The sequence below is a fragment of the Falco biarmicus genome, chromosome 4, assembly GCF_023638135.1.
Source record: "Falco biarmicus isolate bFalBia1 chromosome 4, bFalBia1.pri, whole genome shotgun sequence".
NCBI lineage: Eukaryota > Metazoa > Chordata > Aves > Falconiformes > Falconidae > Falco > Falco biarmicus.
Window position 1 is genome coordinate 93294698 of NC_079291.1, and position 70977 is coordinate 93365674.

A 70977-nucleotide genomic window follows, 5' to 3' on the forward strand; every position below is an offset into this window, starting at 1 on the left:
CCCCAGGACCGGGCAGCAGCAGGAGTTGGCCGCCGGCTGCCCAGCCCTACCGGGTAACTTCCAGCGCAGCCCGGCGGGGCGAGGCAGGCTGCGGCCGCCCTTCCCCTCACGGAGCGGGCCTGCCGCACCCCCGTGCCCCGCTGACCGCCGCCGGTACCTGCCGCCCCTCCCGCCGCCCGGAGCCCGCTCCCGCCTCGCGGGCAGGACGGGGCCGCCCGGCCGCGCTCTCCCCTCACGGGCTCCCGCCCCGCAGCAGGCCCGGCGGCGGCCTCAGCCCCGCTCCCCCGGGGCCGGGCAAGGCGACGAGCGAGCCCTCCGCGGGGGAAGGGGCGGGAAAGGAAGGGGCCACCCGCCACCGCCGGCAGAGAGGAGCCAGCCCTCCCGCCGCGACGGGGTGCCGGTGCGGGGGGCAGCGCCCGCGGCGCTGAGGAGGGGGCGGGAGGCGGCCCGCGGGGGCTCCCGGCCGGGGGCGGGGGCGGGGCCCGGCGGGGAGGCGGCGCGGCGCGGGGGGCGCTCCCCGCTCTCCTCCCCGCCAGGGCCGGCGGCGGGGCCGCCCCCATTGGCCGCGGCGCGGCGGAGAGCTCCGCCCGCCGGAGCGGCGCGGCGCGGGGAGGGAGAGGAGGGAGGAGGAGGAGGAGGAGGAGGGAGGGCGCCGGGCTGCGCTGCGCTGCTAGTCTGGAGCGGAGCCTGGCAGCGGCAGGAGCGGCGGCGCGGGGGTGAGGAGCAGCCGGAGCCTGCTGGACGGAGGCACCCCGTCCCCCTCCCCCTCGCCTCTTTCTTTGTGCGCAGGGCAGGGGCGGCCCCGATCCATGGTCATGGGCGACAAGAAGAGCCCGACCAGGTGAGCGGGGGCGCGGGGGGCGCGGGGGCGGGCGGGGAGAGGCACCTAAGATGGAGGGAGCGCGGCGGGGGCCGCCCCTGCCCCTCTGCCCCGGCGGCGGCGGGCCCGGCTCGGCGCTGGCGCGGCGGGAGGGGATGGCGGTGGGTAGGCCCCTGGCTGGTAGTTGCGTGCGTGTGCTCCGCCGCGGGGGAAGGGGGGCCGCGGCGGCGAGGGGCTCCTAAGATGGAGGGAGTGCGCGGGGAGGGGGGCGGCGTGCCCGCGCCGCCCCGCCAGGTACGCGGGGGGCCGGGGCGGGGGGGCTGCGGGCGGGCGGGGAGGGAGGGAGGGAGGGAGGCAGGCTCCTAAGATGGAGGGAGCGTGGAAGGGCAGGAGGAGGAGGAGTGCCGGTGTCTCCCTGCCCGCCGCCGGTGCCAGGGCTGGTCTGGTGAGAGAGCAGCCATGGCGGCTCCGCTCGCTCGCACTCCCGCTCCGCGCACTCGCTGCTCCCAGACAAAGGGAGGTTTAACAAGGTGGAGGAGGGAACGCGCCTCCCAGCCTTCAAACTCTCCCACCCACCCTCCCTCCCTCCCTCCCTCCGGGGGCGGGGGGCGGCCCTCGCCGCGGTGCGGGGGGCGCCGGGGGACGCGGCCGGCCCGGCCCGGCTGGGTTCGGCCCGGCCCGGCCCGCTGGGCCCTCCCGCGGCGCGGGGCCGGGGGCGGAGCGCGGCGCCGCACCTCGCCGGGTGCCGGCCCCGGTAGGTGTTTGTCGGCCGTTCCCGGGCGCGGGGGGAGCGCGGCGGGCAGAGCGGGGCGCCGGGCTTGGGGGCTCGGGAACATGGTCTCTCATGTGTGTGTTTTCTTTCTCTCCTCCTCTCCCTCCTCCTCCCGCCGCCTCTCTCCTCCTCCCCAAACACACACGTACACACACGCTTCCCCTCGCCCTCCCCCTCCTCAAGGCCGAAGAGGCAAGCCAAACCTGCAGCCGACGAAGGCTTTTGGGACTGTAGCGTCTGCACCTTCAGGAACAGCGCCGAAGCCTTCAAGTGCAGCATCTGCGATGTCAGGAAAGGCACCTCCACAAGGTACGTCCGCACCTTTCGGCGTGGCTTTCGCCCCACGCTGGGCTGCGCCGACTTGTTGATTTTTTTTTCCCGCTGTTGCCTGGATATTGGCCGGTCGCGTCCCCCCTTCTCCCCGATGCAGTCCCTTCTGTCCCCACTCAAAAGCTTGTGGATTTAAAAAATTCTCTTTTCAAGCGTTTAATTTGAGCTGGAAGACATGTTTCGTGGATGTGGCATGGACCTGAATCTTGTTGTTGTTCTGTGCTTTTTTGTCACTGACGTACAGTGGACCTCCTGGAGATCCGTGGCCAGCCAGAAGAGTTCTGACCCTGATTTGGGGCAGACTGTTTTCTGTGGTTTAGGTGGAGATTTACCGTGTGTTTTCTACAGGGGTAGGAATGGCTGTGGATTAGGGAGTGAGAAAGGAAACGGCTGAAACTAAAGATGCCATGAGAACAACCACCCCCTTCCTGAGATGTTGAACTCTCGGTGTCTGTTGTCATCCAAAAGGAATCGGCTTTGTGCTCGGTGTGGGAATGATGCGGATTTCTGAAAGCTTTAGCTGTTCGGTCTCTCTCATTGCCTTGCGCTGAGTAACTGTGGAAGTCTTTTTGAGATGGTGAGGCTGACGTACAGTAATTAAGTTAATTTAAAAAAGAAACAGCCCAAAACCCCAACCCAAAACCTTGCACTTTCCCGGTTCATGGGTTCAGAAAGTTTGTCCTGGAAATATCAGTTGGCACTAGGAGGCGTGGGGTGCTCTGCTTTTTCTTTCTTTTTCTGATTTGTTCTACCATGTTGACTTCTGATTTTGTTCGTATTGTACCTTCCAAATTTGAGTTTCCATTGCTCTGCCCTGCCAAGGAAGTAGTCCATAAGATTTCCATTGTGAGAGGCATCGTTTTCCTCCTTTGAGTGAAGCCATGTATTGCGATGCTCTCATCAGCAGGCTGTTTGCATGACTTGGCTGTCTTGACTTGATTGACAAAGGAGGCGAAAGCGTGTTCGGTTGGTTATTGTTCGCACTGTGCTTTTAGGCGATGTGAAGTGCCTACATTTTTAATGGGGAGCATGCTTTTGGGCCGTGGAAACTGAGTTACAGTAACAGGGTGCTGTAGTGCTTTTACTGTGTGTTTTGTGATGCACATTGGTTACAAAGTATCTCTACGCTTTTTACAAAATAAACGGAGGTGTTGAACTTCAATTTAAATAGTGTAGTTACAGCATTGAATTAAGATCGAACAGCGGTGTTCTGTATGCACCTAGAGCTGATCCTTCATGTTTTGTTCAGTCTGATTTTGTCATGCAACTAAACCTTCACAGCATGCTTGATTTGTGGGTTTCTGTTTCCTTGGCCTCCCCGTGGGCTCAGGTGAAACCTGGATCCTGCAGTTGCCTGGCCTTTTAATTGTGCTGCTACAGTGCGTAGCCTTGCAGTCACAGCAAGTTCTCCCAGCGTCACGTCAAGCCTGTGCTTGGGTGTTTGTAGGAGGAGAGCCTTAATGCAATGTAGGAGCCCACGTGAGTTGTATCTTGTATCAGACTTGATCATTTTCATTTGGCCACCATGCTGATATTTGTTTTGAGAGCAGCAGCTTGCTTTCACATGCCCTTACTTTTTATTTTTTAAAAAAATTGTGATTTCCAAACTGTTGAGGTAGTAGGATGTTTTGTCTTTTAAAGGGCCATTAAGAGGGATAGCAGTCGATGATTTCAGGTTAAGAGCTGTAGCCTTACTTGCAGATGTGATCCCTTGCTCTAGAACATTGTTCTTCTGTTTAGCTTTTAATGGACCCTTATGAATGGCTTCTAATTTTAATTCATTTAATTCATCAGCTTTCTATTCATTTTTGCTGCTTTTAAAATGGCTTTTGTTTGTAGAATTTGAGAAAGTATTTAAAATATTCAATGGACCATCATGCCTTCTTGCATATTTATATAATTTATGAATAAATATAACCGAAAGCAGGAGTGATTGAACGTTGTGAGGGAGTGTGTATGTTGATAAGACCTGGGAGGTCAGAGTTCTTTGTTGTGGTATTGCTTTTGAGTGTTACAGTATGTGACGTGCGAGTTGATGCTGGGGAAATTCTTCAGAATTTTTTAAAACAAATGACTGATGTAAAGATACTTAATGAGTTATGATTGATAACGTATTGCATGAAATATAAGGTGTCTGATGTGCTTGACTTTTTAAAGTTGCAATTTGACAAGTTGGTGACACTTTTCCACATTTAAAGCTGCCTTGCCTTCTTTAAGGCTTACTTCAGTAACACTTATCGGAAATTTATCAAACTCAATTTTTAAAAAGACTTAGCAAAGTAGTGAAAGACAGGCATCATAGACATGGTGAGGCAACTGGTTTTTGTCAAATTGTGTGCAACTACAGTATGGCCAGCTTTTTTACTAAGATCTGGTATGACCTACTTTCCGCCCCCCCCCCTGCACGGTTAAGCCACTAATTTGATGTAGAATTTGCTTTGGCTGATAAATATTCTCTGATTTGGTAATTAGTTAGGACGTTAGCTAATTCTCACCGTGTGTATACTTTTTTCAGACTCAATGTAGTCTGTTGGTGTGTGGGAGGGGTGGCTGGCAGCAGTTCTAAGTTTTACTTTCTCAGATCCAGCTATCCCTTTTCCCTAGGATCTCATAAAAGGAGCTTCAAACAGTGAGTTTTAGAACTGTCCTGCCAAGTCCAAATTGCTGTAGATGCTAAACAGTTAAATTGCACCTGAATACTTTTTCAAGGGGCTGTTTATAAATATTTCAGTTGCACTTTTAAATAAAAATGAGGTCAAATCCATCTCAAGAGTATTGGGAGTTGTCGTGCAAAGATTACATTAAACCTGTAGTACTTAGTTGAATACTGGATTTGTTACAGTATGTCACTAACTCCCTTTCCTCAACTTTATCTTGCTGTTTTATGGCTAAACTTTATTATGCTCTATTTGGGCAAGTATGGTGAGTTTTTCTACATTTTTTTCTTCTGTGAGGATCATGGCAAAGCTATAAGCTATGTTCAATACAACATTGAGATGAGTGAGACAATGATTTAACTGGCTTATCTTGGGAGTGAGCAATGGTAACGTGTTTGCTGGGGTGTACAATATATTTTTGTTTTCTTTTGTATTGGTGTAATGGCACAGGGAACTGGTGCTGGCCATCGCTTCCACTTGTGTCATGCGGCTCTTCTGGTGGTTTACTCTGGTGTAGCCCCAGCAGCTCCAGCACACAGGAGAAGGCTCGAATGAAAACTTCTGCTGGGAAGTTTGCTCCACGGATGCATGTTCCCTTCCAGTATCCATTGCTTCTTCAAATGTGGAATGAAAGTTTACTTTGGATTTCCTAGGAATATGAGGGCAGAATTTGGCCTCGTATTTCCCTTTATGGGGAGCTGTATGTTCCTATTTGAGGGTAGGTGATGGAGCTCTGTGTTTCCATTTGTTTTTTCTTAATGGTGTTCTTGCTTCTCTTCCGCTTCAGTTCTCTGATGGTTTATGTATGTTGTGTTCCTGTGTACATGTCTTCTTGTAGCTTCCTTTCTCCTCCCAGGTGTGACCACACAGAGTGTTTCTGCATGGGGTTGCATTCACGCATCACTGTGAAGAATATCTACCCTCTCCCTCTGATTTTCTGAAGCTTTCCTTCTGGATAAATAGGGAAGCAGTGCAATGTGGTGGAGCTTCTCTGGTGTTAATTTTGCTTTAACTTTAGGATAAATGCTTTCTTGTCCGAACTTCACATCCTGTATCATGAATGTGCCTTGATTACAGAGAAGTGCACTAAAAAAAAGTCAGTGGAAGATGAGAGCGCAACAACTGGGTGTCTGACATGCAAATTAACAAAACAATGGGATTATTTAGTATAAAATTAAGAAGTTGTAGTGTGTATGTCCTCTGCAAGACACACATTTAATAAGGTTTTGTTCTATTTGTTGCTAGTACTTGTGTGCCTGAAATGCATGGTTTGGAGTTTGCATCAAGTGGTTTGAACCTGTGTTTCGTTGTGGAGTGCTCGAGGAGTGTATGTCAGTAGTGCTTCACACTTTTGCCATTATTTTTGAGAGGCGGCCAAGCTGAGACTGTTCAAAATGATTTTAATTTTCTCTTGTGTGGAACAGGTGTCTTGGATAGATACTGGCCTTTGTTCCCATTCAGTTCTCCAGAAAATTCCTTTGCATGTTTGCGGGATCTAAGCAAGCGCCGTGAAGGATGTAAACTACTGTCCATGTCACCATTGAAAAGTATTCTCTTGTTCTGTTCTGCGTCCAGGCTGGGCTGACCAGAATAGACACCAGATAGTCCTGCTATTCCTGGAATGAGGAATCAGGCTGATGATCATGACCTCCATACAACTAATATATGCCCTGCTTATTCACCATGTATTTGCAGGACTGTTCTTCTAAAAACACTTGCTTTGGTGTGTAGCTGTGGTGTAGGTTGGAAGCAAAGTGGTTTCATTAAATTCTTTCAAGTTAAATAGCTTTCACCTGCATTAAGGTGGGTTTTATTTAGCGTCATAGCTGGCCTTCAAGTGGGTTATTTTGTATAAAAATGGAGTATGTGACTCGTTTGGGAAAAGCTGTTGTGGAAGGGATGTTTGTGCCTTTACTATAGATTATTTATCTTACTAATTGGCCATTTAGCTGTATGGTTAAATCATCCCTATTCTCCCTGAAGTTAAATGGCAGTTGGATCAGGTGGAGCAAAGCATGGTCGGTACCAGCCTGGAGTTGTGCCAGTGCTCTGTGGGGCCATCCAGGGTTGTGTCCCCTCTGGGGCTGCTTTGTTGGTGATGGATGGGAACAGGTAATTCTGCCTGAGTAGTTCTGAGTGCCGGAATGCACGATGCCTATTTGCAAAATGTTTGCCCACGTGCAAGGGGGTTCTTGAGAGCTCTTTTGTCTTGTTTATCAGCACTGTCTGAAAGTAATTAGCTGTTACTTTCTGAATTTGTAGATGAGGAGTACTTCTGTTAGGTCTGGCAAACCCACCAGGAGCTAAGGACAGGAGGAGCCTTTTGCAAACCTAGCATTTTGCAAGCAGTCAATGATGATGGTTTGCAGCAAGCCCTGAATTCTGGGGTTGTGGTTTGATGATACGCTAAGTTTGACTTCATGACCCATATTGCTGGACCCCAGGTGTCTCAGCCACGTGGCTTGGAGTATTGATCCGTTATAAACTGACTACTGGTACAGATTTGTGCTATGCTTACTTTTTTAACTAGCATAGACCGTGAGACTTGATCTAAGCAGATGAAGCTGCTCAGCTTCAGATCAGCTATTATCTATCATCCTGGTGCAAGCTAACCCTGGGAGAAGATATGCGTCTTGCACTTTGGCTGTTTGAAAGAAATAGAGTTGTGTCCTGATTAGCTCTTTCCTGGTCTTTGGCATTAACGATCTCATTACCATCGCCCCAGGATTTTCCCCAGTCTCAGCACTTCTGGGAAATCATTCACAGCAGGGAGGATCCTCGGTATTGACATGCAGGACCAATGCAATGTGCCTTTGCTATGATTGTCAGATTTGGGTACCTGGAATGCTGTAGGTGACAAACCCAGTAGGTAGTGCAGTGGCTGCTGTGACTCACTTTGCTTTACCACTTTTTGTTCCTGAAGGTCCTGTTAAGGGATGATAGCTATACCTGTTTTGATGCTTTTTTGTTAGGGAAAAAAAAGATCTTTTTGTTAAAATAAATACTAAAATCTTTAATGTGGATAAAGTGTGTTATAATTTTTTTATGTAGATTACCCGTTTGAGTTAAATAATTGTGGGTGGTAGGGTTTAGCATCAATCTCTGATTTCTGTTGGAGACTGTGAAGATCTGATAGATAAACTATGACCGAGCGTGTTAATCTATTGCTGATAATATGCAGCATGGATATTATTCATTTTTCCCTTCCTCCATGGACTTCTTTTCTGGGAGACGAGAATCTAAATCAAAGTATGTATGTGTGTGTAGGAGGAGAGGGCATGCAACTTTTTTTATTCCTGTAAGCAGACGACGTGGCCACTGGGATGCTGACCCATTGCTCTCAGCCGGTCCTCGTGGGGAACTGGTAGGCAGAGGAATGCGGAGCAACCTTCTCTGCGTGCCTTTCTTAATTGCCCTGATTGTTTCATGTTTCCATCAGCTGGCTGCAGAGGGGCTGCTGCATCTGCACAGTTGGCATGGGTATTTGCACCCTGATGTGGCTTGTCTAGTAAGTGGAACCTCGCATGAACTGGAAATAAGGAAGTGTTGCCTGGAGTAATAATAGTTGAGAGGAGGGAAGTGATGGATGCAAAGCGTGCTTCTCTGTGGCCACCCTTAGCTCCTGTGGGATCTTGCCTGACTGTCCTGTGCTGCACCTTCGTGTTCCTCGGCAGCTTGTAGTGCTGTGGGGCTCTGTTTTGGCCAAACTGTTTGGTCCCTGAAAAAATGCACAGGACCCAAGACCCATGCGAAGTGAAAGAAGTCAAGAAATGTGCTGTGGGCTAGGTGCATTGTTTTGGCTGGCTATATCCAGCTTTTGTGCTGTAGCTTGGACACGCCTGCCGTAACTCCAGGCTACTTCGCTGCTGGTCATGAATCGGGTGTCCCTTGTACTCCAGCTGCTATGAGACTTGCTTTGTGTTAGCAATGTGAATTAAATGGCTTTGCTGTTGGTAGGGTCACTGTTCCTTGCTGCGGTGTGGCTGCTTTTCTTCCTACTCTGTTGGGCTTGAATGTGCAGACAGGTCCTTCCAGGGCCCCTTGGTGAGAAACACAGAAGTTCACAGCACTTCTGGGGAGTCCTGCCCATGTGCAGGAACATGGCAGCAGGGCGGGAGATGCAGCTTGCAGAGTGCCCCTGCATTAGGTGAAGGATGTGCTCTGCTTGTCCTTTAATATGTGTATCTCTCCTTGTCTGCGTAGTTCTTCTTACGAGGAAACCCACTGACCTATTTTGTGGGATTTCGGGTGGTTCTGTAGGTTAGTGGGTTCCAGTCCCGCAATGTAGGTCACTCACGAGGTGCGTTAAGAGTTTCATAACGTGTAGCTCTGACCTGAAATAAGATTCATACAAACTCTGGCTGTGGCTGCAGCTGTACTTTACGTCTCGCCTTGCACTGGCTGCCTTCTTCACAAGGTAAAAGGAGAAATCTGGACATTTCCAGAGGGAAGAGGCCTTACAGGAGGGTTTGTGAGTATTTATGTAACTGTGCGTGTTTCAGACAGGTAAGGGCAAGTTATCATGATTGCCACTTCATGTTTGTTAAGGACATGGCAAAAAAGCAGACCAGGAACACTGAGTAACCTGTACATGCTACCCTAAGCAGATGTCCAGGATTACACGATACCACGGAAATAATGTGGAAATGCCTCCATTACATTTATGTAAGTTCCTTTTACAGCTGACATATGCTAAGTACATTGATTGTCTCTTTGTGCAGACAGATTTTCTTTACATCAACCAGAGCTCCTTTCATGCTTTTCTGGTACATCTGGAGGTACAACCAAATCTTTAACATTGTTCTTCCCATAAGCCAGCTATTAATTAGGAGCATGTTCTTTGTAGCAGAGTGCTAATTGGTTCATCAACAAATTCACTGCCTGTTAAACATGGGGAAAGTCTGACTGGCTCAAATATAAATGAGAGGAAAAAGCATTGCATCACTTCTTGCTGGCCTGGTGGGTTTTGTTTGATTGTTCAGTAACTTGGTATCTTCAGAGTCAGGTGAATCTCAACTGCTTCCTAGAAAAAACAAAATGAACTGGCTAAAACTGGTCGTTGTTCGATAGTGTTTTATGATTGGATTGCTGCCTGCGTTTCTGAAAGTTGAAAGTGCACCTACAGACAATCTTCTATTAAGTAATATTGGGAATGCATGAGAAAAAGGGGTTGTGTAGGTATCTAAAGTATGGATCGTAAAACCAGGAGACCTGATGTTGAACCATATGTGGTCTTATTTGAGACACTGGCCTGGGATTGTGGAGTAACCTCCTATGCTACAAGGGTGACATTACTAAAAATTTGTAATTATGTTTTTTACCGCACAAGCAGAAATCTTGTAATAGTCAAATTGATTTTAACCTTCTGACTGATAAACATTTTGAAGCATACATTTTATGGCAATTTGCGGAGAGCTGAAATGTTCCATATTTAAGTAAGCACAGTGTATGCTTTATGTCAGTTGCCATATGGAGGTGCAAATTTCCAGAGACTATATTTACAATTTGCATAGGGATATGGACATGGTGACATGGACAGTGGGATTGAGCGCACCCTCAGCACGTTTGCTGATGACACCAAGCAGTGCAGCGCTGGAGGGAAGGGATGCCATCCAGGGGGACCTTGGCAGGCTGGAGAGGTGGGCCTGTGTGAACCTCATGAAGTTCAACAAGGCCAAGTGCAAGGTCCTGCATGTGGGTCTGAGCAATCCCAAGCACAAATAGAGGCTGGGTGGAGAATGGATTGAGAGCAGCCCTGAGGAGAAGCACTTGGGGGTGTTGGTTGATGAGAAGCTTGATGTGTACTTGCAGCCCAGACAGTGAACTGTACCCTGGGTCGCATCAAAAGCAGTGTGAAAAGCAGTCGAGGGAGGTGATTCTCCCCCTCTACTCTGTTCTTGTGAGACACCCCCCCACACCCACCCCCGAGTATTGCATCCAGCTCTGGGCCCCCCAGCCTAAGAAGGACATGGACCTGTTGGAGTGAGTCCAGAGGAGGCCATGAAGATGCTCAGAGGGCAGGAGCACCTCTCCGATGAAGACAGGCTGAGGGAGTTGGGATGGTTCAGCCTGGAGAAGAGAAGGCTCCGAGGAGACCTTATAGTGGCCTTTCAGTACTTAAAGGGGGCTTATAAGAAAGATGGGGACAGACTTTTTAGTAGGGCCTGTAGTGACAGGACAAGGGGTGACGGTTTTAAACTAAAAGAGGCGAGATTTAGATTAGGTGTTACGAAGAATTCTTCACTGTGAGGGGGGTGAGGTGCTGGCACAGGCTGCCCAGAGCAGCTGTGGGTGCCCCATCCCTGGAGGTGTTCAAGGCCAGGTTGGACGGGGCTTGGAGCAACCTGGGCTGGTGGAAGGTGTCCTTGTCCACAGTGCGGGAGGTTGGAATTAGATGGTCCTTTCCAACCCAAACCGTTCTGTGCTTCTGTGTTCAGGAAACTTTAGTTTGAGGATCTTACCAGTTTGGTTGTCTTTAAATAAAGTGGAAGCAAAAGAAGTCAGTTTTGGGTTCTGTTTTGGGGCTAAATGAGGAATAAATATTTAGATTTGTTTTCTCAAGAAATTGTTCTTTGGGATTTCAGAGTTATGATGGATTGCTTGTAGCGTGCAGAGGTGCTAAGTGAGACAAAGTATCTTGCCTGAGATAAAGCTGCCGCCTTTAGATTTATGTTGTTGAGTAGACAGACGTGATACTGATAAGAATCTGAAATATTTTTCCCTGGAATAAATTATTTTTGTGTGCATGGAACTATGTCCAGGTAAATCATGTGCGATTTAATATGGTCCAACTGGCGAGCTGGACAGAGGATATGGAAGTACTATGGTTTGGTAGTTTCAGTGATACAAAATGGGTTAGAATGTTACCTGATGAGTAATTGACCATGGGTTGTCCTCTGTGCTCCTGTCCCAAATGTGCAGCATTTTTTAAATTATAAAGGTAGTTCTTAATTCGTTTACTTTTAATTCTTTTATTATCTATGTACTAAATAAATGGAAAGACGTGTTTTCTTTCACTTCTGTTTGCAGGTATAAATGGGGATAGTATGATGTTAGTGTGATTTGAGCCTGTGTAAGAGCCTGGAATTCACCCTTAGCTAGCTTAATATCCTCAAGTTGCCATTTTTAAATCTGTACGATTGTATTCACTGTGTCTGTGTTAATTTGATCAGGAAATTTATGTCTATGGTAGGTGTTTCATTCCTTTGTTAAAAATGCCTAGATTAGCAGAAGGACATAAATCTTACTTGTCATGGTTGTACAAAGCATGCATATATGTTCAGGTTGTTGGAAATGTGTGTTTCTGCTGAAACATTTGGCTCTAATTATGTATCTTGGAACTCTTATTCTGAAAGTGCTTTCACTGTTTTTTTCGGAAGTGGTACTGAGCACTTTCTCTTCCCAAGATGAGATTTCAGTAAGAGAGGCAATACATTGATGGATGATGGCCCTGTGATGGAGTCAATCAGCCAGTACAGTCATTTGTCTCCTGGGGATACAGGGTAGAGCACATCATTAGCAGCAGAAGGGGAGGTTTTCCTCTGTCATGCTAATAGGGTGAGGAAGCTCTGGCTGGTGCCTGTTTGCTGCTATTGCTCCGTTATTACAGGTGCCTTATGGAGAAACAAAACCGTTTTCATTTGTTATCTGTAACAGTCATGGGTGTGGATCAATTTAGCAAAAATATTTAATAAGGTCTAGGAAATGTTTCCAATTCAGCATAGTATTAGCAATTCATAAACCTGTATCACGTAAAACTGCTTGTCATAAAAATGATTAATTATTGGGGGGGGGGGGGCAGTTATGTGTGTCTTATTGGTTTTACATGCAAGTAGCTTGGCTTGTGTAGGAAAGACTGGCAGCTGCCCGATGCCAGTGTGGGATTCGAAGGACAGTGTGTCTTAATCAGAGAAGTGTTGAAAGTTAAGCTTGGTGGGCCGGAGAAGTTACTCTAATAGCATCTGACAGCACTGGGTTTCTGTTAAAGCAAAAGGCAAAGCATGTGGTAGCCACGGCGGGTGGCTTGTCCTAGGGACGGCTGGGTGGTGTGCTGTTGTGGGGCAGCGGTAATGAGTTAGCTTAAAGGTAGCTTGGTATGCACCAGCTTTGACCAGGGAGGGTGAGTTAACTTGCAAGCAACTGTTCCTCGATGGCTGCTTTGTTCCGGGCTGGTGCCTCTCCTCAGAGGTGGCGTAGCGGTGGTCCCATCGGGACCAGATGGGGCTTTCCCTGGGGTGGGCAGGAGCACTCCTGATACGGAATACAGGGCTGCAAACCTCACATGGTTAATTCCCACGTGACACACAATGGAACTGTAAATGCTGGCAGAAGAGCATTATCTTGGATGGCTGCTGGGTGTTTCTGTGTACCTGGCGACTATGCTTCGAGCAGGGGGCCTCGAGCTGGGACACTGCTTGTTGCAGGGATTTGTTTTCCCCCCTTTTAACTTGCTGTGACTCTGGACAGTTAGGTAAAGCTACGCGCGAGTTACCGGTCTGTAAAGCAAATGCAGTAAGAAGTCCCTACCATACATGGCTTATAGGAGGTAAAGTTAATTCTTGGAAGGTGCTTTGAAGTTCTGAAATGTCTTCTCAAAAACTGCAGGTGAAGTCAGACTTAAAAAGCAATGCTTCTCTTCCTTTCTCTGAACTGTAGAGGTAATCACTTAAGAGCAAAGGCAGCAAGAAAGCAAATGATGTTACATCTGCTGGAATGGTGTGGTGGGTAGACTTTGTACACTTTGTTTCACCATTATGTGCAGCGATGTCTTTGCTCCTAAAAGCACTTGGAGGAATGGCACAGCTGTGTGCTGTACGGGTACTAAAGACATGGGATTGTTAGAGTTGCACAATTTTACATGTGGGTTAGCAGAGTGAGGAACATACTTAATCATGGGTGTGGGAATACAGCACCCTGGCAGCAATTAAGAGTCGTTAATTAGAAGTACTTATTGCAGGATATGACTCAAGTTAGTTGTAAGTTGCTTAACTTCTGAGGTCAGGAGGATCTAATGCATCCGAGACAAGTGTTATTAGTGTCCATGGGACTGCGGGACTATCCACAGGGACAGTCTGTAATACCAGAGCTCAGACTGTGAAATTTTGAGGTTCATTAAATGACTTGTTGACAGTGACAGTTTTGCAAGCTGGGACCACACATTTGCATTCAGAAGTTTAGAGCTACGAAGGGTTCATTAAGGCTTCTAGGTTGCATTGTCTGGGAATGTGCAATTGTGTGCTGGGAATTCACGCTGCTGTGCCGAGAGTCACTACTATTCAACCAGCATGCAAAGAAGTGAGAAGTGAAACTTTTTCATAAACAAAAGCTTCCCTGTCTGTATGAAAAGGATGACTTTTTTTTCCAATTACAAATTAACCTATTGATACAGAAATCACCAGTGCACAGGGTGGTGGAACATCATGCCTGTATTGCTGCATACCTACTCTGTAAATGCATGGGAGAGCATACCTTCGTGTTCAGCATATGTATTTATGATGTAAAACGTGAGGACAGTCTCACCGCTTGTACCTGGAAGAAGCATTTACTGCTGCCAATGGCCAGGCGTGTCAAGCCAGTAATGGGAAAAGATCCGTAATAAGGTACCTGTTACAGTTTTGTGCCAGTTCTCAGGGTTTTTCCAAATGTGCAGGGAAGGTAAAGGATAACACTTAGCAGTAGTTTGGTTTTCTTTCCATCTCTTTTGTTTTACTCTTCTTGTCTCTTTTTTGTGTTGTAAGCCAGACTGACTTTCCCACTGGCACTCTGAATTCAAAGCTATGAAATTGTACAGCTGTGTACTACACTTATTTGTTTTTTAAAGCCTGTCACAAGCATGAGTGGTTTGGGTTTTGTTTGGTGGTCGTGTGTCCCCCCCCCCCCCCCGGCATATAGTGTAAGGAACAGGTTTACTTAGTCACAGGTGTGGGAATATGGACGCTGTGCTAGGAAATTAGTTTAATAACAGTTGATTGCTTTATTTCTGAGTGTGCTAGCATTTGCAAATCTCTCTTGGCTTGACAGATAGTTGATGCTTGTGGAGAATGTGACCTTTTGCTCTTTGCATTGCTTTTTCTGAATCATGTCCAGAGGCTGCAGAAGTCAGTGAAGCAGTTGGTGGTCAGCTGCAAGGGTTGGATCAGGCCTCTGAGACTGATGCATCGAGAAGAAAAGGAATAAGTTGACATGAAACTTAACATGGTTATCTTTTGTGATCTTGCTTTGTTCCAAGACTTTTTTTTCCTAGGGAGATGTTATTGATAGATAAAAAAGAATTGAGAAATGAGTTGTATAAAGACCTAAATGAGACTTGGGAGAAACTTAGTGTGTGTCCATGTAAGCAGGGGACTACTCAGGCCACTTGTTGCTCAGTTGTCCTGGAGCCTCTGAAGCTTAAACAAAGCCTGAGACTGAGAAAACTTTGGATCTGTTTGTTTTTTTGGGTTGGTTTGGTTTTTTTTTCCAAAGTAAGTGTCATAGATCATGACCAAACTTTTTTTGTTTTTAAGCAGAAAGAAACAAAACACCCAGAAGGTCGCAACATATTAACCAAATTTTGCAGGGCTATAGTTCTCAATGTGGCTTGTCTAAAATTTAGCCTTTTTACTGCTAGCTATATAAAAATCTTAATTTTGATGTTAGCGTACAAATAATGCTAGTTCTCGTATACCTGTTGCTCACTTGGATCAAAAAGATTATGTTTCTTCTCCATAGAGTTGTATTCGTGCCTTTACTTATATAGCTGGCAGATTATTATTAGTAGGTAAGACAGTCGATTATCAGTGGCTTGCTGCTTTTCCTCCTGCTCTAGTTCAGAGTATTATCGTTAACAGCTTTTAAAGGAAGGTTCTTCCTGGAAGAATTTCTGGCTCAAGGCAGAAAAAGTTTTCTTACCAGTTTTGAACTACCGGGACACTCGTGTTTTCTGAAATCCTATTCATCGCTTCACAAAACTGTTGAAAGTATGTTTTGAATCACACATAAGCCTGAAGAATATCCTGGGGGTAGGGAGACATAAATAATGGTTTAATTGGGCTGCTCTGCTCTGTAGCTTATATCATATTGAGTACATGGGAAGGGCTGATTTTGTTTAGTGTTTTATTTTAACAATTCTCTTAGTCCCAAGCTGAGCATTTATCTTAGTAAATTTAAGGTGGTGTTAAGTAAGGCGTGCAAATGTGTTTTGACTTAAGCTTTTAGTTTGTAAATAAAAATGTTGCAGGTCTCTCACCTTTCACATGTTTAGTAATTATGCTAAGTGAAGTCTTACAAGGAAAACAACATCCTATTGGAGAGAAAAGCTTTTGTGATTACACTTGCAAATAGTTAATAACTATTTTTATATTTCATTAGACTTATGAAAAAACATGTCTTCAGTGGTTGTTAGCAGAGATGGCAAAATTATGAGCAGTAAATCAACATTGTTTTAATTAAGAATACATTGATATTCTCCTAAAAATTCACTTTTGATATCTAGCGCTTAGGCTTAAAATGAATGTTAAACTTAGCTTTTTATACTCCAGGAAAATACACTTTTTTGCTCAAAACATGCAGCAAAAGCAATGCCATGAAAATCAATTAGAATAATAGAGTACAGCCATTGCAAAATATCATTACAATAGTTAAGTAATTATCCCACTGCATGACTTAGCAAGAGGGATAAATAATGCATGTAGAATTGTGTTGGAGCTTGCAAGGAAGATTCATGCTGGTTGAGTGGATGGGAATGGCAAAGGCAGAGCACAGGTCCAAGGAGAGGGTCCGTCAGGTCCGGTAGCTGAGGATCGAAACCTTTCGGTGCATGTGATAATGAAGATGCAAGAGAGACCCAATTTCTGTGGTTGTGTTTTGGTTTTTTCTTACAATTTCAAGACAGCGTTTTAGGAAGAAATCCTCCTGGGTGGATGCTGGGCTTTGGGGCACAAGCACAGCCAGCCTTTGGGGGAGTCACTTTCCAGAGTAGCAGACTGGGCACCCGGCCAGGGCCCAGCTGTGCTGGCGGAAGGGTGGAAAACCCCCAAGGTGACACCACATCAGGATGCCAATCCCCATGGCTTGCTGCCTTGCCTGGCACACTGTTCTTCTCTGTATTTCACCCTCATTCTGTGTTTTACCACTCTGTAGGTGTGGGCTGCTTCTCGTCTGCTGTTTGTTGGGCTGGGAGTGCTGTTTAGCGCATTAGCACAAGGTTTGGAGTTCCATCAGCAGTGTGTCCCAGCCCCAGACTGAGCTGTGAGTCTGGTCAGCAGGAATATTGGCTGGGGTTTTTTGGGGTTTTTTTGGGTTTTTTTTTTTTTGGTTTTTTTTTTTTTTCCAGTGGACAGATGAGGGGTTTGATTTTTCTTCCTTTCAGCTAGAACTGAATACTCTGAATCTGTCAGTTGCTGTCAAGAGGATTGTACTTTGGATTAGTGAGCTACTGGAAGCAGTTTGAATGATTGCAGTTAAAAGCATGCCAAGCAGCGGTGTAATTAATAGTTATATAATGTCACCAACAGGCTTAGGAAGCTGGAATGTAACTTGGAAACAAATATAGCCCCATGCAATCTCTGCTTTGCCTGAGGACCACTGTGCAGTTAAAGGATGATGCTTTATCTTCCTGGAACTGCTTATAGTCAGGGCAGGTTTGCTGTTGTTGGTTCCATCACAAGATGTGTGGAAGCACCTTTCTGCACCTTTCCCCTTCCCTTCTTTTTCTCTGATGTCTTTCTCATCAGGACCTGCTCAAAGCCAGGACTCTGCTCACCTTAGGCTTGTTGGAGCTATTCTCTGCAGGAATCTTAAATTGCTGTGTAATTATGGGTGCTACATGAAATAACTCTTCAGCTCATGAGAATAACATGCATTTTTGTTGTTGCATTTTTAAATAGAAATTTCAGGGAAATTATGCAATACCCATCTCTTATACAGTACTAGTAAAACTGTCGGCCCTTCACCACTTTTAGGGAAGCTGAAATAGTTATTGAGATTTCCAAATTAGCTGTTTTGTGACAGGCTCAAACCTGTCTGGAAAAACTGTGTATTTCAGCAAGGTAGTAGATGAGACTGTGCCTGAGACCTCCCATCTTGTAGGTATTGAACTGGAGGTGTAATGCTTTCAAGTTGTTTATATTAACTTTTGTGAATATCTTAAGCGCACAGAGATGGTGATCAAAATTCTGAGGTGTTGCTATAATTCTGGGTGAGTTTGATTAAAAAATTAATGTAATATTCCCTTGCCTGACTGGATGCTTCAGCTGTCTTAAACCCTTACGCTCTACTCCAATATTTAACAATATTTTTTTTTCTTAGTTGACATGTAGTTGTGGCACTTGGGGACATGGTTTAGTGGTGGACTTGGTAGTGTTGTGTTTATGGTTAGACTCGGATGATCTTAAGGGTCTTTTCCAACCTTATGTGAAAAAGGGAGGTTTATGCTGGTACAGAACTTGGTATTTCTGTTTCTAAAAAGGTACCGTAATAGACGTATGGGTGATTAATTAGACAGTAAGTCTCATGTTTAAGAAGAACAACTTTATATTAAAATGTGATACTACTGCTGAGCAAATGTAGGGCTGCCTGCCCTCCAGTTTTGTATCTACGTTGCTTCCTTGAGTGTCAGTTAGCTCAATATTCACTGCCATTGACCTTGCATAATTAAGAAAAAAGTCTGCTGTTCTGGGGAGATAAATGCAGCTTATGTTTGGAAAGTGGCTGATCAGCTCAGTTGTAAAAGTGTAATTTTATGTCTGTAGTTTCTGGAAGGATGGATGCTGCCTTTGCAAAACTCGGTGTCCCTCTTTTCTTCTCCCTGATACCCAGTTGAAGTTGTTGGTGAAAATCTCCCAGGACTCTTAAGATCTGAAGCTTGCAATAGACCTCTTCAATTTTCAGTGAAGACTAATTTAAGCTAGTATGGGCTTCTTTTACTTACTGAATCATTTTCTCACTGTCAGCCTATTTCCCATGCAAATACAAGGCTCCAATTGTGCACTGGCGTGGGGGGTGTGTGTGTGAGACTCGTGGCTGGAGCAGGGGTTGGTGCACAGGGACTTTCCTCTTCTAGAATGGGGTTGGTGTCAGTGTTGGCTGTTGAGAGGTGAAGTGTGCCGGGGCTGCCAGCTCTGTGTGCTGAGGGGTTGGGTGGAGATTAGAGAAACAGCAATGGAGAGGAAAAGCCAAAACATAACAGCAGGAAAAAAAAAAAAAAAAAGATAAGGAAAAGCAAAATTTTTTTCAGCCCTGTGAAAGGACTTTGCCAAAATTTGAAGATGGGGACTGGTGGGCACTAGTGTCTGTTTACCAAATACCCTTGCTCTTTTATTTTTCTCTGTGCTGCCACTTGGACTTTGTTTTTTACTTCTGTGTTTCTTCTCCATGAGTTACTTGGACTATTTGTGACCTGAAGAACATGTTTGTTTGCAGTGCGAGGGCCATTGGTTTTTTAAACATCTCCATGATGATCATGAAGTTTCGTGGTATTTTGGTAGGCTTTTTCTTAGATTAGGTTTTCCACATGAGATGCTTTGCTACTGTATTTGTGCTGGCAAAGTACTCTGTGCTGAAGATGAGTAATAAAGGTGAAGTTGCATTTTGGGATTTCTTGTTGTTTGGTATTTTTTGGGAGTGTTTTTCCTGATTTAGTAAAACAGTCTTAGGACTAGAAGCTATCCAGACCAAAGCACAGCTTTATAAGCATAACTGCATCCATGCTTTCTAGTGTTGGTTTCCTTTTTTTTGACTGTTGTCAACCTCTTCACCTTCCTTAGAGATGGCGCTGTGGTGGAAAATTGTGTATTATGCCAGGTTGTCTTTTGTTAATACACAGTAGGGCACTGTTCCTGATGGGATCTTTGGGTGCTGATGCGATGTCAATAATTATCAGGAAGATTGGGGATGGCATGTGGCTTTTACAGCCTCTTTGCTTTTGGAGCCGAAGATTTTCAAGGCTGTAGATTTGGGACTTTGTAATCTTCCCCCCTACAAGGTTATTATTTATTTGGGAAATTGCATAATACTTGTTATGCAAGCAGTCTCTTTTCAGCTGCTGTGTAAAATGTATTATAGAAAAAAAGGTGTAATTTTTTTTTTAAAAGCAGGCAGCAAGTGGCACAAAATAAATCCCACAAGTGGAGATGTTTTAATGAAGAGAGGGTTTAATGAAGGTTGTATTCTGTATACAACAGAGGTAAGGCAGAACTGAATGCAGCTCCAACAAATATTCACACCTGTTTCCACAAAGAAATTCAATTTCTACCATGCATCCGATTCTGAAAATGGTGATTGACTGGACAGACTGTGTTGTGGATAAAATTAACATAGGTCTATTAAATTGAAATACATTTTACCTGGAATATTTCCAGTAAACAACAACTTCCGTGAAATCTATCCATACCTTACTTTAGAACATCTCATTTACAGATTTACTGCTTACGCTCTTAAGTTCTAGGTCCGTTTTCACATGTCTGTGCATGTCCTGAAATACCTCGCTTTGCAGACATCTCTCCTTTTCCTCTGCAGGCTGGTGCATAGTCTTGTTTTTGAGTTTTCCTAGAATTTGGTTTTTAAAAAGCAGGAGTTGATAACTGTAATATTACTGGGGTTGTAGGAGGTCACTGGAGCAAGCCCTTGTCCCCTTAACACCTTTTGTGTGCACATGCAGGACTGGCAAAGCTTGGACTCCACCGCGTTAAAATACAGTGTGGCTGATTCCCAGTGTCGGCCATACAGGTTTTACATTCAGGTTTTAGCTGTGTGCCTTGAATATACCTGTTTACTTGAGAAAGGGTTGTTTCATGTAGTGTGTCTGAGTGGAAGAGTTCATCACTTTAACAAAAGAGACTTAAAATGAAGCTATTAATTGTCACAGCCGGTGGCTTTTTTTCTGTGCATTGCTGCCAACTGAGAGCGCTTTAAACTCACATCCAAGGCATGAGAAGACCTGAGTAAGGAAAACAGTCATTCAGTTATTCTCCATAATTAGTGTACTTCAACGGGTAGGCAGGTGTTAGTTATTCAGCCTCTTCCCTGCAAAAGTAAGAGACAGTGAGTGTTTGTCTACCAGTCTTCTGCCATTGCCTCTGTCCAGTAGCCTCAGGGATGATCCTTACCCACTGAGAGCTGTGTAACGGGCTGCTCCCTACAGTTGTGAAAAGGAGAGTTTAAATAAGTACGAAAATCAGTCCAGCTGATGTAAAAATATCTCATCCAGGTTGAAAGGATTTAAAGACGCTGTGATTGCAATAATGCATGAAGTATTTAGAATAACTTGTCCGGTGTTGCATGGATGCCCTGAAAGCAGGCTTGCAAGGCTGAGGGTCTGTCTTTTTAACGTCATGGGGTTGGTTTAGCCTAAGCTTATATTTTCCTGTAGAAATTGCTGAACTTAAGCCAGCACACCATTGTGACCCTAGTACTGCTGTTGCTGCTGCTTTCTGTAAAATGCAGTTACAGGTATTGCAGCATCCAAAAGGTTTACTCATCGCTGAGCACTTGTAACCCAGGCAAGTTGTTTGTGTGCCTGTGTTCAACGTGGAGGGTGTGTGCATATAAGATTAAAACAGTTAAACTGCATGGAGAACTTCATTTTGCTGTAAAATTCTGAAAAATTCTGAAAAAAAAAAGCCTTAGACTGTGTTACTTGAATGACTTTCTCCTGTGAATGGACCAAAGGGGAATGAATGACCTGAAGTTCTTGCTGATGTGAAAAAAACCAAATGCCACAGAGGATTTTGTTGCTGGAACCTGTTACAAAAGCAGGGGATGAGTGTGCCTGTGAAGCTGCTGTGGTGGTTTTATTTGTTTTGGAAGAAGTGAAGAAATAATCTGTGAAAGGCCTGGGTCCTGGTTTTGCAGTGAGCACTGCGTGGGCGTGCTTTGTCTGTTGCTCATTAACGGGCCAGCTTCGTTAGACTTGATGATTCAAAGTTCTTTCTATAAGCTTATCAGGTATTTTATATCAGTACGTGTCAGTCATTGATATGGTAGCCTTTAAGAGACAACTGTTTCAATCCACTTTTCTGTGAAACACCTTCTCTTGGTGACTTCTTTTATTGAATACTTTGATAGGAGTCTGTTTTGGTGAAACTCTTGTTTTAGCTGCTGTTGTAAAGACCTTTACTCAAGAGGACAGGGGGACTGTTGGTGTGGTGGTATGGTGATGGAAGGGTGGTGTTCAGGCTGAAGGTGTGGCCACACAGCCAGTGCACACATGGCTGTAGAACAGTTCCTGATGATGCTGTAGGTGGACCAGCACAGCATCTGTGTGCCTTTCTGCCAGCGTGATTCCTGTTCCAGCCTATGCTGCGTCCCTGACCATCAAGTCCTTGCAGCTCATTTTTCCCCATGTGACACATACCGCTTTATTTTGCTGTGTAAAACACCATGGTGAATGTGGACTACAGCCTGCTGAGCGTGTTGGATGTGCTCAGCCAGCCGGTGTGACTGCTCACCTGTGTTCTGGCTATGGCCACCACTGCTAGCACCAGTGGGAGCACACGCTCACACAGCTTCTGCTGTGGTTGGTGTGGGGCTTTGAAGTCCTGTCCCGATGCCAGATATGTTAGATCCCAGCACTGCTACTGTTAGTCACCTTACAGTATCACAAGTTGTGTGGTACTTTATATACATCGCAGTCCAATTCCTTTTTTTTGCTGGCTAGGTGTACCTGAGATGAGGAGAACAATAGACCTGGATTTACACCTTAATGCAAGCACACTGTTCCCAAAGGAAGTAAGGCAAGACTTGTGCTCTGTCACAATACTGGCCTTCTGTGGAAACCCCTGTAGAAGAGCTCTACTGTTTTCAAAATGAGTGTGCTTGTTTATAAAGGATGTCTGGTATCCAGGTTTCCTGCTACAAATGTGTGTTTAAAATGTTCATTCAGCCCTGATTGCCCAGTCAGTCAGTCCTTTGCCTGTGTAAGGCAAAAGTAGTTCACTTGAAGTTGGAATTGGTATCACTGAGGTTAAATTTCAGTGTAGGACGGATAGTCAGAAACACCACCAAAATGCATTTGTCCATAAGCAAAGAAGTGTGATGCTTCCCAAGCATTTGGTGACCGTTCCAGCATCTCCAGGAAATGTCTGCAGCCTCCAGGGAAGGAGCAGAGACTTCTCTTCCAACTTGTGCTGGTGGTTTTTTAACAGTTATGTAAGTAGCATTTAAGCTACATCAAGCTTAGACTGTGTAACTTGTTGGCTATTCCCTCTTCACCTTTACTACATTCTTCCAGTTTAATATGCTACTTGGAAGAAAAAAGAAGTATTTTTTTTTTTAAACAAGCTCTGAGATGGTTTGCTGCCTTTTCCTTTAGAAAAGACTTGAAGCTCCTTCTAAGTTCAGAAGGACATAGCTACCTGTGTTTTGAAGAGCAGCATGGAGCGGCTGTTGGGTCAAGGACTGCTTGTTGGTTTTGGATGGAGCCACTTGCCCTGTGCTGCCCTGGCTGCCACCGGGAGAGGAAAGAAGCTGAATAAACAGGGAAACTGTGAAATAAACAGAAACAAACCAAACCTAGCCCCTGCCTCGGGGCGGGGGCTTGAGTAAGTGAAGCAGCTGTTTCAAAATTACACTTTCTTTTGTTAAAAGGAGGCACATAAAAGCTTTTCTGCTTTTGTTTTTGTGCCATAATGATAATTTCCATGTGTTTTTCTGTGTTATTTGATTGCTTTCAGTTTCTTCTGAGAAAACTTACCTGAAAATTGAGCAGTGGTGTTACTGTAGCATTAAGGTGGTTGCTTCAACCTTTCCTGCCTTGTGTACCCCCAAATTTTCTAGCAGAAGTGACCATTTTCAGTTAGCGAACCTACGTGCTTTTCCAAAATAGAATTTTGGGGTTCCAGGTCAGGCTGCAAATACGTGTGCCGGGGCTTCAGTGTTCACAGCCTTCCTCGCTGCTGTTCACCATGAGCTCTGGAGCTGCCCCTGCGCAGGTGCCAGCCTGGCTGGCTTTGCGGCTGTGTCAAGAGCTGGCGAAGGGGAATAGGTGGGTTTGAGAAGCTGGTGGTGGGAGGAGGCAGGGCTGTCTCATGTGGGCAGCGCAGACGGATGGGGAAGTTTTATGTTGGTTTGAATCCTGGCACTTGGTGCTGCTGCAAGCGACCCCAGAGATTATGAAAAGAGATAGAGGAGCAAATATTTTCTGGTTTTTCCTCTACGTGGTTTGTACATGTGTAATTGCTCACAAAGTTATTCTAGCCCCGAAAGCTTTTGCTCTTTTTACTCCCCAGTTTTGGTGCGTAGCAAGGATATGAGCTCCTTAGGAAGTGGTTGCTCAACTCTGTCCACACCGTTTTCCGCAATGCGTTTGAGTAAAAACAAGGTTCTGTTTTTAGCTTGCTTTAACTTGGAAATTCTGGTGATAAGCAATTAGCTGCACAAATCCAGGAAGAAATTAGAGGAGGAAGCAACATAACATAGTAGAATCTCACGGAGTCATTTTTTTAAATCTCTAGGAGCAAGTAATTTCTCTAATCTAGTAGATGTGTATCACCAGTGTGGTATAGTTCTGGGGCTCAGGAAAATGTCATTTATTTTCCTCTGCTGTACTCATCTTTAAGCAAGCAACTTGTTGTTCATCAGTTTCACCATAGTTAACTGGAAATAAACCAAACCAAGGGGTGTCTTGATAAATACACCCTAGACAGAGGTGCCCGTGATGCTGAGAGCGGGATAATACGCTTAAACTGGAACCAGACCCAGTGCAGTGATTTCCCTTTAGTTCTGTTACTGTGTTTGCTATTATAAAATAATTAGTATGTGGTTATTAGCAAAAAATGTTAGGTTTATAATATGTTGTCTGAACATTCCTGTATTTAGTTATATAGTTGGTAATCTTTATCTTTCTCTGCTCAGATAATTAAAAAAACTCTCTAATCTGGCATCAGATATAAAGTTGAAAATCTTGGTGTGTATGGACAGCGTGTGTTGTCTGAGGAGGTTGGAGAGGAGGTGCCATGTGCTGTGCTTGAGCTTTGTCGTATTTTGTTGCATAGAAGAAGTGAAACTTAGCTGCATTTTGCATATTCTTATCTTCCGTTTCCAAGTAAGATCTCCACCAGTTTCTGTATTTCATTCATCTACAAACCAGTTTCACTTTCATTACACTTTTTAGTGAGCCATAATGTTAAATTTGCGTTTATTTTCTATTTGCATGTTGTGTGGTATTTCTTTTTGTGTATTTATCCTGTAAGAATTTACAGTGGGGTTTACAGGGCTGATGTATTGCCTCACACCTTGAAAGTATCTCGGTATGCCTTTTCATATAGAAAAACGTGCAAGCCTCATCTCTTTCTGCCCTGCCTAAATGCTGGGCGTAGGTACAGTTTAGTAGCAACTGAGTGATAGCTGACTTGGTCACAACTCATTTTTGAGCCTGTATCTCTGAATTTTCACTGTCATTATTTAGTTAAGAGAAGGTGGGGTACGTGAAAAAAGTTACTCAAATCCAGAATCTTGATGTGCAGAATCTGAGTCATTGCAAGACAACAATCAAGCGAGGATGCATGTTTTGTACGGGAAAGCCCTGTGTTGACTCTCCAGCCTTCGGTTAAAGGATCGTGCTGAATGCTGTTGCTCTTACTCTGCACATTCGCCTCTCAGAAAGCAAGCGGTGGCAAACACCCAGACACTCACTTCTGAACCTCTTCTTCCACCAGTGCCGGAAAATGTAGTAGCTGGAAGTTTTGGGAGCCCTCAGCCGTTGCTATGTGGATGCCGTTGGGTCCTGCTTCATCCAGAGACTCTCCAGATGACATAGTGCATTAGGCTGACAAACCCACACGTGTTGCGGGTCAGGCAGGCTGCCAAGCACTCAGCCAGCAGGGAGAAAAAGCATTAGGAATCCCAATAATCCACACATCAGTCTCTGTGTGCTGCTTGGTCAGTGGAGACCGAGTGAGCGAGCTGTGGAGAGATTGTGGGTATTAAGTGGGATGGGTAATGAAAGGCTGTGCTGGCGCTGATGTGAGACTCTTTAAATGGAAAATGACTTAAAATGATGGTGCCAGGGCAGTTGGAGTGATTTGCAGCTGGCACAGGTTCACAGTGTAACTGGTAGTTTTCAGGGAGACTAACCACTTCTTTAGCACCAGAGCACCAGAACTGTTCTGAAGAATTGAGAAAAGAAACATTCCCCCCCCCCCCCCAAAAAAAAAAAAACCCCAACAAAAACAACAAACCAACAACCCAAAAACAAAACAAACAAACAAACAAAAACCCAAACCAAACCCAACCCCAAAACTTGTAACTGCATTTGCTTGATTTCCTTCCTTGGGGCTTGTACCAGAATGATGGCGATTCGGGATTTTGGTTGTGTATTTTCGTGTGTGTCTGCAGGTGTAGAAATAAATGCAAGCCATGTGAACGTATGCAAAGCCGCAGATAGTAGTCATCAGGATGGTAACAGGGGAGGGACACTCAAGAATACAATAAAATGAGCATTTTAAGTTCAAGATTACCTTATCTGAGAACTTTTCTTGAAAAATGATAGTTTGTCTGGACAATTAATCATCATTGTTATCTGAGGATCAGAATTGGCTTTGCAGAGGACTCGTAAATGTTTGTTTTAAATAATTATTCCAGGCTTTTCGTTATGTAGGATAGTGCTCTCTGCTAGTTTTGTTGGTAAAAGTATTTGTTTCCCTATCCTACAACATGCTGGGCACATGTAGATAACTTGCACTGGTTCTCCAAGTAGGGAACCAATAGTTTATTAAGTAGGTTACTTCTAAGGCTTTCTACTTAGAGGGAGGAAGGGTTTCCGAATTGAGTATTGTAATGTTGTTTCCCAGTGAATTTTGAAACCATCTGGGTCAGTTCCTCATGCCCAGGAGCGTTAATTCTGAAAGCAAAAGTTTCTGTGCTCTCGGGATGTCTTGTTCCCACGGTGCTTGAACAGCAGCTATCAATGGCAGCCCAGTGCCTGGTTTCTCCGGCTTTCCCAGGCAGCTGTGCATGTGCAGGATTGCCATGTGTCGTGCCACCTGGATGGAGCCGGACACCCCAAAATGTCATTTGTACCACTGTGATCAGAGGACACAACAGGGAAAAAGAGCTCCTCTGAGCACATGGCGATGTTTTGAAAAATGTATGTCTGCCTGCTTTGTCATCCTTCAGAGTGTCTTTTATTTCTTGTTGTGTTTAGAAAAGAAACTGATTTATTGAACAGCAAGGCTGCTTCTTAAACCATTGGCAGTGACAATTTCACCGCAGGCTGTGCTGGGACAGAGGTGTGAAGGATTAGGTGAGGTACCATTTACCAGTGCCGGTGGGTGCCGTGTGAGCCTCCCAGGGTGCTGGGGGGTAGCGTCCGCTCCACCTTGCCGCAGCCCTGACGTCTCTCTTAAATTGCATAGCTGCTGCAGGTGGGAACTCAGTCGGGAAAGCTACGTTCCTGGTTGTTCAAGGACTCTTGAAACGTTGCTTTCTTATGAAAGGAAATCCTATAACTGATTTTTAAAAAAAAAATAATAAAAAGGAGGTTTAAAAAAAAAAATAAAAAGGAGGTTTTGCTTGCTGGAAAAAACCTTGGTTTCTCTTGTTTAGGTAGAGCCTGCACTGTTGGATGTGACAGAATTAAAATTACTGCCTTACTCAATTGGGCTTCCCCCCCCCCCCCAATGGTCTCCCTAGAGATTTCGGGGCTATTGAGTCTATTCAGCTTCTGTTGTACAATTGGTAGTTTCTCATTTTGCTTCTATGTGAATTTAGACTGGTTGATAAATGATACAGAATTCCCTCTCTCTCCCTCTCTCTCCCTCTCTCTCCCTCTCTCTCCCTCTCTCTCTCTCTCTCCTCCCCCCCCCCCCCCCGTGTACAGTGTTCCAGTGTCATGCAAGCACAGTGAAATTTTACTCTGATAAACCAGCCCACCCCTGGATTGCTGGGGACTCCACAAAAGAGTTACTTGGTAGAAGTTTCTTTGTTGTTTTTAAGCAAAGCTAACCTGCCTCTCTGTCTGCAGGTTAGGTATTCAGGTTATCTGCCTTTCTCAAAAAGTGTTAGGTACATTTAAGCATTTTGCTTAAATGACTGGAAACCCTGTTAATGTAGTTCTTGCTAGTGCCTATCGCTCCCAGGTTTGTAGGCTGTTTCAGTCCTGTCAGTACTGATCTTAGGACAGCATTGGAGACTGTGACAGTATTTGGAGGGGGGGAAAAAAAAATGAACAAAACCCCAAACAAAACAAAAAAAAACCCCTGCCCCCCTAAAACTCGATCACTCCGATTTTAAAATCAGAGCTGATTTTAAAACTTAGGTACTAAGTTTTAAATTTTCAGTCTCCAAGTTTATAGAAATTCACATTTTTTCAAAGTTCAAATTTGCCTTCAATTTGCTAATAAAAAGAAGTTATTTATGTTGGAAATATGTGGTCAAAACACAAATTCTGGACCAATGATACTGGTGTGCAGTTTCAAATTCTTAAATCTCATTCAACTCTAGATGTACAACAGGTGATGTTTTAGACTCATTATTTAAATGTGGGAGTTTTTCCCCCCAGGTATAGATTAGACCATATTAAATTTTCTCTTTTTAAAAAAAATATTGGCATGTTCTTTGGGAATGGTACTATATATCCGATGCCACATTATTGGGCATTGTATGCTGATACGTACTCCGATTTGGTGGAGATGCTTGAGTGTGGTAAAAGAGAAAATGCTGTTACAACTCCTCTTCCTATAAAAGTACAGGTTTTTCTTTGTGCTTATTCAATAGCACACTTCTAAGAAGGATGTTTCTGGAAATGCATTTTACTTTTAGTACAAGCTTTTGGGGAGGCGATCAACTTCAGAATTTCACTGATGTCTCTTTTTTGGTATGGAGCTCATTTTCTCAGCATCTCTCCTTTTTCCTGCTTGTATTCCAAGTTCGGTCTCTCTTGTGCTGTGATTTTGAAGCATGAAACTTAACTACCCCCAAACCTGGAGGCAGATGCTTGTGGACAGGACACCTCAAGCTGGATTAAAGGATGGTGTAGACATATCAATTTCCATTACTACTCAAGATTTCAGTGTTTGAAATGGAAATACATATATTAGCAGCAGTGATAGAGCACTTCTATAACACCAAGTCTGCCATTCCTATTTTTTTTAGCTTTAGTTAGTGTTGTTAAAACTATTCTTTTCTTCAGATTTTCATTGCTTTAATTTATAATACAGTTACCATGGGCAGTTGCTTTGGAGAATCCATGTGTTAAATTTTCATCAGGCTCATTTATACCCTCGTGCTGCCAACTGCAGGTTCTTACTCAACAGGAAGTGTTGAGCCTGTTCTCTTTCCTCAGGATTATACATAGCTTAATAAACAGTCAAATAGGAAGAAGTATTTAAGTAATTGTTTTTGTTGTAAATCTGAGTATTTTATTATACATGTCTTGGTTGCTGCCAGCTTTATGAACTGTTTTGAAATTTTTGCTAGTGAGAGCAGCTTATTTTTGACAAGCGAGTAAAATGCCTTAGTTTTATCATCGTTCTGGTGGTAGCAGGTAAGTAAATTTTGTGCTGCGATCAGTGAATTTTCCATAATAATTTTGTAAGTCATTGTAAATCATGGAACATTTGGTATTTTGCAGTAAGGTACGTCCATAGATGAAAACACCAGAAGCAGCTGCACCACAAATTTCACTGTTTCGATGTACAATCTGCTGAAATACTGCTCTGACTTTTCAGTGGTGGATTAAAATGAAGCTCCGAGTGGGTCAGCAAGTGGGTCAATAGCATGATGAGGGTGGTTGCAATAAATGTCTAGAAATGAAGCTTGTGCAGCACTTGTAACATATGACTGAAGTTTATCGGTGACCAAAGAAATTCACACACCTAAGAAAAATGATTTTGTAATCTCAAGGCCATCTTTTCAGGTTTGGGCTTGGTGTGATCTTTTACATTTATGGTTTCATCCCATTTCATAAACAGTTGTGGATTTTGTATATATTAACAAAATTTTTCTACTGCTGAAGAACTTTTTCCTTACAAAATGCAATAAATGAATAGGAAGTGGGTTTTTTTCTGTATGCGTAGCTGTGAACCTAACTACTACTGGTGGTAAGCAAATGCTTAGGCAAAGAGCAAAAAGGGCAGCTGTAAAGTTGTTCTTGTTCAGCTGGAATTTAGGATGATGTTGGAATTGGGAATTGAAGCTATTTTAATCTATTACATATTGCAAATGTTGTTTCAAGCAGGAGAGATGTGTTGTGCTGTTTTTTTTCTTAATTTCTGATCATTTTTTTAAATGGACCATTAAAAGAATCTTGAGTAGAAAACTATTTTTTACATAAAATAGCAGAGCAAGAAAGCATCTGAAAAACTGTAATTCTGGCCATGTACTTTTGTCTTAGATTATATATGTAGTCATGAGTCCAAAGTAGCTTTATAATATTTGTAAAGCTTAAAGAAGCTGTGATCATTGGACAGTTCTGCTTCCCCATCAAACAAGAGAAAACGTGCTTTAAATGTTGTGAGCTTGGTGTTTTGCCAGTTCTTTACTAATTTTACATCTAATTAGAAGTGCGTTGAACTCCTTATTTAAGGAAACATGCTGTGAGGGTTTTGGTTTTTTTTAATGAAAGCAGAAAAAGCCTAAATCAGGCTTTTCCCCATTCTAGTCCTTAAAAGATGTTCCTATTGTAAGTAATTCCAGCAGATGAACACGGGCACGATCCTTGCTCAGGCTACACAGCTCTTCAACACAGCCTTGCTGGGGTGTGCGTGTGTGTGTATATGTATGCACACACATACCCACATACAGCCGCCCACGAGCTCCTGCAGTGCCCGCGGGTGGGGAGCTGTGCAGGTTGGCACCCCGCAGCTGGTAAGGACAGGCATGGGGCTGCAGCCTCTGCCTGTAGCTTCAGGGATGGAGCCGAGACCAGCTGGGAGCAGTCGCTGTCATCGGAGCGGGCCTGTTCCAGGGATTCAGACCAGGCGGAGGAAGCAACTGCAGGGTGAGCATCTGCTGGACAGCCTTGGGGCTTTCGTTGGCACTTGTGGGCTGCTGCAGGTTAGATATGAAATTATCTGCTGTTGCAGCTTAGGTGATAGGGTTGAGAGGATGGGTCAAACTGCCAGCACTGTGTGAGCTTCCAGGCAGGCTCTTTCTCTACAAGGAGAAACAGAGCAGTATTTCTTCCAAACCTTCAACATGACTTTTGTTTTGCCTCTTGCAGACCTAGTAAGTTAAATTTTGCGGTACTAGTGGTTAAGTAAACCTCAGGCTCTCTTCCAATAACTGGTACTTTGCATTGTTATGCACCATCACTGCTATTTTTCGTCCATGCTGTGGTATCAAAGAAGCCTAAAGAGCAATGTGTGTTTAACTCTTTTTTTTTTTTTTTTTTTTTTTTTTTTTTTTTTTTTTTTTTTTTTTTGTCCTGTGATTTCAAATTAAATAGCAGCAAAAGGGGAGAGTTGTTGCTCTTGAAGTGCTGTTTTTCAGGACACCTTATAGGGATGGCTCTTTGTTCTCCATAGTGTACAGGAGCTTTTGTTTGCTGCTGTCTTACACCACTTGGTATCATGAACTCTCCAGAGGCCTATCAGAATAAACCTGTAGTCCAAAACATGTGCATCATACAATGTTAGGCATCTCTTTTTGAATTATTTTTATAGGGTTGTGTGGTAGAGAAGGACAAAGACCCAGGGCAGTGAGGGAAAAGGAGCCCGTGGGACTGGGTGGAAAAGACCCAGGTTTATGATCAGTCTCAGTACTTTCTCAGTGGAAAGTCCAGTTTGTGATTCATCAGTTTCCATTGGGGGGGGGGGGAACAAACAAAAAAACCCCAAACAACAAAAGAGAGAAGTTTTGTACAAGTCCCTATACTTGCAAAATACAAACAGTGGTGGTGCTTCACTGAAAGTTTTCCAGCAAATTCCCAAATAGCCACGTTCTCTGGCTTGGGGCTCCTTTCCTGCTGGTGGCCCACCAGGTCCTAAGTCTGGCTGTGCAAGGAGCACCATATACGATGTTCCTTAATTTAAAAGGAGGTGAATGGTCCTGACTTGGTTTCACATATGGATTTGTGGTAGTGCCTGCAAATGGTATTTGCAGTTTTCAGTTCTGTACTGTGTTAGAACAGGTGTTTTGAGGAATCATGTGACTAATCAACTTTGGGATAGAAAAATTCTGGTCTAGCTGCTTCCAGAAACATCTTAAGGGCCTGACTTCAGACTGTGTTGCAATTGGGATTATATGAAATAATGTATATTTAAAAAGAACCATGAAAGTTTTGAAAAACCTATTACACTATGCTCTTTAACAGCCATACTGAAACAATTTCCTCGATCGGTTCTAGGACTCTCTTAGTACTGGTTTTTATTTTCACTAAAAAAAAACCCCAGAAATGTGAGCTGCAGAATCTGTGGAGTGGCAACTCTGGGAATAAAACTCAGTGATTTATACACTTTGATTTGTAAATATGTCCAAATAATTAAAAGTAAGCAATACTAAGGTTTCTGTAACAAATAGGAATTGAGTATTCTTTTTATAGGCGTCATTCAAAAAGCCTCAGCTAGCCGGTAGTGGCACAGAGGCAGTGACCAGCTGCTTTCCAGCAAACAGTAATGCCTGTCATGTTGTGTAAATGGGGGTGACAGCTTGCATTTAATTTAATAACTTTCCCATTCTTAATTTGACTTTACAAAAGAAAGGAGGGGGGGGGGGGAGGTGGAATTGAAGAAAAGCAGGGAGCTGGCAGATTTGTGAGAACACTAAATATTAAGTACTGTGAATGTTAGAACTTTTTAAAGTTTAAAAACATAAGTACTGTGGAAGGTGTTCAAGCTGTGAGAAATAAGCTGAAGTCTGAAAACTTCTGATGGCCAAACACAAAGTTTAAAATACTCTTCTGAAATCTGAGTAGCTCAAGGTTTGTTGTCAGGGCCAGGAATAGTTATTGGGAAGCTGAGGCTCCTTTATCTCTGCGTTGCCTATCCTTGGCTCTTCCAAGGAGATAGGAGACAGTGGGCTGGATGGTTGAGAACGACATTGAACAGTTTGTTGGAGGACAGTTTGTTGGAGGCTTTCTGGAGGTGGCTGTACAGTTTTAGATGTACTTAGTTTATTTTGTGGTGAACAATTGTTTTGTTTGTGTGAAGCTGTTAACTTTCTTTCATGTTTTTTCCAAAATGTTCAGACTTAGCTCTCAGAATCTTTCAAACATGTTGCTGTGCCTAACACCTGTAGCCCAGAAGTGGATGTTCCTTAGAGTAACTTACGTATTTTTAAACATCTGTCTTCTAAATGAAAACACAGCATTAACGCATCAGTGTTAAAGGAAGATTCTTCTCTTTCAACAAAATACTGCTCGGTCACATATTTCTTGCTGTTCATCCAAGTCATCTTTTACTGTTTTGTAGTTGCCTTGTGGTCTTGTATTACATGGAGAACTTCCCAGATAAATGTATACTGCTTCCATACTGCTTTACAGTTGTACACTAAGGACAATTTCTCCATTAATCCTTTCTCTTGTTGCTAAAAAGGACTGTGTGGTCATCACAAATGAGCTGGAAAATATGCATGCAAGAATGACTGCTCATCCTGTCATGTTTATGGCTTAATTTCTCCAAAGCTTTGGTAGTTCTTTTGTAAAACTCTTTTAAGGAGATTTTTTTTTTTATGGGTTAGTTTCTAACCTTGCTTTAAACTTTTTGCTTAACATAAGAAGTATGCTTATTGTGTTATTGTTCTGGCACTAACTGCTTTATAAACATATAAATACTTTTAGTCTTATTTTCTTGGTTTTCTTTGAGCAAAGATATATTCATGTGTGACTAGGATTATTACAGTAATCATGTACTTCACACTGCACAGTGTATGAAACAAATTTTCTCAAAGAAATGGTGAGCCGTGCAGAGGTCTGCTGGTATCACCACTTGCATCAAAGCCAGAACAGCATGAAATTATCCAAATCCTCGGTACTTCATGTTACAGGAGGCTTTTGACTCTGAAATCCCACTCGATGCCACTTTCATTCTTCTGATAACATAGTTGTAGGGAAGTAAGAGCAATTGTAATTAGATCCACATTTCTGGGGATTGCTGGAGTCCCTGAAGGTCTCTGTGTTGCTGTGGGTATAAAGCCAGCCGCTGTCTCCACTCCGCAGTGTCTGCAGGAGGCAGGTGGCTGGTCTTTTCCCAAGGCAGCCGGGACCAAAGAAATCCCAAACAGATACAGAAATTAGGGTCACATGACAAATGTGGTGCAGCTTATCCGCCTATATCCCTGTTGAAATCCAGGTCTGAGTAACTACCATGTGTTGGATGTGTGGTGATTTGCGCTACTCTACTCCTAAGCCCAGTTGCAGGGGTTGCGAGCAGAGCAGCAGAATTCCTGGGTTGTCAGTGCTCTGGATTTGGTCCTGAGACAAGCTGTAACGGGAAACGCTGAGATACAGAAGAAAACGCAAGCTGTGAAATAGTGCAAGATGCTTGCCAGAACCTTAAAAGTACAGTTGGTTTTCGTTGGATTTTTTTAAACTTTTATTTTTTTATTTCAAGAGCACAGTAGTATAGGCAGTGAGCCCTTGAGGAAATGTCTTGAGCTTATTCCGCTTCCCATGAGCCAAACATCCCAGTGTCACTTCATATGACAATCTGAGGGTATAGTATTTGCAGGCATAATCTTTCTGTGCAGGCCTGTTGCTAAAAGGTAGTAAAGAGTGGTTATGTACATTGTTTATGATAGTTGGTGATAACGACCTAAGTGCCACAACCATGCTCCTAATAGAGAAATGTGTTTCAGCTTTTTTACATGTTGGTATGTCCTTGCTGCAGAGATCATTGTTCTGCAAATATCTGCTCCTGTGATGTGAACTACACTCTAAGTAATGTGAAACAATTTACTTGGCTGAACATAACTCGGAAAGCACAGTTTAGTTTAATTTCTGTCAGTTTTATAGTGGGAGAAGACAATCCTGTTCATGTTGAAAAAAGGAGGAGGAGAATGTTTATTTATTTGTCACATCAGTGTTGGATCTTGATGGTGGAGTCTTTACCCAGGCTGTTGTTTCAATTAGGGGGGAAATTGTCTGAGCAGAGCATAAGTTCATCTTAATGTTCAGGTAGAAGGAAATGTCCCGATTTCAGGTACTTGCATTGAAGACTGGTTCTTACAGTGTTCCTCTGCTGGCACTATCAGTTGGTGTGTGTATTGCACGCTCCTGGCTTCTCTGTGTTTGAAAGCACTCGCCCGATACTGAGTGCAGGAGGCGTAAGTTAACGGTGCCACCAAGGTGTCACAGCACATCTCAGTTTGTAGGGACACAGGTTGGAGGGGAACCAAGCAGTCTCTTTTATAGGAGACGTTGGGTGCCACTGCTGTTGGAGGGGTCCCAGCAGGGACCGGGGAGCAGATAAGGAAAACATGTGTCTCCTTCCTCTTGTCGGGAAGACCCAGTGGCCTGCAAGAAGCAGCAGAGCGCTGTGGCTCAGCATTTGATACCTGCTTAGGAATTCAAGAACCAAGTATGATATTAAGTATTACATCTTTTCAAATAATTTTTTGGAAGTTGAGACTTGTTAGCTGTGGTTTGGGTGTAATGTTGATACTTTAAACCTTCTAGTAAATGATGATACAGTTGTTCCTTAAATGTGAGCGCTGGTTGGACAGCCTGGAAGAGGCTGAGTTGGGGTTTGATTTTTGTCACTTAATGTAGTCTTTGTTTGTATGAACATTTTAACGTTACAGGAAGAAAGCTGATGAGTGGATTTGGAAGTAAAAACCAGTTAGTACTTGTTTTTGTGTCTGTTTATTCTTACAAAAAAATTTAGAAGTGGTCCAACTTTCTGTTCAGGTGATTCTGCTGAATGATAGCTTATTTTAACATAATAGCTGCATCTTTGGGTTGAAGCATGTTCTTTGGAGACTGAAAAAAACCCCATACAAAAAAAAAAAAATTAAAAAAAAAAAGCCAGTTGGAACAAAATTAGGGACAGGGAGTTCAGTCACATTGTAATGTTCAAAAACAGAAAAAGGAAAAAAGCATCTTTCTGTTCTTATGACTCTACATTCTGTAGTAGAAGCCAGAGCATGTTAAATCATTGTAGCCCAAGTGGGAATAAGGCTTGTATCTCTCCACTGATACTTTTTTTTTTTCCCTCTCTCCTTCCTTGTTCACATTCTGAAAGGGACGATGACTAGTATCCACTGCAAAGCATTATTGAATTTACTTTTTTCCTTATTTCTAGAAGGCAGTGCAAGCTACCCGCTGCCACAGCGGGAGAGGAATTCACGTGCTCATGAGGAGGGTGGCTGCTTTGGCAAACAGCGTGACTAGGATATGGCACGGATGGCTGTAGAGGCAGGAACAGTGTCTGGAGGGATGATCTGTGTCGGGGTGCTAGATGATCAGTGTTAGCCCTTGAAGTGTATTTTTGGTAGGCTGGGAAACTCGGAGCAAGTTTTGGATATTGCAGCTACTTTATTCGATTGTGGTTACTATGGTCATGGTTTGCTGTGGTTAAAAATGCACTGCTCTGCTTGCTTTGCTTGGCTTCTTTGTAAAGGGCTTGTAACCAGTGTGTCCTGGCTGTGCTGGCAGCGTGGACCTTATTTGAAGGAGTTTATTACTATTAGCATGCCAGGTGCTTAACTTACCTGTTTTTTAATCTTCCTAAGCTTGCTGCTAGCAAGTGAAATGGCGAAATTAGGAATTGGAAAGCAATTGGATTATTTGTATTATTTTAAAAAAATAATATCTGTTCTAGTAACACAGCAGATCTTGAAATATACTCGGTGTTGGCCAAAATCTCAGCAGCTTTCCATTCCCTTCCTTGGTGTGGCAGGACAAACCCCATCAGCAGGGCTGGCCCCCCTTCCTGCAGGTCCCCTGCCCGCACACGTTGCTGCCTGCTCTCATCGCTTTCAGTTTTGGATTTGCCCTTACCCGCCGCAGTGGCTGGCTGGGAAGAAGAAATATGCAAATGTGGCTTTGGAAGAAGTTGTGCTAGTTATGTCAGTGGCTGGCCAGAAAATGATAAAGTTTAATAAATGTGGTGTGCTGTCACAGGCACAGATAAGGAGTGGGAGCGCACAGGGCAAAGTGTCTCTGCAGGAGCACTTTAATGCTGGTCTCTTTTGGATTCCAACCTTCTCTAGGGGAATGCATGTGACTTATTTATATCGGGGTTTATTTCAGTTTAGTTGAAGTTTCCATTTTAAAATTTGCGTCTTCATTCAAGCAGTGCAGTACTCCAGCAACAGGAGCGACAGCTTGATAGCTGCGGAGGCTGGACATAAGGCTTGGAAATAACATCACAAGCAGGCACATCGGTCTCATGCAAAGTGGAAAAACTTTGAAGGTGCTCTCAGATTCCTGAATTGGGATTTTCCATGAATGGCTCAGTTTTCTGACTTAGCTGGTAGTGTAAACAGCACATAACCGTAAGTCTGGGCAGAAGTGGCAACTTCAAGCAGTGAGGTTAATCATGTATAATCATGTATGGAGATGGTATCTGCCCTCTCTTTGAACATGTATTGACGCTTTATCTCATTTTTTTTTTTCTTTTTTGAGTAGGTGATTAGCAGGTTACTTGACACAAGCTACTGTTGTCAGCTTTTAGTGTCATTGCATCAATCTGAAAATCCCATGTAACCAAAACACTTTTTCTTGCGTGCTTATTCTTAGTCATACAGACGGAAATTGCTGTATATGGGATTTTAAATGCAAGGATGCTAAATATCTTTGCTGTTCTATGGAACAGGTAACTGCTTGATCTGATCTGCAGAACGTTTCAGCATCATAGTTATTTAAGGCTGAAGACCAGTCATCTGTTGTCACTCAAAAATGTATGCAGGTTGTAGCATAAAATGAGTTGTAGTTTCTATGTTGGGTGAAAAATCCAAATGCCAGTGGTGCTGAGATGGGTCAGGGGCCTAATTACAACCTTTTGCATAGCCTTTATAATAAGCTGTGGTAGTGAAATTAAATACTTGGGTGTAACTGGCTTCAGTAAGAACATCTTGGTACCATTATGCAGAAAACCAGTGCCAAGAGGGGCTTAGTAGATACTTGGATTTTCCTGTGACAGGGAGTAGAACTTCTCTGGGTGTTTCATAGTGTGTATCATTGCTAAATACAGATGTTACATGTGAATGATTAGTGGTTTGTAGATTTTTTTTTTTTTCTTAAACACATGAAACCACTGAGTAGCTTCTTAAAGTCTCTCTAGATGTTTGTAGTAAAAACTGGGCACAGGTACAGAGCTCTGCAGTTGGGTTTCTGTGTGCCAGTTGTAGACTTAATGATACTTGCGCATTGCTTTCATTGAAAATCTGTTATAGTCTGATATATGTAGAAAATTTGAGTCTTATTTATGACTAATAGCTATAGACAAGCTTGAGCAACTATTGCAATTGATACTAAGCTCATAACGGACGACTAATGGAGTTGATAACCAGGTTTTCTCCCGCCCCCCCCCCCCCCCCCCCCCCCCAGTACTGTGGACGTAGGGAGCATAGATCTTTCTGGCAGGCTGAAGGGGTTGAATCGATCATGAACAGGTAGAATATTCAGTGTATAAACCGCGCTGCGATATGCCGGGCCAGGAGGGAGAAGTTTTGAGTTGTTAAGCTGAGAAGACGTTAGATATTGGATGAGGAGTGTGAAGTGGTGGAGGTACAGATCTCTGCAGCATATATGAAGACCAGTAACCAAGGTATTGGTTATGTGCGAAGCTACTTTTTTGTGTCATTCAGAATTTGAAATGGAAATAGTCTTTGAAAGACAGCTTGCTTGTGTATTTTGCCGGAGCACCATCGGGGACTGCAGACAATGGTGTGAAGATGGTGTGTCGGAGGCTGGCACGGCTGTTGCCCCGTGGAAGCGTGAATGCCCGCTTGTCTTCTGTGCTGCTGCCAGAGAGCTTCGTTCCTGGCCCTCGGGACAAAGTCATCTCAGTTACCTTCTCTTGTTCTTTGTTAGTGTGAGGTTTTGCTGCTTCAGGGAACCAGAAGCTCATTTGAAAAATTAAATTGAAAGATGGGAAAGAGACCGATGTTTATCAGGAAACTTATTTTTACTCTCTCTGTTCCTTCTCTTAAAGTATAGCCACAGTTCATAGCTGGCAACTTCTTGAAAGCTGCTTTTTCACTATTGTCCCCCCAAAACTGGCTGTAATTTCATGACATGGATGGAAGAAAGGGAGCATTATACTTAAGAACGTTAGATAAGGCTAAAAACTGACGCAGTTTAGAGTATTCCTTAATTTTACGATTTCTATCTCATTTGGTAGCAGCAGTAGTACTTCGCATTAAATAAGGACATCCATTTGGTTCTTTATAAGTGGAGTATTCTTCCCTGGTTGCTAAAATAAATCTTCATACTGCTTTTGGTGCAGTTATTTTTACTGTGTAAAATTGACTATAGATCTCTCTTTTTATTGTCATTATAGAAAACCTAGAATAAACTCTCAGTTGGTGGCACAACAAGTTGCCCAGCAATATGCAACCCCACCGCCGCCTAAGAAGGAGAAGAAGGAGAAAGTGGAAAAACAAGACAAAGAAAAACCTGACAAAGAGAAGGAGATCAGTCCCAGTGTTACAAAGAAGAACACTAACAAGAAGACTAAGTAAGTTTGAAGGATGCGCTGTTAAATGTGATTTCAGTAGCACTGTGCATTGATTAATTGTGCAGTTAAACTAACATCTTACTCTACTTCTTCCCTCCAATTCTTACAGACCAAAGTCAGATATTGTGAAAGATCCTCCTAGCGAAGCAAACAGTATACAGTCTGGGAATACTACAACAAAGACCAGCGACTCAAATCACACTTCAAGGTAACTTTAGTATAAAGCTGTTGGTATCTGAGCACTAGATAAAGAACAGAGACTTTTTTTTTTTTTCTTTTTAAATGGACAGAGGCAGAGTACTGTCTAACCCACAGGGTCTGCCAGTGTCAGTATGGCAAGACCATCAGTGGCTATGAGCCTTCTCCATGTACAGGCACTCAAACAATGCTGGTGAGAAGAGATTCAGGCATTGGAAATATTAGTTCTGTTGTCCACTCAGTTTTTGCTTCTCTGCTAAAATAATGGTACTGTCAATTGGCCATTAAAGCCACAGTGGGGGGAAAAACATTAACCAGCAATTGTGGTGGTCTTCATCAAATTCTTAGCATCACTTGATAGCAGTAACAAAGGTTACTTTTTCAGTTCCATATCCATAGTTCAGTCACTGTAATTGTCAAGATAATTTTCCAAGTATACAGGAATTCAGTCTGCATGAACAAATTTGCTAGAACATTGCAATCAACAAAAAGCATGAATGGTTGGTTTCCTATTTGTCCAAGTTTCAAATGAGTGGCTGTCTATGGAGAGAGGTTTATTCCTGGCCTTGCCTATACTGCATGCTTGTTTTCTTTAAGCAGTGTCTTGTACTCTGTTTCTAAAATGAAAAATTCAGCATCTAAGAACAGTTTTTATATTACTGAACTTAGAGAGCTACAAGAGGCTGAATTCAACTGGGTGCTTTGCCTATAGGGGCTATATGAGAATTGCATCTCTTTAAAATGGGCTGTAGTAAGTATTTTACAGTGAAGCCACATGAATTGAAAAAATATTAGTTAGCTGCAAACATTTGTAAAGCACATGGGAAATATGGTTAACACTGCTGTTAGCATTCAGTTTGGCAAGACATGACTCTACAGAAAACTGTTACCTTGGTAGTTTTTAAGTAATGGCATGAAAATCTTTAATAAGAGTGAATATCCTTTATACAGGAACTTGCTTGAATGTAGCGAGGGCAGTGTGAGACTTGCTGTGCTAGAAGACTGAGCTGTTTGCCGGGACTACTGTTAACTCTTCCTCAGCCCCCAAATACTGAAGTTGCCATTCCTGATTTGATTAGAGAAATACAATGTTATTGCAATGTTGTTTTTTTGGTCCTGTTGTGTTTTGTTTTTTTTTTTTTTTTTTTTGTTTGTTTTTTTTTTTTTTTTTTTTTTTAATGGGACTTATTTTGAGACTTAGGATGCAGGGTACTTGATGCACTTGACTAATGATATAATAATATTAAATTGATAGATTACATAAAATAATTGTTTTTACTCCTTTGAAGGAGTCACTCTGTCTACTGCAGTCTTTTAGTCCATGTTTTGTGGCAAGCTTTTGTCATTCCTTATTAATCCTTAATAGTATCAAGTCTGATTGGGTATTTTTAAGGGATACATCATCTCCTTCAGTTCCTAAACACTCTTTTTAAGTATTTAGTTTAGTGGAACCTTACTTGCAACTCACTGCCCTCAGGAGTACTGTCAAGAGTCTTTTTAAAGGATCTGAATTTTACAGAGTCACATCTGTTCAGATTTTTTTCATGCCCAGATTTCTTAACTGTTTGTTATTTTTGTAAATTGTCTTTTAAGGTTCTCCAGATTTTTAAGAAATCTGGTTTGGGCTTCTTGAATACTATGCCTATTTCCGACAAAATATCTTGGTTTGTTCCATGCCTTCCTGTGCATGTGTTCAGATTGATTTTGAAACATATTTCTTATTTGGCCATGAACCTTTTTAGCTATAAATGTGAAGCATCAGTGTTTAATTTTGCAAAATAACATGAATGGGCCGATCCCTTTGCCTTCTATAGGAAGCAAAAAACATGCATGTGCTGAAGAGACTGTCTGGAGACCTCCACCTGTGCTTAATCAGCTCTTTGCACAGGGGAGACCCCTAAAACCTCCTGCAGAAATGGTTGGAGGGCTCAGTTGTAAAACTGACATTGAGAATGTGTTTGTGAACAGGACTGTGGACAAATCCTGCACCTCAGCTCTGCTTCCCCCCAAGTCCTTCCATGTTACTTTGTCATGGCATTTAGGGATGCATGGGCAGTTTCATTCAGGTGCTCAGTGCGTGGCTTGTCTCAAAGGCTGCTGGTAGCGGGAGCTGTTCTGGGCAGAATGTAATGCAGCTTAGGCCACATCAATTCCTTTCTCTCTTTCCTTTTTTTTCTTCCCCACCCCCCCACCCCCACCCCCCCCCCCGTTATGGCTATCAGCACTGGCTTTTGACAAGCAATAGCGGGAGTGCGTGTTCAACACTACAGAAAGGTGGAGGCAATAAGGTCTGTTCCGGTATCTGGGCCAGCATTTTTTGGCTGTTTCTGAGTACAAGAAAAAACAAATGACCCAGGCAAATTACAGGAAGAACTGGGTTTCCTAGAGGAACTCGGGGCTTAGGGAGGAAAATACGTACGCGTACTACGCTTCCGGGAACGCTTGTGCTGTGTTTGCTGCCGATGCTTTGGGGGCAGCCTGCGTCTGCTGAGATGCTATCTGAAGGCCAACGGAAACCCCAAAACTCGCTGAGCTAGCTGGCCTTTCTTGTTGCCCACAAACAGGGTGACATCATTTAGCCTAGCCTGGGGTTACGTGTTGAATTTCCCAACTCCCGTGAGCATGTATGTACAACACATACGCGTGGGTGTGTGTCACACTGCTGCGGGAATTCACGAAGCACGGCTATGGGGCTGAAAAGGCTGGTCACTAAACGAAGGGGCTGTTTTTCAAGTAGGAGGTTTTACTGATGGTTATCCCAGTGTAGCAGTATTTTAGTTGTATTTTCTATCTATTAGAAATGCCTTTGCTGTGGTACTTGTTAAAAATTGAAACAGTCTCCTAGGTTAGATGTGAAAATACTATTTTCAGTGTGGTAACTTCATTTTTGGTAAGGAGTCTTGCAGAAATACCATTGTTCTATTTTTGAAGCCGTACATCTGTCCTTAATACTTTTTTATATTCTGTCCAGTTCTAGAATACCACTTGGATGCCTACTACTTAAGGACTGTCCCCTTAACTTACCGCTGCAAGCCACTGAATATGCATGGCCGATACAAAGTCGGCTTAATTTCCTCTTTTTTTTCGTTTCGACCACACTAGCCTAGCTGCAGATGAGGAGGAGTAAAGGCAGATTGGTTTAAAAGCTGGAGCTTGATCCCAAAGTAAACTAACCTTCCCTCCATCCCTTGGAATAAGGCAGTTTTCAGCAAGCTACTTTTCACTGATGTATAAAGACTCTCCTTTTTAATTTCCCTTTTGGGAATATTCTGCTGCTTAAGCCTGACCCTTAATTAGGAGTAAAAGCTGTGAATTGCAGCAGTTGCTGTGGATGACTTGGAATTTGCTGGTAGCTGAAGGAGTGTCCAAGTTTTGTTGTATCAGAGCTTTGGACCAGCCCCTGAAATGTGCATGAATGTTGGCTTCCTAGAGTCTAGACCCTTATTAGCTACATTACTAATTGAATGATAGCACAGCATGCAGATTACTGAGATAATCCTGAGCAATAAATACCAATGTGTTCTTTTCTGGTGGTTTTTTTTTCCCTTTTAGTCTTTTTCTCCCTTCCTCTAACCAAAAGCACTAGCTGCAAGAAATACTGCTGTACATACTGGATTTTATTTACAATAACCTTGGTTCCAGAGGGAACATTTTAAGCAATTTTATACATAGGCTGATTGGGCATCTGATTTGTATAAGCTCAAAGCAGTTGCGAGAGAAGCCAAGTTGTCCCAGTGCCTGTGTTGTTTGCAGCTGCAGAGTTCCAATATGGGAATGAAAGAGCTGTGGTCAAATGCTTTCATGTGGTTTTGTATTGCAGAGTCACAGCCTTGTCTCATAACATCAGGGCACATGATGAGATGGTGAATTTAGATAAGAGAACTCTTTCATCTGCCGCTTGGGGAGGAGATCCTTCGGTCTGTCTGGCTCCTGGCCGCTTGGCTCTGCTGTAGTGTCCTCCTTTCTGGCAGAGTTGGATTAGGGATAAGTCTACAGCAGATGCCCTTTGCAGAGCTCTGCAAGACAGGTCTTTCCTCTGGGGCTGAGCATGCTGCTGCAGCCCTGGCAGCCCGGGCTGTCACAGGGAGCAGGTCAAACCTTTGTCCTCTGCTGTGCAGCGCTTGCCGCTGCCTAGGTTCTCTTCCCAGTTATTGCCATCTGTGCAGGCGACTGGAGGACGAGTCACACTGAGTTTGTTGTCAAATGCTTTTTCTAATAAACTTTTCCTTTCTTGTTTGTTTTTATCCTTCTTATAAATGTTTTCTCATTTGTTTTAGACCCAGACTGAAAAATGTGGACAGAAGTACCGCGCAGCAGCTGGCAGTCACAGTGGGAAATGTCACAGTAATTATCACAGACTTTAAAGAAAAGACTCGCTCTTCTTCCACGTCGTCTTCTACAGTGACCTCCAGTGCAGGATCAGAACAACAGAATCAGAGCAGCTCAGGCTCTGAGAGCACAGACAAGGGCTCGTCCCGTTCCTCCACGCCAAAGGGGGACATGTCGGCAGTCAACGATGAATCTTTCTGAAAATTGCACATGGAATTGTGGAAACTATGAATCAGGGTATGAAATTCAAACACTCCACCTGCCCATGCTGTTCAAATCCTGGAGAGCCTCTTCTGCGCTTGAACACACACTTTCTTGGACATCAACCTCTTACCGATGCAACCAGGATATAATTTCTGCTTGCCGTGGGCATCTGGCCACCAAGGAATTTCTCACCCTAACAATTACTCTTGACACTTTTATGTATTCCATTGTTTTATATGATTTTCCTAACAATCATTTATAATTGGATGTGCTCCTGAATCTACTTTTTTATAATATCTGCTGTGCACAATTTTCCATGAACATTACAACTTTTTGTTTTGGGGTCGGGAGTGGGTGGGGAGGGAAGGGAGCTTTATTTATTGCATTCACAAACTCCATCCTCTTTCAACATATCCTTTTTAAGTTCAGTTCTTCTTCCAGTTATACTGTGTACTATCAGTTTTGATATAAATTATATATAAATATATATATAAATAAATATATATAAAGGGTTATTTGAAACCAATACATGGAAACGCTGGTGCTTGAAACACTGTGAAGTGAAAAAAAAAAATAATTGAACCATTCAAGATCTGGGACAGTCCCCTTCTGTGAAAGTACTGAAACTGAAATGGAACTGGTCTTAGGTGAAAAGCGTTCCTGAAGGTTTGAACCTGGATGGGGATCCATTCTCTCTATTGTTCCTTCCCCGTTTCTTCCCTAGGCAATGGCTAAAATGTACTGGACACACAGTTTTGATTTTTATAGCTTGGGATCTGAAATGAGAAAAGATTTGCTCCAGGTAGCTTGTATTTCCAGTAGGGTAACTTGGATTGGTGATGTGCAAGTTCGTGCCCGGCTGGAGCGTAAGCGTTCGCAGCCAGACTGGTGTTGGCATGCCACGGAGTCATGTATTTTGGTAACGTGAGCATTGCTATGTTGTGCATAGCCAGTCCCACAGATATTTGGTGGTTTTAGATTTAATTAATTTTGTCCACCTGCATCAGTAACCAAGGTAACTAGAACTGGAGCGGTTTGAAGGCAGCAGGGAGCCGTAGGACTGGGAGCGAACAGGCGCTCACTCCAGCCAGCGGCATGTGGGTCGGTGGTCGTCAGCCCCCTTCTCTCTGTCTCGGCCGTGCTGTTGGGGTGGCTCTTCTTGAAGTCCATCTGTATTCCATTTCTGAACAGCATCTCGTCCAGGGATGATGTTGGGCTTGTCAGCATTTGGATGCTTCTGGGTCTCCTGCTATGGGAGCAAAAGTAGGGAAAAGCTTTTATGCTGGCAAGTGAGCGACATGCGTGGCTCATGCTCATGACCAGCATCTCCATTCTTGCTCTAAAGCTATTCAGACTGTAATTTCTTTTCCTGGCCTGTTAGTGTTGCTTTGCAGTTTACCTTCCATGCATTATCCTGCTAAAACACTAGGCTGAAGAGGTGAAACAAACTTCTTTTTAAAAAAACACACAACAAAACCCGAACCTCTTTGGCTTTTCATCTTTATTTAGTGGCCCCAGGGTGCTTTGTAGTAATTTCAGGCGCAGAGGCTGTGGCATTCATTTGACATCAAATGCATAACTTCTGGGCGTGAGGAAAGAGGGCCACATTTTGACAACTTTGTGCCAGCTTGTTATATTGTGAATTATTTGCTTAGCAAGAGTAATTTCTCTTTGTGGAGGCAACTGATTTAAGATTTCTTTTAAAATCTGTGTGGTTTTGAGTAGCAGACATAGGTTCCTTTTACACTGCTGACAGAAACGTGTAAGGGATCTGTTAGAACTGCTCGAGGGTACGTGCAGTGGCAGTGCCTTTGCAGCAGTGGTTTTATTCTGGATACGTTAGCATGGGCACCCCAACTTAATTCTGTTTATATTCACAGTATAGGCTGTCTTTACCTTTTTAAGCATTTTTAAAGTATTTATTAAAGAACCAAAGGAAACCAGATGCTTCCTATGAGCATCAAGACAATTTATTATACATAGTTTTAAATACTATGAATTTCTCAATCCACATTTTAACATTAGTGGGATATTGCAAAGACATTCCTTTTCCAGTTTTTACTATTCCTTTAAGGGTCTCAGGGAGGGTAAACTGGTCAGCCATATTTATTTATTTTACTGAAATGTATTGGAATAATTTTTTAAGAGAGATTTTTTGAAGATGCCCCTGAACTTGTATATTTTGCACTGCTTTATAAATGATCCATTATCAATTAGGCTTGCGTGCATCTTGGCCGCGATCCAGTGAAGAGTGTGAGCGAGCGGCGAGTCCCTCTGGCTTCAGCAGGGCAAATTCTGGTGCTTCAAGTCAAACCGCGCACTCACCTTCTTCGTTGAATCTGGGAATTTGTGCAAAAAAAAAAAAAAAAAGCATTGTGTGTACCAGGAAATTGCTTCTTTTTCAAGTGAAAATGGACCTGTAGATCAGTTGAAAAAGCTTTAACGCCGTAACCAGCTACTCATGGCTACTGGTAAAGTCAGTAACATCTATCTCTTTTGGGCGTGCCTCCTCAATAAAGTAGCTTGCTATAAATAAGTAGGAAAATTTCTTTGGAGCAAGTGACCTGTAATTCTGCATTCAATAGAAATTGCTAGCTAAGCATTGAACCTCCCCAGCCTCATCCGTAGCTGTTGTGTTGTGGATTTGAAGGATAACGTTTGCTTTTACACTTGATTTCTGAAGTTAGCATACTCACGGCACGCGTCCACGGGTGGGATTCCCTCCGCGCTGTGTCTGTGGGATACCCCGCTGTTGGTGGGGAACGTGTTTAAAAGCCAAACCAACCAAAACACTAGTGTAGGGGAAGGACCAGATTCGTGGTGTTCAGTGGCACAGAAAGCAGGTAAGTAAAGCACAGTGTTACATTTGCGAAGTTTCAACTCTTACACAGACACACACACACACACACACACACACACACACACAGACACCAACACAGCTTGCCTGACTTGCTCAGTTTGACGTAGTTCTGCAAAGGAAAAATGACAGCGTTTTACACCACCAAGCTATTTATTTTAATTGGAACACTTTGCTTGTTTCAAATTGGACAGATCAAAAATTTGGCAGCAGCTTCCGTGAGTTTATTTCCACTGAGATGTTTTCACCTGCCTTACCAAGATCATTCTCAGTCTACTTTTTTAAGCTCTACCATAAACTTAAATTATTGAAAATTTATTAATTGCTGACTATATAATAACCTTTGCTTGTATGTAACCGAATGGTTTTAAGAGCCAACATTTAGAGTATGACAATGGAGCTGAACAGTTTTTAATGCGCAAGCAGTTCTGTTCTTGTGTATGACTTGTAACCTTAATTTACTGTGTAAAGATGGTTACATTATTTCCTTAGCTTTGTTTGTTGGAGACAAATATAGAATGCTTGTTTAAGTATGTCAAAACATAATCTTATCTTGTGGATTTTTATGTTAATGTATTATACGAGCTATATTTTTCATTTGCCCAGAAAGACAGCTTGTATAACGCTTTTGAAAGTTTTTCCGCTCTGTAAAGTCTTTAGAGCTGACAGTCCTGTTAGGTTTGTTTTAATCTTCATGCTAAAGTGTCAATGGTGGTTTTGTGAACTGGTCAGAAATTCACAGGTCTTAAATGTTTTTGGGAAATTTATATTGGACACTGCTCTTTGTCTAGCAAATAAAAGATGTTAATATATTCCTGTTACTGGCATGTGCACGACTGTTATTAGAAGCCACTTTATCATTTTCCTGCTTTAAATAGAAATGTCTATTTATGAATTCTGCTTGTAGTTTTTTCACAAATAAAATAGTAAAATTTAATTACATCTGAAAGCTCTCTTTTTTGGGAGATGCCAGTACTGAGAAGAAGTGGAGAGTCTTGTTGTTGAAGCAGTTTGTCAGTCTGTACATCTTGCCCGTGAGCCACCGCTCGAGCACCCAGTTCTGCAAACACTGGGTTGTGCACACAGAAAACTTCAGTCGAGTGAGTAAACCCAGTTTGTTCGCTGGGACTGACGATGTATGGAGAGTTTGTGGCACATGTGTCTGCAGAATTTGGGTTCTGATAAATCTTTTTTCTCTTTTCTGTAGCTGCAGAAAACGGTGAGGCTTAGTGCAGAGGGTTTCAGTGAGAGCCCTTGGGAGTTCCTTCAGCTGTCTTGTGCTAATGAACTCCCACGAGTAAAACTAATAAAATTTAATTGAGAGCCTAATTGTATTTTTGTAGTGTAAAAATACTGGTATTTTGCAGGCAGTATGCTGGTCCTCTGCCTAGGAAACAAGGTGATGTGAATTACTATGCCTTTTTTTAAGTTTGTATTTCCCCCCCACCCACTCGAGACAGGAGATGTGTGACTGAACTGTTCACATATGAAGCTGAAACTTGAAAAGCAAGCAATAGGTGAAATGCATAGGGGAAAAGAAAAAGTATCTTACTCTAGAGCTTTTCTTCAGGAACATGAGGACAGTGCCTAAACTAAAAGCTATTTGGATATTTTTGTGTGTGCTGGGAGAAGCATGTGTTACAATTAGAGGTTGTTTAAAAAAACCCCAACACTGTGCAAACAGACTCCTAAAGGCTTTTAACCTCAGTTGGAAATGATTCAGAATCCTTTGTGCCAAGAATAAGAAGAAACAGGAAAGGTAGTGGTTGTTCTATAGACCTGAAAAGCACTTGCTTGGCATGCCGGACGGGTGAGTAGGGAACTAGTCCTTGCCTCGGAGCGTACGGTCCCTGTCCTCAGCCTACAGCAGCCGAAGGTGCCGGAGCCGCTGCCAGGGTACGGCAGCAAGAGTGGAGGAGATGGGCATCCACCTGCCTCATCACCAGGTGGAGGCTTGAATGCAGCCAGCAAACAAACTCCATGGAAGGTGCCCGCTGAGCCTGCCCAGTCACCACGTCCCTGGGATTTCGGTCGATCCGTCTGCTGGAAATCCTTTGCCTTAGAACCGTGTGCGATGCTGGAGCTGCGGTCAGCGGAGGCTGCAGGGATAAGGGCACTGAGGCTGCTTCAAGGTGTGTGCTGGACTTGGGTGTTGTGTTGGGGGGGTCGTGTTTGTTACCTGTAGGGAATACAGAAGGAGCTGGGGAGCTCTGGATGGGGAAAACTAGTTCTTGGCTCCTTAGGGTTTTGCAAATTTATTTCTGGGCCAAACAGCCAATTGTTTTAAGACTTAAGCTATTTTTATTTAAATCTGAGCTCTTTGGCACAGCAGTTTGGGGGCAATTAAAACAAGAAGAGGCTACACCCCGCAGCTTGGAAGGAGCTTTAGGAACCCAGGCAGGGCTGTGCCTGTTCCTTACCTGTCAGCTGTGCAGCCCTCGCAGTAATTAGCTGTGGACGTCCAACTGCATTTTATTGCATTTAGGTCCCAATGGGAGTTTCCAAAGCAGAAAGTTGTCTGCAAAAGACTCTACAGATGTGATGAACAGCCGTGCCAGTCCAACTGCATCCCACCAGCATGCGACTGTGCAGTGCCATGCTGAGGCAGCCAAGTGCCCTGGGACCCGGCTTGTGTTGGATCCCAGCTGTGGGCAGGCTCCTTCCCATCTCTCAGAGGCAGCTCCCTCAAGAAGAAACTGCATTTGTAATCGCAGAGCTGCTGCCCATCTTTTCTTGTTTGCATGACCAAAAGTAGAACCACCAAAAATCTGGCTGGAAAACTGGGGGCCACTTGCTGTGGGAGAGGGGTGTGAAGACGATGCACAGCTCTGCTTTTGTGGTTTTGAGTGTGGCTTCCTCCAGAGTGCAAAGGTTTGGCTTCAGGCAAGTGTGTTACCTTGCAGTAGGCTGGATGGACTGCTGCAGCCTCATTTATTTGGCTGTTTAAAGGTAAACCTGAGTCTATGATTTATTTTTTTTAAAGAGAGCAGAGCTATGAAACATCACTTCTGATTCACAAACTGAAAAGCTAAAACCAAAAAAACCCACCAACCCCCCTAAAAAATCGCAAGTGTATAGGTCTCCTCACGTGGATCCTTGTTTTGCAGACCTTTTTTCTTCTTTTTCCCTGTGCTGCTTTCCCTTCACCCCCCAGAAGGGAAATGAAGTACACGAGCATGGTACAGGTTGCATTTCATGCATCTCTGCTCCTCTCTTAAATCCCCTCGCAGTGCTCGCTGGCAGCCTGGGTTTTGTGGGGCGGACGCTGTGGCTGTGCAGGCTCGTGAGCTTGGAGCCCGAGCGGGGCTCGAAGCCTTTCAAAGGGAGCCACAGCGGAGCCAGCATGTCCCGATTGCTTGTGGAAAACCAGCAGGATCTGGAAGGAAGAGGGAGAAGGGCTGCAGTTTGCAACACCCGGATTCTTTCATGGCTTTTGGAGTGGTAATAAGGGCAAAGAAACATTAGGTCTTTCTGCCTTTCTTTTTCTCAGCTGTTTCTTTCTGGAATATTTACATGCATGAGTCTTGTCATTTTGCTCTTGCTGTCAGCTGGTGCAGCGAGGCTTGTTTGCTCTTTTCCATCTTACGAGGGCTGATTGCTCGGTATTCGCACGGAGCCCTTTTCCAGACAGGGTTGAGGCTAATGCTGAACCCGTCTAATCAGAACACATCAGAAACTCCTGCAGTGCGCTCTCATTGTTTATTTGGATGTCTCTGCAAAGAAAAAGCTGCACGCAGAAGTCACCAGTAACATCAAAAGGCTGTTTGGGAAATTCCTAATCAAAGCATTTCAAGCCACACCAGTGCAATTACCCCACTTGCAAAACTTCCCTATGGCATAGCATAGGAGCCTGTAGCAGCAAAGAGCACTCTGTTCCTGACTCTGCTCTTCACCTAATATTAATACTGAAGCTAGAAAATAGCATCTTTTTGCAGCCAGATCTTGTTGTGCTGCAGCCTCACAGTACCTGCCTGAAGTCCTTTGTTGCTCCTCAAATGGGGATCGCTCCTTGCAGAGCAATAAATGAGCTGGCAGCCCTGGCTACGCAGGAAGCACGGAAGGCACAGGCTGGTCATGCTTCCTAGATCGGGAGTCAAGGAACAAATACTTCTTTGTTCTCTTTTATGTCTTCCATACAAAAAAAAAAAAGGAAAAAAAAAGAAATTCCTCTCCACCATGACTACTTATTATTTCCAGGATCCCAAAGACTTCATGACTTTCTAACATTTCTAATTTTTTCCAACTTTTTTTTCCAGCATTAGGAGTTGTCAAAACCATTGTGACGTATTTGAGAGGCCGTTCCAGCATGCACATTGCCTCCTCCAAAACCATTTGGAGGAGGACTTAGAACTGCACAGTAGCTGCTGGGGACTTACAGTGTGAGGATCCCCTTCGCCCTGCCTCCCGTGCTCTGGCCATCGTCCCTTCCTCCTGCCAGCAGGTGAGGCAGAGGCCTTCAAAGCCTGTCGGGCTGATGGCCTTCGCTTAAATGCTGTGAAATTCCCAGTGTAATACACACTTGATAAGAGCACATCAAAAGCTCTTACGAAGTATTAATTGGCCACAGCTACTGGAGCTGGCTGGAGTTGAAGGGAGGAGGTCTGAAATGTTTAATCTGCTATAAGTTGCTCTCAAGTGTTGGGAAAAAAAAATTTGGGAGCTGAATTTGGATATGAAACATCCCCGTGAGCAGGAGGAAGTTGGCATGCTGCAGAAACAGCACATAGTCGCCCAGGTAAGAAGGGGAATGAATAACACCGATTTCTGTTCCTCCTCAAGCTGTGCTGTCGGCCTGTATGATTCACGTTGCCTGGGGAGTTTGGCGTGGAGTTGGCAGGAGGAGTTTTCCATGTTTGTATGTGTATTTTAGGGATTAAAGCTTAGAGCAGTGTAGGCAAGCAGGAGAGCCACTGAGACAGCAATTCTGCCTTCGCCCAGAAATTAATACTTGTCTAATACGTATAATATATAATCTTAAGTATGTTAGAATTTATGTAGGTTTTAGAGATGTTCTACGTGACAGGCTAAAGATGTGGTAAAGTTTAGAGGCATGACTTGTCAAAAGTTTTCTCTGATAAGGGTTGACTCTTGTTGACTCTCTCGAGGAATTGGCAGCATAAGCCAAGTACGAATAGGGCCAATGATCCCTCCCGCCCCTTTGAGGTGGTTGTTACTGTCTTGCTCTGCAGATTGACTTCAGCAGCAAGTACATTGTCTCTCTCTCTGTTCATATGCTTTACTTCCCAATGGTGTTTATAAAAATAAGATGAAGCAAGAAAAACATATCTCTCCGTTAAACTAATTTATTCCTGATCCAAGAAAGCCAAAATTATGGAGTGGCAGAGGGAACCTGGTTAGGGCTGAAGGCTGATGCTACTCACTGGGAGGGTCAATTTATTTATATACCCAGATTTTTTGCCCCAGATGTGAAGAGATGTTGGAAGAGGCTTGTGGAGACTGGATGGAGAATCCTCTGTGGTCTCCAAATCTTTCTGTGCAGCCTCTGTAAGAGACTGAGGTTTTGGCTGAGGGCTAGAGCTGCATCCAGGCATTAACAAGCTTGATAGCAGAGAGCCAGTGAAAAGCCTGGCAGCAGCCCTGCAAGCCCAGGATCTGTGCTTGCTACCAGGAGACCGAGGGGATGGAAATGTATTTAGCTGCTCCTATTGTTCTCCTTATTCATCCGAAGTTTTGCTGGTGTGAAGCTAAGGAAGGAAAATGTGGACTGGAATTGCGGAAATGCTCCCTGGAAAAGGAATATGGTGATTCCTGGGGGGCTGAATTGTGACTGCGGTGCGGGGCGTGATGAGTGTGTGACAGCTGACAGCGATCGAACCGGGAGTCACCGCGTACAATGGCACTGGGACAAATGGGTGATGGGAAACTCCCCTGACTGCAAACGCTCCCAGACTGTGACGGCGCTCGGGGGGGCAGGAAGCCTGGGCCGGGGGCAGGAGAGGCGGGTGCACGGCGAGGGTGATGAGGATGCCAGGATTTGGGAATTGCGTGCATGCTGGTGGCTCTGACTCAGCCTTGGCAGCTGCCTGTGTTGGCTGCCTCCGCCTGCCCACCGCTCCCGAGGGGTCTGCTGTCCCCCTGGGCCTCTGCCGTGTGGGCAGGGGGGCTTCGAAGCAGCAGGAGAGGAGCCTGAATCCAGCGGCTCTGCACTGCAGTGCTGCTCCAGCAGTCGCAGAGCAGGAATGGCCCCACCGATCACCCTTCACCAACAGATCTGCCAACCCTTACACTTGTTTCCTGCATCAGTTTATCTGACCAAGCAGGACCAGCGGAGCTTCGGGCCCCCCCAGGTGGGTCTATCCTCTTGCAAGCCCTATTAGAGATGCCAATCATTGTTTTCCTTCTGTGCAAAGGTATAAATCCCACAGATTTATACAGCCAGAGTCTTCATTGGTCAAAAGATGGAGTTAAAGGCGATGAGGTAGAACAACTGGGAGGTGACCCCAGGATTCCCCTGCCCATGGAGCGGCTGCAGGGTGAGCAGGCTGCTGTACCTGCTCTGCCCTGTGCGAAGCAGGGGGGTCAGGGCTGGCTCAGCAGCGCATGGATTGAGACAAGAGCAGTGACGAGCCAGTATGCGTTCTCATACCGGTGGCGATTCCCCTGAGCTGGGCTCACTGTGCTCTGCCTGTCAGCCAGACAGCTGTAACCAGTGGAGAAATTTTTTTTTTTTTTTATCTGAAGGACTGCAGGTTGGTAGCCCCTTTCCACCCCAAATTCATATGCCGGCTGGGGAGCAGGAGCTGGAAGGAGCAGGACATGCAGCCAGCCGTTAGACCCCTGGTCTCCTAGCTGAAACCAGGAGAACCTGGACTACCATCGCTCCCAGTCTTGGGGAGGAGCCTGTGATGAGTTACCGGAGTTATTCTTGCTGATGTGTTGACTAATGTATTTTACACATGGTTAGGAGTTATGGCCAGGAGTTATGTCTCTGTGCAAGAAGGGGGTCTGCGCCTTGACCTACCGGACAACGGGAGGTGTTTTCCCAACAGCAGATTAACAGCTTATCTGTAGTGAGTTAATGACTCTTCTGGTGTTTAATGGGTTCTCCTGCAAGTTGGGTTTCCCAGAAGGGTGGTGGCATTCATGAAAGCTGGGATGACAGAGTGCCTCTCAAATATCACTGGATTTAAGTGTGCGTTGCGTTTTTTTTACCCCCTCACCTTTGTCCCAACACTAACGGTACTCCTAACATCTGGATTAGGGTAAATGGTTGGGATTTTTTAACTTAACCTCTGTGTTTGGTTGATTTCCAAGTCGCCGGCAAAGACTGAGGCCATCTGTTCCTGTGGGGGGACAGACTGGGGAGCCCGGAGCTGGTGACACCACTGTGAATTCCCCCCCAAAGCGGAGGGTGAGCAGGGGCGACTGCCTCTCCTCTCCAGCCATCCCCAGGCTGTCATGAGTGTTTGGACCTTGAGATGCTCCTACTGAGGCTTCCACAAGCCGTGCCCTGTGATTTTTGACCAAGGCCACATGGGAGTCTTAAAGTGTGCTGTGCTGTCCAGGGAGGAGCGGGAAGCAGAGCTCAGCCTGCCAGCTCCGTGTGCATGTAACCACACTATTCAATGGATTAAAAAAAAAAAATAATAAAATAAACAGTAGTGCTTTTACCTCAGGCTATCCATTAGGAGTGTGATTTAGTGCAGGGAGGGCTATAAAGGCAGCTGATAAATCTTTCGTGCAGCACAAATAAAATCTCTTGTGGGAGGAGAAAGGGCCCTGGATAATGGGGGAAGGAGGGAACAGCCCTTGCTCCCTCGTCCAATTAGGCTGTCCAGGAGAAGTTAACAGAAAATAATAGATCTGGAAAGACCAAATCTTCACAACCTTAGGAAGGACTTCATCCCCTTAAATTATGAGGCTAAGACCTCATTCAACAACACTTTGAAGGAGATCAACTGGCAGCGCTATTCACGGTGTCTAAGGGCTTGGGCTCCGGCTCTGTGTGATTACGGTACCTTCTGAAGAGCTCGCTCCTATTCCCGTTGAATGCTACTATTTTTATCCTCCTTAAATTCTAGAAGGTATTTCCAAGTGGGAAGCAGAGCAGAGAATAGCAGATCTTAACTCTGCTCCGTGTTACAGTTTCTGTAAAAAGGAAGGAGGAATGTTTGAAATAGCTTATATCTATTTTTGGTACCACCACTGTGGTAGCAAAGCACGTGGGAGGTGCCTGCAGCCCCTGGCACCCTGTGGGTGGTGGGACATGGAGGGGAGTCACTGCTGGCGCTTTCTCTCGTGGGGTTCACGAGCTTCTGCCTCTCTGCTTGGAGCCACAAGCACCCAGGGATGTCTCTGAGGGTAATGGTGATGCTGGCGGGGGAAAGGGTGGGGGGTTCTGGCTGACACGCCCTCCCAGCCCAGGAGACCCCTCTTGTCTCACCCTTCCTGGGGCCCTGCTTGCCTTTGCAGCACGGTGGGGAGCGCTTTGATCCTTTCCCCATATGGGAGACAGAAGTGCAGAGGGACTTAATTAGGTGCAATTACCTCACCCGCCGCAGCCAGAGCTGCGTAGGATATCTACAGCCCACCGGGGCCAAACGTGTGTGTCGTGGGGGAGGCCTTAGCCCTGGACTGCAAAAGGCTCGAAGCCTTCCAGCAAAACATCCCACAAAGGCCGGAGAGCTCGGGGCTGAGCATCGCTGACCCCTGGATCGCTGCTGGAGCTGTGGGGTGAGGGGAGCAGTTTGGGCAGAAGGCGAGACGCAATGGATCCCAGCTGGAAAACGCAGCCCGGGACTGAGCATCCTGCAAAGGGGCAAATAGGGACCGGGGTCTGGGAGATCTCATTTCAGTTTGTGAACCTGGCCCTGCAGGTTTGGATGTTTAGCAGGGCTTTTACCTTGTGCTTACTCCCTTCTGCAGCCTCAGCTTTTACTTCTGTACATGCCCAGGTTCCCCAAAGCTGCCGAGCGTGGTGTTGGCATATACAGCTTAGTCTTGAGCTGGGCAGAAGCATCCTGCTTCACTTGAACATGAAATATAAATCAGAGATCGAGTGAATTATTGTGCCATGCTGCTGCTCGGGCAATAGGGAGTCTTTAAATCAATCAGCCCCCAAATAAATAAATAAACGTGCAGCAGACATGCTGGAGTGCATGTCTGATTTTTATCAGAGGCAGTAATTCAAGTCAGATGCTTGCAGTTTCCCTGCTTCCCGGCCTGCGTTACCTGGGCTGCTGAAGTCGCATGAGATAGAAAGCAAAATTTTTTTTCTGAGCTTTCATTATTGTTGCCAAAGAAACCATTTCATTTGGTTGCCACGTGTGCAGCGAATCAGGTTTGATCCATCTGGATGTCGAGGGCTGAAGGAAGAGGGCTCTGGGGAAGGAAGGCTGCAGGGTGCAGCCACCTCGGTGCCAGTGATGCTGACTGCGCGGACGGGGCCGGGAGCCGGCAGTGGCAGGGTGGGTGCTGCTCTTCGGGAAGGCTTGAAGGCTCCCGGTCTGCTTCACCTGTTTGACCTGCAAGAGCATCCTCATGGCAGCATGGGCACCTGGGTGAGCCGAGGAGCTCCTCATCCCTCAGAGACCCTCCAGACATCGCTCTGGGGAGCAGTGCCGCCGGCTGCGAGAGCCTGGTTGGAAGATCCCGCTAGCCTCCCGCACTTAAAAGACTTTACTACTTTTCCTTTCAGCCCACGCTGGCGCTCAGGAGAGAAACGTTTGAAGCGTTTGATCTTTCTGGGCTGCCGTCTCCCTCCCACAGGCAGCGGGCTCTGGAGCACAGCTCCCTGAGGGTCTGCCTCTGCCGGGCATCCTCCTGCTCCCTCCTTGGCCAGGCTGGGGGCTTGCTGGCACGGGCTGAGCGTGCCCTCCGTGCAGGACAGCCCAGCGCAGGGAGGGGGTCAGGTGCTCTGGGTTACTGTCCCAGTTGCTGCCCAGCCCTGGGGATGGTTCCAGCCCCAGCAATGGCTTTGGGCAGCCTGGGCTGGGGGTCAGTCAAAAGCCACAGGGAGGACTGGGGTGGCCCAAGCTGTGCAAGCCAGGAGAGCAGTGGCTGTGTGGCCGACTGTGCTGCTCCAGGAGGGTGGCACTGGGGGTTAGTCCCTTTTCCAGGGCAGCTTTGGTCACTCCCAGGTGGGCCTGGGCCCCTCTCACCAGTCCCTAAGGCTGGAGGTGCACTGCGTATTTGGATCTCACTAGCGCTTTGCTTGCAGCTGCAGTGCTCTGCCCTTGTGCGTGTCCATGGGCACCAGTGCTTTAAAGGTAAACGAGCCCTGACACCGATACGAGGCTGCTGGCATGGCAGGGTTTGCTCTGCACCATTTCATCTGTCATGAACAGACCTGGCAGCATCTTTCCAAGAAGATATTATTTCACTGAGTCAGATCCTCCTCTTCCTTGAGTTACTCTAGGAGTGTGTTGGCACTGAACCTTGGACCAGTGAAGCTGATGTTTTCCTGACATCTTGCAATAGAAGATAAAGCAATTGCAACACTGGGGCTTCAGCCTGGGTTTTCAGAGCTTTAGTCTTGGGGGAGTAGTGAACTGATGCATGGGTAAGGTTTTTTTCTTCCTAAGCTTCGCTTGTGACCCCAAAATAACAAAGGTCGATCAGTTAAATCCACTCAGCATGTAATCCCGTGCCCCTCTGAGTTAACACAAACTATATAACAAGCAATGCTCGTACACATCGTCATCCTGGATATACATGTTCTTTACCCAGCCCAGACCATAGCAGGTCCACCTCTCAGGGCTGCATGCCATTTTGGTGTGTTCCTTCTCCAGCAGTGCATCCCAGCCCTGGATGGTGAAGTAAATCCTTCTTCACAAATCACTGACCCAATAGGTCATAAAAGTTCCTTTATGGTCTGTCAAGACAAGCTAGGTTCTTTACGTGCACCCTAAGTCAGCACAGTAAAACTTTTATGATGTTTTTAATAACAAGAGCTACTGCACATGAACAGCAACTAATTTTTAAAGCCTTGGTATTTCAGCTGAGATGTTTTGTTGGGTTTTTTTCCCCCCTCTGCTATGTTGGAAAACTGCTTAGGTCAGTGCTTTCAGAAGCCCATGCCTGGAGCTAACCTCTTTGCTCTGACGTGGTTGGTGTAACTGCTGCAAACACTGAGCACTCCTCAAAAGGAGCTTCTGAAAACAAGGCTGCTTTTCTAGGAGTATCTCTGCAAATGGAGAAGCTGAACTTCAGGTTCATATTTTAAAAATATTTGGGTCTTAAGCTGCACTGGGACATTATGGCTTTAAGAAAATGAAATTTCTGTGTAGTTCCAAAATTGTCTTCAAGGTTAATGCATGTTTATTTAGTTAAATAATTGGTGTAAGATGAACTAAAACACCTTCCATGTTCAAGGACTTGTGTGCAGAGTGAAGTCAGGGCTGTGCTCCCTGGCTGATGCTGGGATGCAGGAGCACATCGCTGCCCATCACTGCTGGTCTGCACTGGGCAGAGGGGCTCCGCAGCCCCACTCATTTGCGCCAAGTCATTAAGATGCTGTAACTTAATCTTGAGTCTAAGCCTCCAGTTTAAACCCGCTGGGTCATCCTCTCCTAACCCGCAGGGACACTGTTGCAGGGCTGGAGCCTCCGCTGGCGGGTTGTACCTTCTGGCTGCCTTTGGAGTGTCAAGCAGAAGCAACGTGCCATAAAGCAACTCTTCCAGCGCGCTCCTGGCTCTGGTTCCTCAGTCCTGCCTTGGGCTGCCAAGAGGAAAAAGGGGAATAATGAGGAGCTGAAAGCACTATGGCAAGGTCTGAGTTACCCTCCAATGAAACTGTCTCCTGCCTGTCCCCACGGCCCTGCCTAACCCCCTGGTCTTGCCAGCAAACCCGGCTGGTTATGTGTGGCATCCTTCTGACGCCTCGAGCTTGGCACCAGCCCCAGGCCAAGAAGCAAGGATGCAAAACGAGCCCCTCTGGGTGTCCTCGGTAAGCAACACATCCCTAACCCCGGCCGCTGCTGCTCTCAAGGGTTTAATGTGGTGACATCCAAAGGGAGGGGGGCAAGAGGTGCAGAGGGGCCACATGCTATCCCAGGCACAACTTTGTTAGTGAATTAATGGTGTTTATCCAGGAGGCTCAGTCTGCTGATTGCTACAGTCATGATTATTGGTCCTCCAAGGTCGCTGCTGCGGCCATGCGTGCCAGCGGCCGCCGCTGCTCGGTCCCAGGCAGCTGAGGCCCAGCCTTTGCAAAACGGGGGTGATTTTTCCTGCTGCTCTGGGAAATGTGCTGCTTTACCACTTCCTTCAGCTGTGGTGCGTGTGGGTCCAGTCTGGGCAGAGCCGATGGGATTTGCTGACCTCAACAAGGGAACTGGTTTTTTTGTTGCTGTTTGTTTGTGGTTTGTTTTTTTATTCCTAGGAAAATGCTGTTCTTCTTTGAGCTCTGCCAGGTCTGAGCTGTCTTGGCTTTTCATCCGACCTGGGCAGCCTTCAGACAAGGTGCAATGGATGCCGTCCCCATACCCTTGAATTACCTGGCATGAATGACTAAATTCACACTAAATTCACACTGTGGCAGCCAGGGGTTGTTACTTTTCTCACCTGCAATGGAGCCTCAGCCATTTCATTGCTTCTCTTTACTCATATGCGCCCAGTTAGAGCCTTTGCCCACCTGGACTTAGGATTGCTTGGAGCTGTACTCCCCGTGGCCCCACACCAGGGGTCCACACGTGCCCCCTGAACCCAGCCTGTGGCAGGGGGGTGTGTGTGTGTGTGTCTATGGTCCCATGCAAGCTTGGCTCCCTGCTTACCAGAGCCCTCTGCCATTAGTGCTACTCGTGCATGATGAGCACATCAGCTCTGGGCATGAGGGTGTGAATCGATCCTGGGACAGTCAGCACTGATTTTCCATCCTGACAGCAGCAGGGAGCAGAAGGCGAGGGGGGCCCTGCTGTTCAGGTTTGATTTGGAGAGATCTGACCACATTTTCATAGATCATCTGGTTTGGTTTTGCCTTTTTTTTTTTTTAATTTATTTTTTTTAATCACCCTTTTAAGTAACTTGCAAACATGGGGAAACCTTTTCTCTCTGGGATCTGTCCCTGGACAAAGGTGGTGGGGCAGCTCAGGGCGGTGATGCTACATCACAGCCAAAGCCAGGACCTGGGGCGCTGGAATGGAGGCGATGGTCCTGGTCCCAGCTAGAAGGGGACATGCTTCTGGGCTCTTGGCTGGGTACAGCTGGGCCTCCTGGGAGAGCGATTTGAGGGCTGGAGCCAGCGGAGCCACTTCAGTTCTGTGCAGGATTTGGCCTTCTTTCCCGCGGCGGGAACGGTGCTGATGCTGGAGTGGCAGCACAGCAAAGGCTGCGAATGCTCAGGGGAGCTTCAGGGAGGAACTGTTGCTGTCGATCTGTTAATTAAGATTAATGTGCTAGCTGATAAGGATGACTCTGCGCCAATTGCTATTATAAGCCAAGATCCTGCAAGGCAGCGAGGAGCAGCACATTCCTGCTTCCTCAGCAGTTGGAGGCCCTTGTCGTTCAGCCTGAGGTTTGGAGCAGAAAGCGAGGTGCTGCACAGCTCCCCCGAACGCCACCTGGGCACGCTTCCTCGGCTGGTCAGGGATGCTCGAGAGCTTGGTCTTACACTGCCTTGGCAAAGGAGCACGTTTTAGCTTTTCAGATGCTGTTAAGGCAGTGCTTGAAATCCTCTCCTCCTAGGCATCGGTGTCAAAATTTCTCTGCTCCAAAAGTGCATGAAATAAGGTATGTTATTTAAAAATTATATGTGTACATATATATCTTCCTGCCCTCTCAGCTGGGGTCTATGAGGAAGCTGGATGTGCCCTGTATGGTGAGACATGATGAATTAAGGCTTGATTTGCCTTTCCCACAACCGGCTGTGCTGATTTCGGAGCGGAGGCTGCTGCAAAGCCACAGCCACCGCCAGCTGCTCGCCTGCCCCAGCCCTCCAGGAACCTGTTGAAACATCTCCGCAGTCCCTGGGGGGATTGGAAACACCAGCACTGCCCTGAGACCAGGGCAGCTTGCACGCCTGCAGATGGGCGCGTGCTCAAGGCTTTGGTGCATCGCAGCTTGCCAAGGAATTCATTTTGATGTCCTTTACCCCCTTCTCTGCCTTAACAGCTGCCTTCTGCTTGGCTTCTGCCTCTGGTACCAGCTGGTTTCAAGGGTAAAATGTTTTTTTTAGTGTAGTCCCTGGCCAGCCTGATCTGAAGCAAGCATGTTTGTCAAAGCCTCAAAATTCAATTTTTGGGAGAGTATCATTTTATTAGAGTTCAAAGGAATGCTCTCTGAATCCCAGCTGAAATCCCCCAGGTTGGTCCCCTCCTGCCTTCACCCCTTCCAGCCCTGACAGCTCCTGCAGCTGCTTTCATTTCCCTGCTGTTCCCCACAAAGGCCTTTGGCACCAGCCCTAATGAGTAAGTGCTAATCAACCTGTAGCATCCCCCAGCGCCTGCCAGCAGTGCAGGCGACAAGGGACAGTGGCTGTCCTGCACGCTACCATGAGATGCAGCACTTGGTGCAGCCAGGTGAGGACAACCAGCCATCTGGGGACAGACATCACAACCGCCCATCCCGGGCTGGGGGTGGTACCTGCTGTCAGGCAGAACAGAGGTTTTGTTCAAGTAACACTACTTTGAGGGGGAGGAAAAGCCATTTTCCCTGCCAGAGAAGCAATTCAACTTACATCAAAGGTGGAGGGTTTCTTTTGTTGTTTTTTTTTTTTTTAACTTAGGAGTGGGATTTGATTTTGGATCTTCTATTGTCCCACAATTTCTTTCTCCTTGTGGACGCTGCTCGATGGCCCCGCCAGCATCCCCATCCCACCGCCTCTCCCAAGCTCCATCAGTTTCAAAGTTGAGCTGGAGTCTTCTTGACCTGAGAGGCTGGAGTCACATTTAGCACGAACATGCACAAGTCACATATGCAGAATTAGATAACCTTATTGCCGCATCCTGCACAGATCAGTAACTCGCTACTGTCAGCTTCTTTCAGCCAGACGTAATTGCCTAGCAACATTGCGCCGTCTCTTTGGATGCAGCCTAATTCGGTTTCTGGTCATCCAGAACAAACCTCATGTAGGCATCTGGCAGTGACGGACAGGCTGTGGTGGACTGCTGGAGCATCAGGCATGGTGATTATTTCAGCAAAACCCATGCTTGTGGCTGATTTTTGAGGTCTCTCTGATGAGCCTGAGTATAAAATTCAGGTGAGAGGGCTCTGCAGCATCCCCCTGCAAGCCCTGCCGAGCGCTGGGTACCGCATGCCCAGGCTGCAGCGGAGAGTTCAAAGGGATAACCCTGGGTGTCAGTGGGGGGCGGGGGGGCAGGGTGGGGGTGTGGTGTTTGCTGAAACACAGAAATGATGGATCCGCAGTGGTGTGGTTATGGGGCCTTGCATGCACCCCATAGTATTTGCATGGTCAACCCCTCCCCTGCTCCTCTTTCTTTCATCCTTGTTTTCTGGTAAAAGGAATGGGAGAATGTGATGATGTTTGTGACGGCAACAATAAGAAAAAAGAGGAGTGAGGACAAGAGTGACATTTCTCTAGCCCAGGGGAGCAAAATTTCCAGCTCAAAAATTTGAAAAATTTGGCAGTTTTTCACTGCCAGTAGACTCTTGCAATCACAGCAGCGAAAGGATTTTACTTGTATCTGCTCTTATGTCTATAGGTGACTAACAGTGATGCCCAGTAACACACCTGGCATTGTGAACTGATGTAGTGGGAAGTTTGAGTACTGCTGTCTTTACATGCAAAGCTTTGGTAGGATAGGTTATGAAACCTTAATTCTGGCGTTTACTGACTGTAAGCATTTGGCTTCAGGATCTGCATACCGGTCTTCACCCTTGCTTCCCATGCTGAATCTACACAGACAAAGCAGTATGTCTTTTTGAAATAAATTAAATGCTGGTGCTCATTTAGAAAGGATTTATAGGAGGTGGTGTGTAGCTCAAGCTGGCAATGGAGGAACAGGAAGCAGAGCGGAGGCATGGGTGAGTGTGGGACCCGGGGCTGCAGTTTGCTGTAGTGCTGCTGCCATGCCCTATGTGGCAGCCCCTGGGGCTCGGGGGCAGCTCTGTGCCAGCACCCCCGGCAGCTGCGGGAAACTGGCCACCTCATCCCCCTGGTCGCTGTGTGTAATGATGCTCAGCATCGCCCAGGTCCCCACCGATCAGCAGGAGTTAAGTGTGTTCAGTGATTTTGAGCACTCAGCCTGGGGATGTTAAAATTTATTTATATATACGCAGTTTCTGTGTAGATGGGTGAGAGCCCTTTAGTGCTTTCATTGAGCTCGCTGACTCCTACCAGGGACGGCTCGTGCCACAGAGTTCGCTCCCGATCTGAAATCCCTCCAGAGGCATCCAAGTCCCAGGCTCGGAGCCAGCCCTCTCATCCAGCACCAGCTGAAGATCTGAATTTCAATCAGACCCACACGCAGAATCTCAGGGTGCAGTGACTGAGGGGTTTCTTTTGGGCTCAGTCCAACCTGAAACGTTCCACCAAATGTCACCAGCTAGCGCTGGGGGTCTGGAGAGCTTTGTGCCACCCCCCCTGCCCAAGCTCTCCTATCCCCTCCATCCAGCGGCCCTGGGTCCAATCCTGCACACGTGGAAACCTCTGGCACCGGCTCATTCTCCAGAGCTCTGCAAGGGAGGACTTTCCTCACACAGCACTGTGCACCGGGGCAGTTTATTCTCTTGGCACCCGGGTTTTACCCTGCCCTGGCTGCTCACCGAGGGTTTCTGAGAACAACAGGCCAGTTTCAGATCTTGCCATTACAACGCTGCATTCAAGAATTACTACTACTACTATTATTTCCAAGGAAACGGGGACTCATGCTCGTATCTTTTATGTGATTTCTCACATCCGGAGGTTTTCACGTGACTTTGCTGCCTATTTTTAGCTCCTCAAACATCTCTGCCAGGATGAAAGCTTTAAAGAAAACCCACTCTCAAAACAAATGAAATGGGCTCTTGCTTTCATGGCAAATTTGTGACTGTGACCCCAAATCCCTACATTTCAGCAGCCTGGGGAAAGCAAGCACAAACCCAAGGCTGCAGTTAACCATTTCCTTGTTTGCTGTTACACCCGCCTTCTTCAAACAGCAAAGACTTGTTGTAAAACAGAACTGCTTCTAGAACCAGATCCACCTACAAGTCATTTAAAAGCCTCCTACCTCAATTTTGCAGGTAAAATGTTAGTCTAGCAGGAATTGAGAGCAGGGATTTTCCTCTCCATCTGTTCCTTGGCTGGTTTGTGGGAGGAAAAAAACTGCCCTGGCTGTTTTCCCTTGCGCCACGCACCTCAGGGTGAGATGGGTGGGGATGGGACCTGGCCTGGCCTCACATGCTCGGGGTGGCTGTGGGCACTGGCTGGGTCCTGCCCTCCCTTGTCTGGACCAGTACATGGGATGCAAAAAGTGGCACCTCTGCCAATGCCTCACAGAAAGCGGGCTCAGCCTGGTGCACCCCACCCCCCGTCATCCCACCTAGCCAAGGGCTCCTGCTGAAACGGAGACGGTTCCTGCCCGGTGCTGCCAAGCCAAGCTCGTGGCTGCTGGTGGGCTCACCCTGCATGTCAAGCCACCCAACTTCCACCTTTCCAAACCACCTACACCAAACACTGTGCATCAAAACCACACGATTCCTCAAACCCCTACAAGCAACGCCGCATGTATGGAATGCCGTGGAGCGGTAGGATGCATGCCCTTTTAGCTGGCTGGGGACACAGGGGTAGGGCTGAGGGTGGGGAAGGGCAGTACCTTGCCCTTTATTTGCCTTCATTTGTGTTCTCTGCATTTGGCTTTTAGGGTGAATCGCAACAGCCGTGAGATGGGACTGACTCAAAGGACTTACCGATGCTGGAACAAACAGGGTCTACATGGCTCTGGCTGTGAATTGTTAGAGGAAACTGCTCCTGGGGGGGGTGGGCAAAGGCTGCGCTCAGAGATCTTGTATTAAACCATTACAAATAGATGTTGTGCAGAGCAGGCAAGAGGAGATGGGCAGGGAAAACTCGGCAGTGAGAACAAGGGTATGAAGCCAGCCTGGAGCCTGGGGAGCTATGAAAGCCCCAGCACAGCTGGGAAAAGCTGGACCTACCTGTTCAGGATGGGCTCATTAAAGGTGGATGAGACAACGCTCAGCTCTGGAAAGGACCATGCTGGCAGCTCCAGAACTGGTCCTAGCTGGGATGATGAGGAGGTGGTGGTGGGCAGGGATCTGTCCCACCAGGCCTCACCCCATGGGGGTCCTGCAGGGGGGCTGCAGATCTGGCAAGGCTTGTGCGCTCCCCCTTCCCCAGGGTTTGTGCTGAGCCCACGAGGCCAGGTGGGTACACGTCTGCCTGGTACTTTATTTCCAATGTTTCAAGCTCAGGTGCCCTCTGGCAACTCTTTTGTAATAAATAATTTAAAATAAGACAAGTAGCAAATCAGCAATGGTGCCAGTAGGGCTCGCCCCTAACCCGGGGTCCTTCCCACCTCGACGACGGCTGAGGATGCAGGGATGTGTGTGCGGAGCGAGCATCCTTCTGCCTGCCCTGCTGCTGGCAGGGAAAGGCTGTGGGGGAAGAGGTTTTGCTTATTAACAGCTAGGTAGCAGCTAGCAACTAGAGAGCACAAGTGTTCCATACCCCTGTGCTTGTCGCTTTGTCCTGCTGTAAGAGCGATGGGCTGTCACCCAGAAAACTAAATTATCCCCAAGTTATTGGTGGGGTGGTGGTGTCCTCGTTGAAGGGGGCATCCAGTTTGGAGCTGGATAAAACCTGCGCTTTACTTGTGTAAGAGGGGAAATTGAGGTGGAGAGGTAAGAAGCTAAAAGGTTACATCTGGACTTCAGGAATTTTGCTGTACAGCTCAGATGAAGTTTCTCTGAATGGCTTTTTTTACCTTTCTCCTTTCAGTATTTTTGAGCATTACTGTAATGAGGAGCAAGTAGGTAAGGAGCATGTGAAGAGCAACCATTGAGGTCCCAGCGAGCAGACCCAGCAACGCATTTCACTGGAGCCCAGCTGCTGTGGCGGAGGGGAAACCCAAGCTGCAGTGCTCCTGTTTGCTCCTCTCTGCAGAGCACATACCTCCAAGTGGAAATTAATTTCTTCCTCAGCATCTGTATCTGAAAAACCAGCCATAAATAACACATAGTTGTATCCAACAATTAGAGTGAGAGGAAAAATTGTTTGCATTTTCACAAGCTTTCATTTCCATTTTTGTCTAAATTTCAGCTTTGGTAACACTTGCTGGCCTGCCTTAACAATTATAGCTATTTCTAGCGTGGGCATTTCAGTAATTGGCATCAAAATGTCAGGACAGCCAGTTGGAGCTTTCTGGGTACAGAAACCTTAGTGATGCCTCTCAGTAATTACAAGCTATAGTAATTAGCAATCAGCCTAGTCCCACCCCTCGCATCCACAGTTGAAAACCCCATGGAAAACCACAGGGAAAAAAAAAATAAATGTGCAGAACCATGTTGGAAGCAGGTGGTGGGTGAAGCCCCCGCTCGGGGGCTCCCTCCCGGGAGATGAAGGGCTGCTGAGCACAGGCTGGCACAGTAATCAAGCCACCCCCGTTAACCCAGAGCTACGCACAGCCGGCACACCCCCTGACAAACCCCACTCTGAAGATGGCAGATTTGTCCCAGATGAGTCAGGGCTAAATTTGTTCTTCCCTGAGCTCGCCCCGCGGCGTGCAGCCCATGGCTTTCCTCTGTCTCTGCCTGCCCGTTTTCTGCCCCTGGCTTTAGGGTCAGAGCTGTGGGGCCGTGGGAGCTGTCGGGGTAATGAGAGGAGTCTATCCTGGTGCTGGAGAGGGAGATACGGAGGGGTTCACGTTATGAGAAGCAGGTAGGTTGGGGTCGCTGGGCTGCAGGAGGGGTGAGCTGGGAGCTGGAACAAGCTGCTGCTGGATGAGCAATTGGGGCTGCTCCAGCAGCGGGAGGTGCAGGATTTATAGGTCCTCTTGGTATTTGCTTTTCTTCTAAATGCTGGTCTCCAGGGCAGAGGCTCTTTTGTCAGGCAGCTCTGCAGAAAGCACTAAAATCTGTGGCGGCGCAAGGTTTAGACCTGCCTGTCTTCAGCATCTCATTAACAGGGCTGCAGTTAAGGACTGTCGTTAGATGTGGTCCAGGCAGGTCTCTGCTGAGTGTTGCCTCTGTTGAATTGCCTTTCTGTTTGGGATGAGGAGAGGCCCCTGCCTTCATCTTAGGGGTCCCTGCGGCACCCACCATGCGGTGTCCCCGGTCTAGGGCCAGTCCCTTGCAGGGAGGGGGCAGCTCTTAGCACCGCTGGGTGCTGCAGGTGTATTTACCTTTCCATGCTAAAGCTACAAAGCTGTGGAGAGCCTGTGGCCTGTTGTCACCCCAAAGGTACGGAGCTAATTGAGATGTGACAGCCTGTGACAGCAAACTACTCCTCAGCGCCTGTCAGAGGAAGCGAAGCTGATTAACAGATGCAAAACCTGTCGCTTTGAGAAGCTCCGGGAAGAGCATCGTGAACGAGCAAAGGTTTATTCCAGCCATGGCTTCACTGGGCTGTGTGCTCCCGTGTGCAAAGAGGGAATTTGGGCATATGCCTGGCAAAGCCCTGGACTTTTTGGTGCCTGGGTGCTGGGGAGGTGGGGGATGGCTGGCTCCTGGGAGAAGCCTCTGTTGGGCACCGGAGGGCTGCAGGGGCACTGGCTGAAGCGGGCAGACAGTTTGGGACAACCGTCAGGTGATTTGGGAGGGAAAGATGAGTGGGTGATGGGAGAGTGATCCTGAATCCCAAGAGAAATGGTGAACTTGTGCCTGAGGTAAATTGAAACTCAACAAGAAGAAATGCCTGGCTGAACTGATGAATCTGCATCCCTTAACAGGGCTGCATAGAGTCTATTTCTCCCTTCAGAAGCATAAAAAATAAACTAACAAAAAGCTCCCAACATTTTGAAATGAGGTAAGGTTATAATCCTCCAAAAGCCATCTGATCCCCAAGGAGCTGTGCAGAAGGACCCTGTGCCAGCTGCCCGTTCCCACTGGGTACCAGCAGTCAGCGAGCTCAGGACAGTTACCCAGCACATGGTGGTGCCATGCCAGCAGTGTGCTATCGGGGTGACATCCTGAAGATAAATGAGTCCCATTATTACCTTCATTCTCGGGCAGCCCCCCGAGGCCGCCGCAGCCCTGGCAGCAGGGTGGCCAAGGTGCACAGGGCTTCTCGCAGCACTGCGGTGTGGCTCTGCCTGCTCACACAGGTGGTGCTCGCAAGCGCTCTTAATCTGATCTTGCTCTTAAAATCCCTACTCATGCTTTGGGTGGGTTCTGAGACTACTGCACAGCATCCCTACCAAGAGCAAGTCCGATGCTATTGTCTCCTGGGTTGGGAGATTGGCATCTTCTGCGGCTGGACCTTCTGGAGGTGGCATCTCTTTGGCCATGTGTGCACTGGATGGGCTAATCCTCTAGTTAAATTTCACAGCTGGGGGAGGAGAGTTAGGCAGCAAAATACCATGGCATAGCGGTGCTGTGTACTGCGGCCATGAGAAATATATCTGAGGCTCTGTTTTAACCTTTCCCCCTATTATTTCCCTCCATCCCCCGCCTTGTCTTCCCTTTTGCAGGGGAGAGGAGAACTGTGCCTGCAAGCATTTTTCTCGCCCACTGGCATAAAAGAACAGGTAAAACTGGCTCCTGGCCCTGTGCTGCCTGCCAGGGTGTATGTATGAACAGGAGATCTGCTGTGGCCTGGCTCTTTCCAGGGGAGCCCACAGGAGTGCTGCCTGCTCACCCGCTGCCTGCTGGTCTGTGCTGCACCCAAAGGTAGGGCTCCTGGCTGCACCCTCCTTTATACCTCCTTTACACCTATGCAATCTCTCCTTTATACCATCCGGCACTGACTGCTGTGTTGTCTTCATTGCTGGCCACCAAAAGATGGGTCACCGAATGTGAAATCCTGTGCGCAGCCCCCTGACTGCCTCGTCTGCAAGACCCAGCAAAAGGCATGGCAGAGCCGGGGCTTGTTACCATCAGCATGGGTGGAAAACTGCTTTGGGGTTAAATCATCCTCACGGTGATCAGGTTTCATAAATATCTAGTTATGCCTAGAGCTAACGTGAATTAATTTGTGCAGGATAAATCCTTTATGGAAGTGGGTGCTGCTTTGGCTTCCTGGAAATAGTGATGCTTTCTGCTCAAATTGTGCAGAAATCTTGACTTTCAGATCCTTCCCCAGCCCCGAGAGACCTCACGACAGGTTTTTACACCTTCCTGCTATTTAGTTTTAACTGATGGGAGCGTACAGGTGAGCTGGGTTGGTCTCTGTGCCAGACAACAGTGTCCCTGGGCTGCCACTCAGGTGTGCCTGCGATGCCGACCCCTGCCAACCCCAGTGGGCAGCAAAGGCTGCTCCGGTGGGAGCGCTGGGGGCGGCATGGGCAGCCGGGCTCACAGCCAGCACTCGCTCCAGCTGCCAGCTGAGGGCATGGGGCCCTGCTCCCCCCTCCCCCCAGGGGCCAGCCCCACATCTGGGGGATGCCGAGAGCTCAGAGATGTATCAACGGATCAGAGTTGCTTAATTCTATTACTCACAAGCTCTGAATAGCTGCTTTAGACATCCTTGACCTTCTGCTGCAGAACAGATCAAAGCCAATCTCTCTGTAGTGATACACTTTATCTGATTCAAAGGGGAAGCATCCAATGAAGTGCTTGTTTTGAAAACATTATTTTAAGTTGGCCCTATTAAATTGTTGACATGTTGCCCTCTGGCTATTTGGCATTAGTTAAATTCAATGCTATCTACAGCGTGAATCTAATTTTGCCTTTCCTCATCTTTATTCCTTGATCTTCATATTATAGTGTTTAACAAACCTGTTCAAGGCCAAAATTGTTTCAAGACAGAGCTTGATAAGCCAGTGGAGGGGACCGAGGAGCTGCGAGGGAATGGTTTCTTGGGTCCCAAGTCCTGGAATTCAGAGCGGCTGGGAGGGACCTCATTCACCTACGCTCTGCTGCTTTCCCCCATGGATCCAGGGTTCGACTGCTCATGAGCTGTGCCAGGAGGGGTTTGTGGTTTGTCCTGTGGGTGGATATTTGACTTTTGGGCTTGGTTTTCATGCCCTTTTCCTTTGAGGAGCTGCAGAAGGGGTGCAGTGAGGGTGGGTGCCTGGCAGCTGGGGCACGGAGCCCTGCAGGTACAGCAGGACGGGCAGGGACAGCCTTGTCCCTGTGGGTGGCATTGCTCCATGGATGGTTGGTTTGTTTGCTCTTCTCCACAGCCTGTGCCACAGTCCTGGCTGAATCACCTGCACAGTTCAACAGATCCCCTGGTGTGGGGTTCAGGGGTATCAGTGATGCTCTTCACACCTCCTGAGCTCCCCCACCCCCCATCCTATGCTTTGATGATATCTCATTGAGCAGCTTTTGAAGGAGTCATTTCTTCAACAAGACTGGACCTCATCTTGTTTGGTGTAAATCTGTTAAGCCATCAGCAGGGACAAAAAGGTTTCAGTGCTTTCCAGTCACCAAACGACCAGTCTGGAGAGAAGGCCTTTTGCTACCACGCCTCTGAGCTGCTCTGTGCCTTGGAGGCTTTAAGTCGTGTATTGAGTCTTATTTATTCTGTGCTCATTTGTGATAAGCCCCAGGATTTGATGGGGAACTCGGGAAAAGCGAGCCTCGCTGTGTTGGAAGCCTGCTCCCTCGCTGGATGCTCTTGCTCCTTGTTTGTGTTGCAACAGTGACTAGATTGGAACCAGGTGAAAAAACGTGCTCACAAAGCTCTCAGTGAAAAAAAAGATTGATTTAAAAAGTGTTTCATTTTGAAAAGAGGAAGAAAGCCTAAACAATCAGCGTTGTTAAAATTTTCCATCACTATCTTTCTTACGCAATATCAATTTTTTCCTGTGCTTACCAAAGCCCCAGCTTTCAGCAGCAATATGTGGCTCCTGGGAACAACTTTTCATTAGGAGAGCATGGAAAAGCTCCGCAGAAGTGGACCAGAGGTTTACCAAATGGAAACAAGACTTTCATGAAATCTTTTTCCGAGTTTGTAGTCCTTTCTAGTGGGGTTATAGTGGATCCCGTTTGTGCTGGTTCCTTGCATGAGCAAAATGCGCAGCAACCAAGTCATTATCCCCAAAGACCCACAGCCAACAGCACCTGCACACGGAATTCTCCAAATGACAACTTGCTGACCCTGTCAGTCCCTTTGAGAGCTTTAGACAGGGATCTTAGCAATTTTCCTGAGAGGGAAATATATATTTAGACTCTCTGTTGCTAGTAAACTGTCATGGAAATAAAAAAAATAATAGTCCCTGACCAGATAAGATGACTCAACTTCTTGAAAAATCTTTCAG

General features: G+C 45.8%; 1 protein-coding gene across 1 annotated transcript; it reads left to right on the top strand.

Moving 5' to 3' along the window:
• Positions 1-627: 627 nt before the first annotated feature.
• Positions 628-47639, top strand: RYBP (RING1 and YY1 binding protein). Its single transcript, XM_056337142.1, has 5 exons — positions 628-841; positions 1776-1901; positions 38938-39114; positions 39224-39322; positions 43590-47639. The coding sequence occupies exons 1-5, from the start codon at positions 810-812 to the stop codon at positions 43840-43842; spliced, it is 687 nt and encodes a 228-aa protein (XP_056193117.1). The 5' UTR covers positions 628-809; the 3' UTR covers positions 43843-47639.
• The last annotated feature ends 23338 nt before the right edge of the window (positions 47640-70977 follow it).

What these genes read in the sequence shown, in the direction of transcription:
- RYBP (XM_056337142.1), top strand. Translation starts at nt 810, where the DNA reads ATGGTCATGGGCGACAAGAAGAGCCCGACCAG. An exon ending in GACAAGAAGAGCCCGACCAG is followed by an intron (nt 842 to 1,775) that starts GTGAGCGGGGGC and finishes CCCCTCCTCAAG; the next exon opens with GCCGAAGAGGCAAGCCAAAC. An exon ending in AACACTAACAAGAAGACTAA is followed by an intron (nt 39,115 to 39,223) that starts GTAAGTTTGAAG and finishes CAATTCTTACAG; the next exon opens with ACCAAAGTCAGATATTGTGA.